Genomic DNA, 72,089 nt, shown 5'->3' on the forward strand with positions numbered 1-72,089 from the left:
CGGTTAAAAGTACCAAACTTGGAAGAATGTTAGGATGGATGAGGCGAGTGTGTACATGAGGAGACTGAGGATAAGATGTAGATTCGTATAAGGTGAACCTATCTTTTGGGGCAGTTGCCCTCACATCTAAGCCTCAGAATAGGCTTTTTGTGTATGGAGTTGCTGGTAGATTTAGATTGGGAGAGAGCTTTTTGGGATTTGAACTGTGCTGTGGTGAGAGAAGGCGATCATGTAATGGAGGAGTTGCAAGTGGGTAAAAATTATAAATAAATGGTCGATTCCTATGTAAAAAGTTGTGAAAAATTCGAATCTGAGGTCTACACTAAGGAATTGATGATTATGATATTGATAATGAAGGCATTTCTTGGTTACAGTAGAGACAAAATAGTGACGTAGTCCTTATTTGCCAGCATGGTAGGTAAACATTGGTTGCTGGATTTAGAAAATCCTACAAAGCTGCAGTGAACACCAAAGTTGTGATATAATAACAAAAAGAAACGATAGTTTATTCATTATTAATAAGAGGCAGGCGAACCTTCCAAAGGAACTAGGCTGGCTCCTAAACTATTTGACCCATAAAACAATGTTATCGTGTCATTGAAATGATTAAAAGTTTGGCAATCACTATTGAGAAACCTCAAAGTTAGATCAAGGTAAATATCACTGACGAAATATTTTCCCATTTTTCATAGAACATAATCAGTTGCAAAACGCGAGGAGCACTAGCATGATCTCATTTGCCACGTGCAAGTAAGTGAGCAGCTTCCCTTTGTTATCAATTCTACATGATGTAGTTCAAATATGTTGCCTAGATCTCTGACACAAATTTCTATTTTCTCCTAAAGTTAGATCAAGGTAAATATCACTGACGAAATATTTTCCCATTTTTCTTAGAACATAATCAGTTGCAAAAGGCGAGGAGCACTAGCATGATGTCATTTGCCACGTGCAAGCAAGTGAGCAGCTTCCCTTTGTTATCAATTCTACATGATGTAGTTCAAATATGTTGCCTAGATCTCTGACACAAATTTCTATTTTCTCCAGATACAACAAATTAAATAAATGGATGGGTGACACTAAGCCAAGCTGGACAGGTTCCAGCGTAGGCAATAGCAAAGTGGAGACGCCTGATGTAAAAAACGATTCCCTTTCAGTTGAAGCTAATTATGACTTAAGTTTGATATGTCAAGAGCTCACAAAATACATGAATGAAATGTCAATAAAATAAGAAGAACCCCTTTCCCTGAAAGCCCTTTATTTGCAATTCTACTTCAAGCACTTCAAGGCGAAGATGAGTGTTTCACCGCCACGCCGCTTATTTCGCAGCCGAATTCTAGGCTTGTGGTTACGTTGGTTCTGATGTTTCAAAATCACATGCATATGCATAGAGTTTTGTAGGACATTATAAGACTACAAATTGTACCTGGCCTTATACAATTGAACTCCAGCCTTGGCTACCTGTAACCTGAGCTCACCCAACCACATTGACTGTACGAGACCTTTGGGATGAATCAAAAGATGTAGCCTTACTCCTGGACTTGGATCTCAGAGAAGAACATACCGTGGAATTTTGATGACTCGCTGCCTGCTGCTACAACAACATACCTGTAACCTGCTTCAATGCAAACCAAATAAAAAATTGATTACGTCCCATTTATACTGAGCCTCCTATTGGTAGATGGAATAAATATTAGGGTAAGGATTGTAAGGATTTAAACCGCAGTCCCTGCAATTAGGAATCAAATACCTTAGGTCTTAGGTAATCATTGAAACTGTGAGACCGATAGTGAAATTTTCAAGCATAGTCAGTGGTCAGGCTTAGAAGAACAGTACCTAACTGATGTCATCTCAATTATTGACCAGTATTGCACAGGTAAAGATAAGTTTTAATAACAAAAGACAGGCTTGTTACCGTTCTTAGTCCATGATGCAGAGAGAGATGCTTGGATTCGTAGAAGCTCAACCCGTCCTTTGGGGCTGACCAGCCCCTACACCTAAGCCTCAGTTTGGGCTTTTTGTGTGTAAGCAGAACACCTAAATTGACTTTCTCTTTTTACCATAGATGACATACCTAAATGGTATGTCATCTATGGTAGAAAGGCGTTCTCATAGGTGGCATACTCAGGAGGGCGTGGGTTTAATCCCAGCCGAGGTATGGAATTTCATCCTCAACATTGTTAGAGAATTTGAGTACAGGAATAGTAGTAGCCTACTGCTGATGCTGGCGTAAAGGGACTTTTTGGTCCTATTTGAGCAGTATGAGTAAGCATTATTATTATTATTATTATTATTATACCTATGTATTTATGCCATTAAAATATGTTCAATAGGTGAGATACATAAATATGTTCTTGTTGACATGTGTACCTATGTATTTATGCCATTAAAATATGTTCAATAGGTGAGATACATAAATATGTTCTTGTTGACATGTGTTCCTCCAATATGCATGGATAGAAATAAAGTAAAGGGTCTTAAGACTGACACAACATTTTCAAAATGATCCAAATGTTTGATATACCTACTTATCCTTCCTAACCTTTTTAAAGACAACAATTATACAAGATTAAAACATCGATCATTTCATGATAGATTTAGGAAAAAAGACAGGGAATTCAGGGAAGAAAGTACTTAAAATATTTACGAACAATAAACGCAATGAAGTGCACTATTAATGGCAGACTATTACGATAACGTTAAATAGTACCTACTAAAATAACACATAAGACCATGTAAGTACCTCTGTATATTAGTAATGGTGGGCGGTAAGTACCTACACATTAAGAAATATGCATGTTAAGGCCAGGTACAATTTGTAGTCTTCCTACAAAACTCTATGCATATGCATGTGATTTTGAAACATCAGAACCAACGTAACCACAAGCCTAGAATTCGGCTGCGAAATAAGCGGCGTGGCGGTGAAACACTCATCTTCGCCTTGAAGTGCTTGAAGTAGAATTGCAAATAAAGGGCTTTCAGCCCTACAAAACTCTATGCATGATTGCATATGCATGTGATTTTGAAACATCAGAACCAACGTAACCACAAGCTTAGACTTCGGCTGCGAAATAAGCGGCGTGGCGGTGAAACACTCATCTTCGCCTTGAAGTGCTTGAAGTAGAATTGCAAATAAAGGGCTTTCAGGGAAAAGGGTTCTTCTTATTTTATTGACATTTCATTTATGTATTTTGTGAGCTCTTGACATATCAAACTTAAGTCATAATTAGCTTCAACTGAAAGGGAATCGTTTTTTACATCAGGCGTCTCCATGTACACTGTACTGGGTATTGAATAAAGAGCTAATATTGTTACAAAGACATGTTTATTCATGTGTGTGGGATCAATTCAACAGCGCTAGTTGGTAACATTCAAGATGACTGTCTTTGAAAATGGTTTTTGCCCTAGGATCCCTAGGTCAAACGAAAAACAAGCCGTCAAATTTTATCGTGTTAATAATCTAAACTAGTCTCTCTATGAGTAGGTACATGGTTTTCAGAAATTCACATGTTTTCAGTTGTTTAAATTTGCTTCGCGAAAATCTTTGAAAATGCTCTTAACATCTTATGCCTGTAACGCTCGCAAAATAATATTCCAGGGTTTTGTTAAAGAATTTGTGGAGCAGATGTGGTTTAGTAATCACAAAAGCAGTTGGTGCTGACTGATTGCGAAAAACAAGCCGTCAAATTTTATCGTGTTAATAATCTAAACTAGTCTCTCTATGAGTAAGTACATGGTTTTCAGAAATTCACATGTTTTCAGTTGTTTAAATTTGCTTCGCGAAATTCTTTGAAAATGCTCTTAACATCTTACGCCTGTAACGCCCGCAAAATAATATTCCAGGGTTTTGTTAAAGAATTTGTGGAGCAGATGTGGTTTAGTAATCACAAAAGCAGTTGGTGCTGACTGATTGAATACAGAAATGCAACATAGACCAAGCATTCAGGCAATTTGCCAATACGGGATTTTATCTGTATATGTAATTCAAAGTGCGTGAGGGGGACTATCACAGTGGTTATCAACTTTTTTAGCTCCGTAAAACCGTAGCTTACTCTGAAAATTACTAGTAATTAGATCCGAAAATTCAAAGTGCATGAGGGGGACTATCACAGTGGTTATCAACTTTTTTAGCTCCGTAAAACCGTAGCTTACTCTGAAAATTACTAGTAATTAGATCCGAAATATTCTTACCTAGGTACATTGATTGACCCAAAGCCCTAACCTATGATTACTTGATTACTCTCAATTTTCCTCTGTGTAGAATGTAGTTTTTAAGGTGTGTCCCAACATAGTCGATCAACGAGGTAAATCTATGTTGTCGAGGCAGTATGGACGGTTCAGTCGACATCGATCGATGGCCGGTCGACTCTTTAGAAAGAAGATTTGTATCCGCTATACACGTCTATGAACTCTTCAAACTATTATGTCTATTTTTTTTTTTTTATCATTTGTAATGAAACTAATAAATGATATGAGCACTGAGTTACAACACTAAGGTAACAAGCAACAAAGGCCCAATAATCCTATCCAACTCGATAACTCAATTTTAGCCTGTGAGACTTGGACATAAAGTTCGCATTAGAGTCAGTACTAATCCACGATGACTTCTGTTTCTTATCTAATATTAAAACCACGACACGCTTGTAGGGATCTCGGGATCGAAGTTGACCTAATATGGTATCGTAAGACTTGGACATAAAGTTCGCATTAGAGTCAGTACTTATCCACGATGACTTCTGTTTCTTATCTAATATTAAAACCACGACACGCTTGTAGGGATCTCGGGATCGAAGTTGACCTAATATGGTATTATTCTTTTATGAACCCATTGTTATACAGGGTTGTAAAAGATGTTCTTCAATTGAAGAAGCCGTCTTCTCATGGGCCAAACTTTGAATTTCATCAGAGGAGAATAGTTGCCGGAAAAGATGAAGTTTGAAAAGACGAAAATCGAAAAAGGTATGAGAGAAAAAGACCTAAAGTAGATGAAGTTACCATCCCTACTCTTAGGTACTTGCATAAAGTTGCGATTCCTACACTGTTGATATGGTGTATGGAGGTGCTTAACTGAGTTACCGAGATAACGTATCCGGGCTACCCAGTATGGAGATAAATGCATGCATGATTGTCAATAAGTAAATTTAAAATTTATTAATAAGTAAATTTAAAATTTATTGTAATCTAAGAATAAGTACCCAGATATGTACTGAATTAAAGCTACCAATTCATATCTAACAATCTCTGAGTTACAATACTAAGGTAACATAACAAGCAACAAAGGCCCAATAATCCTAGTCAACTCGATAACTCAATTTTAGCCCGTAAGACTTGGACATAAAGTTCGTATTAGAGTCAGTACTTATCCACGATGACTTCTGTTTCTTATCTAATATTAAAACCACGACACGCTTGTAGGGATCTCGGGATCGAAGCTGACCTAATATGGTATTATTCTTTTATGAACCCATTGTTATACAGGGTTGTAAAAGATGTTTATCAATTGAACAAGCCGTCTTCTCATGGGCCAAACTTTGAATTTCATCTGAGGAGAATAGTTGCCGGAAAGGATGAAGTTTGAAAAGACGAAAATCGAAAAAGGTATGAGAGAAAAAGACCTGACGTAGATGAAGTTACCATCCCTACACTTAGGTACTTACTTGCATAAAGTTACGATTCCTACACTGTTGATATGATGTATGGAGGTGCTTAACTGAGTTACCGAGATAATGTATCCGGGCTACCCAGTATGGAGATAAATGCATGCATGATTGTCAATAGGTAAATTTAAAATTTATTGTAATCTAAGAATAAGTACCCAGATATGTACTGAATTAAAGCTACCAATTCATATCTAACAATCTCAGAGTGCAAAAGTTCAGCGCATGTTTGACAAAGATGTTATCTGAGTATACTCGTAGAACAACTTAATAGCAGATAAATATAGAGACATACCGAATGTATGAAAACATATAGCTAAAAATTTCCGACCACACTGGGAATCGAAGCTGACTGTTATATATTGCCCTTCTTCATAAAAATGGGATTTCATATTCATACTTTCATACCCATAATAATTTACATCAAAGTTCCTCTATTCATTTCGGTCCAAGTACCTCAAACTTCACAGCTTACTTATGTATTTCCTTTGGATGTTTTCCTGAATTTTAGACTGGAGTAAAATAAAATATTAAGAATTGAAATTCTTACTTCTTAAATCATTGTTGAAAAAAAAATCCAAACTAAAAATAGAAATGGACTCAATAGGAGAAGAAAAAGAAGAAAGTCCAAGTCAAATAAATTCGAAGTTTTTATTGATGTAAACAATTTTGTGTTAACGATTCTGAAAACGTATTATTCGCTATTTTGTTCCTACGTTACCTATACATATTGTTTATAATATACTTACAGGGTACCTTTGAACTTGGTGAAATATTTCGATTTGTTGAAAATATGTGCTGAACGTCTTGGCAGAGAATTTAACTGACTGTCTCAAGCTTCCTCCCCCACTTCATAACTCCAACAACTTCTACAACTCGTGGAAAGACCGAAGAGTACGTGGAAAAATTGTGTAAAGGTGTGTCCACATTTAGTCCACCGGCCATCTATCGATGTCGACTGAACCGTCCACTCTGCCTCGATAACATAGATTCAACTCGTCCCGATCGACGGCCGGTCGACTATGTTTGGACACACCTTTATAAAGGATGAGCGATAGAAGAAAGTAAAAGTCGCAGAGGTACAAAACCAAGCGACTTGGAAGTGATTGACTAAAAAGTACAACCTGCTTGAGCGGAAAAAGACGGAGTAAAAAAAAAGTTAAATACCCAATATTATGTACATACTTCGGAAGATGCAGTGCAGGATCCGGAAGCTGCAGTACTTGGGCCATATCATGAGATACGAGACCAAGTATTCTCTCCTGCAGCTGATGATACAGGGGGAAATCGACGGAAGGAGAGGACCAGGAAGAAGAAGAATATCCTGGCTTCACAACCTTAGGAAATGGACAGGCAAAACATCAGCTGAACTCTTCCACATTGCTGTGAACAAAGTCAAACTTGCCAGGCTGGTCGCCAACATCCGAAACGGATAGCGCACTACAGGAAGAAGATTGTCCTTCATTGTCCCATTCTCACCCTGTATTTGTTTTCCCCTCGCCCCTACGACCACCCTGTAATATAAATCTCATGCGATTATCGCACAAAATGAACGAAAAATAAAAACAATACTCACGACGGAATCTGTCTAAAATTTGACGATTGACGACCATAATAGCTCGCTTGTTGGGTGTGAAAGATGACACTACCTGATTCTCTTTCGTCCTCCTACACGATTTATATGAGTAAGTTCATCTGCAATCTCCAACTCTTCTGTACTATCCCCTTTATCTATTATTGTGCACCATCAGTTCTGGTAGCCTTTGTCATCTTAGCAGCCTGCTGTTGAGCAGAAAGGCGGCCCCAAGCATCTCTCTCTGCATCATGGACTAAGAACGGTAACAAGCCTGTCTTTTGTTATTGGAGAGAAAGGAGAGCCAGCCCTGACGGGCATTCACAACAAAGGACAGAAAGGAGAACCAGGGGCGGATGGGATAGATGGCGCCCGAGGCATGCCTGGAGACATTGGACCTCCTGGAGAACCTGGGCCCAAGGGAGACATGGGGCCCATAGGACCCCCAGGACCTTATGGACCAAAGGGTAAGTTTGTCAGAGAAGTGGCAAATGGGTTACTTTACATAATATGTAATCCTAGTTTCGGGAAATATAGGGTAAAATAATCAACTTAGGGACAGTTGATGTATGAGTGGAATAATTGCATTTTGTTTTAACCACTTGATGAGTTTCCCCATTGTACATGCATAACAATCTTAGGTAGAAAATGTAGAAAAACACCACTATCACGTCATGTGAGCTTCATCATCCCGAAATCGCCTTATCGTCCCGTTCCGAAAACAAATTTCATTTATCTGATGCATCGAATAATTTTAGCCACCTAAAAAAGTGTGATAGAATTGTAACAATCTTAAGGTAGAGAAGGTAGGAAAACACCACTATCACGTCATGTGAGCTTCATCATCCCGAAATCGCCTTATCGTCCCGTTCCGAAAACAAATTTCATTTATCTCCACCGCTAGTTTCGGGAAATATAGGGTAAAATAATCAACTTAGGGACAGTTGATGTATGAGTGGAATAAATTAATGCATTTTGTTTTAACCACTCGATAAGTTTCCCCATTGTAGATGCATCGAATAATTTTAGCCACTTAAAAAAGTGTGATAGAATTTTAACAATCTTAAGGTAGAAAAACACCACTATCACGTCATGTGAGCTTCATCATCCCGAAATCGCCTTATCGTCCCGTTCCGAAAACAAATTTCATTTATCTCCATCTATTGAGGATAAAGTTCGCCCCGGAATCCCAGATTATTAAGGACTTTATTTTACGTTTCAGGTGAAAAGGGAAACGATGGGGTTGGATTTGAAGGAGCCAAAGGTGATAAAGGATTCAAAGGAGAGCCAGGACCCCCAGGTCCTCCTGGCAATGGAAAACCCTCTCTCCTACAAGCGAATACACCTACAGGTTTTGTAGGCCCAGCTGGAGATAAGGGAGACAAAGGAGACGAAGTGAGTATTTCTTAAGGCCCCGGAATGAAATGTCAATAAAATAAGAAGAACCCCTTTCCCTGAAAGCCCTTTATTTGCAATTCTACTTCAAGCACTTCAAGGCGAAGATGAGTGTTTCACCGCCACGCCGCTTATTTCGCAGCCTTTTGAAAGCGAAGTCTAGGCTTGTGGTTACGTTGCTTCTGATGTTTCAAAATCACATGCATATGCATAGAGTTTTGTAGGACATTATAAGACTACAAATTGTACCTGGCCTTATACAATTGAACTCCAGCCTTGGCTACCTGTAACCTGAGCTCACCCAACCACATTGACAGTTTGAGAATCACTTCTGCAGATAGTGTTTTAATCAAGTGGCGGGGAGTGATTGTTTACATTGGGATGCTGCTGTTTACACACATGCACTACATGTATTGAGTGAGATGTTAATCTCATCATCAATTCTTATCCGCTTTGGATTTCTCTACTAATGTACCTTCGCTTTTGGAGATTTGAGATTTCCCTCGTGGAAGCAGAACACCTAAATTGACTTTCTCTTACCATAGATGACATACCTAAATGGTAGGTATGTCATCTATGGTAGAAAGGCGTTCTCATAGGTGACATACTCAAGAGGGCGTGGGTTTAAACCCAGCCGAGGTATGGAATTTCATCCTCAACATTGTTAGAGAATTTGAGTACAGGAATGGTAGTAGCCTACTGCTGATGCTGGGGTAAAGGGACTTTTTGGTCCTATTTGAGCAGTATGAGTAAACATTATTATTATACCTATGTATTTATGCCATTAAAATATGAGATACATAGGTGAGATACATATGTGTTCCTCCAATATGCATGAATAGAATTAAAGTAAAGGGTCTTAAGACTGACACAACATTTTCCAAAAAGATCCAAATGTTTGATATACTTATCCTTCCTTAACTTTTTAAAGACAACAACTATACAAGATCATAACATTGATCATTTCATGATAGATTTAGGAAAAAAGACAGGGATTTCAGGGAAGAAAGTACTTAAAATATTTACGAACAATAAACGCAATGAAGTGCACTTAGTGCACCATTAATAGTCAGCTCCTATGGCGTAGTGGTCACTGCACTCGCCTTGCACGCGGGAGACCCGGGTTCGATTCCCGGCGGGGTCAAGAAATTTGCAAAAAAATGTAGTCCTCGCAATAGTTATGGGGGCACGGTTGGTCCAGTGGTAACGCGCTTGCTTCCATGCAGAAGGTCCCGGGTTCGAATCCCACCATTGATCGACAAAAAATCCCACCATCGACAAACTTGTTTTTCGATTGCAAATATTTCAACGGGTTACTTTCTGGTGTTCTCGTGTTGACCCAGCACCTAAATGGGAAGTATTGCTTCTTCTTGACCACATGCGTCTAATGTAACAGTTGTTTCATTGCTACGAAATAAAATTTCCTGCAAAGATCTTTTTTTATTATTATTATTATTTTTTTTTTTTTTAAGTTATGGTCAATGCGTGTGATAAGGAAGCGTTGGGAAATTCCAACTGTTCCAAGATGCGGCCAATTTTGACAAATACATATCTCATATGTAATACATAAGTATATTGTTCGAGGGAAATGTCAATGTCAACGGCGGTGAAACACTCATCTTTTTTTATTATTATTATTATTATTATTTTTTTTTAAGTTATGGTCAATGCGTGTGATAAGGAAGCGTTGGGAAATTTCAACTGTTCCAAGATGCGGCCAATTTTGACAAATACATATCTCATATGTAATACATAAGTATATTGTTCGAGGGAAATGTCAATGTCAGGCTTCGATATCAATCATAGGAAGAGGCATTGATAAGACGCGATACGTACATGATGGGTTAATGATCATATAACACATAGTCATTGCCCTTTCTAAGAATTCCAAGTAAAAAATATATAGAAATATTTCTATTCTATTTATTGAATGAAATGTATTGTTCCCATATTTCTTGAATTGATAAAATGCTACTGAATTGTTTTTAACTGACGGTCCTTTGTTGGGAGCTAAAGGACATTGCTTGTCATAATTGATATGTGTAAAGTATAGTTATAGTTCGAATAAAAGTCATATTGAATGTCACTTGGGTATTTTATGTACTAGCAGTTTGCTACGAAAAATAATAATGACGTTAATTAACTCCAAGAGGATCGACCATGGAACAGCGGAATGCAATCCCATGGATTTGGTCTGATAAATATAAATTTAGTCAAAGAAAGAAAGGATGAAGAAGAAGCAGGCTAGAAGTTGGAAGAGCGAACCCCATTTTAGCAACGACTATGCAAACCAGTCTCAGACATTCAAATGGTCATATTATATTATGTGTATATGAATATTAATTCTCAATACTATTGAGATGAATAGAAAAACTAACCAAGTGTGAACAACACATGACTTTCGATTACCGTTAAAAGCATGTACCCACTTTCCATTTTAGCAACGACTATGCAAACCACTCTCAGACATTCAAATGGTCATATTATATTATGTGTATATGAATATTATTCTCAATACTATTGAGATGAATAGAAAAACTAACCAAGTGTGAACAACACATGACTTTCGATTACCGTTAAAAGCATGTACCCACTATTGGGAGTAGAGTTTATGGTGTTTATTTTATATACAGTAATAAAATCAAGCGTTATCACTGGGTAAAAAGTAACCAAAGGTAATATTTTTTTGTGTTATCAATATTATCACCAATAGATTTAAGGGTTTCATTTAGATCAAAACTTTTTTATTTGTATCAGTTCAAAACCTAACATTTAACCTCATTTTTTACTAGGATTTACCTACAGATTCAAAATCCGAAACCCCATTTTTACAATTTTTAACCAGTTCAAAAATCTCGATTCCAAACTACAGTAATTCAATTTTGGACCCGTTTAAGATTTTGTGTCAGAGAAACTTTGTTTTTTAATGGTGTATACTTTCGTACATTATGAGATGGTTTTCTTCTTACAGTAATAAAATCAAGCGTTATCACTGGGTAAAAAGTAACCAAGGTAATACCTTTTTGTGTTATCAATATTATCACCAATAGATTTAAGGGTTTCATTTAGATCAAAACTTTTTTTATTTGTATCAGTTCAAAACCTAACATTTTTATTTTTAACAGTTCATAACCTCATTTTTTACTAGGATTTACCTACAGATTCAAAATCCGAAACCCCATTTTCACAATTTTTAACCAGTTCAAAAATCTCGATTCCAAACTACAGTAATACAATTTTGGACCCGTTTAAGATTTTGTGTCAGAGAAACTTTGTTTTTTAATGGTGTATACTTTCGTACATTATGAGATGGTTTTCTTCTAAAAAGCAACCTCCGTGGCCAAGTGGGTATCACACTAGGCTTGCACGCAGGAGGTCCGGGTTCGATTCCCGGCGGGGCCGAGTTTTTTTACGGCTCTGTGCTTGGAGTTCGGGGTGCACTCAGCCTCGTGAGGACAATTGAGTAGCTACTTTAATCGAGTAGCGACCAATGGTGGCTTTAGAAGTCGAAGAGACGAGCGATAATAAATATGATGATTGAGTAAATGAAAGACTTGTAATACTGTGATACCCACAAAGTTGTGAAAAAGCTCTCTGCTTTACTACAAAGATTCATGATTTTGATTTTTTGTATTGGTTTTCTTCTAAAACACGAGTAGGTAATATCGCCAGGTCTTCAAATGCATTTTTTAGCATTTCAACATGAAGTTTTGATATGAAAGTCATTTTCTTTGCAACTTTGAACTGGGGGACCCTGGAATTACGAGTAGAACATTTAATTACTTTGAACTTTTAAGAAGGTAAGCATAATACTCGTTCATAGTACCTACTCGTAAGCTTAGTCAATACTGAGATGGTTGCATTTTGGAAAAAATAGAAAGTAAAAAGACCGATTACAATACCTCCATGTTACTTTCTATGTATAGTTGTATAGGCTCTCAAACTATACATATATAATTATGTAGGTATGTATCTACGGTAAAAAAAAAAAAAAAAAAAAAAAAAAAAAAAAAAAAAAAACCAAACGGCGCGCCATCTTGGATTTCCAATGGTTTAGTACAGGAGCTACCACGGCAAAAGAGGAGACTTCTTGAGGAAATGAGCATCAGTTTTCGTGAGGAAAAAACGACTTTATTATCATCTGTGAGGCTTTTCCCTCTCCCAGCTTCATTTCAGTAGTTAGAACGCCTTTTTTAACGAATGAATGACGAACAATGTTTATCATTCTTAATGTAGCTGTGTTTTCCTTTGGGAAACTGAAACCATTTTCCCTAATCACGACGGCGCGCCCTTCAGTAGTTAGAACGCCTTTTTTAACGAAAGAATGACGAACAATGTTTATCATTCTTAATGTAGCTGTGTTTTCCTTTGGGAAACTGAAACCATTTTCCCTAATCACGACGGCGCGCCATCTTGGATTTCCAATGGTTTAGTACAGGAGCTACCACGGCAAAAGAGACTTCTTGAGGAAATGAGCATCAGTTTTCGTGAGGAAAAAACGACTTTATTATCATCTGTGAGGCTTTTCCCTCTCCCAGCTTCAGAAAATAAAGACGAAATATGGGATGATGTGTACGTGAGTATTGATCCAAATCACCCCAAGGTTCCTTTCATCATACTTTCATGTTACCGATACCAATGCGTAGCAGGAGATGATAAAGTGTACAAGGCAAAGGTTATGTAGGAATACCTATACATACATGGTACTGGTACATACATACATATACTGTAACAAATGCCGAGAAAAAATAGAATAGGAGGGGGGAGGTGCCTAATGGTCTGGCATTAGATTATGTACTACTGTAACAAATGCCGAGAAAAAATAGAATAGGAGGGGGGAGGTGCCTAATGGTCTGGCATTAGATTATGTACTGAGTCATGGCATAGCTTTAATAATCTTCGCTTTATTGTTGACAAAAATAAACATGGAGGCTCGCACGCCGTCAATAACATATCAGAAGATGTATAAATCTCATGACTCGAACATTATGCTTCAATTGTTTTAGTGCTCAACATAACGAGTTCCATTTTAGGACAATTGATTTTTACTTTCCATTACCGCTATGTCGATGTCGTCCTAAAGAAGATCAAGATTTAGGCGGATAATGCGAGAATGCTCCACACTATATGAGTATTTACCTTCATATTACAGCTGTTTCATTGTGTACCTATAACAATAATTATCATGTGAATTAAAACTTTTATTTTATTTTATTATTTTTTTTTTGCCTTTGAAGTAGTTCATCAGCCAGCCTTAGCTTCGAAGTTAGCGCGCCTGCCCTGTAAGCGCTAGGTGGTGGGTTCGATTTCTGCCCGGGACGAGCTTTATCCTAAACAAATCAGTTTCGTTTTTGGAATGGCTGGCTTTCTATCCTGTCCTTGTTCTCTCTTCGATTTCGGGGCGATCGAACTCCGTTGTTACAGTTCAATCTATTCATCATTGAAATACGGATCTCGAAGAGTTGGTCTCACACTTTGGTAAAGTACGGTTGGCTTCACACTTCTTTCATCTGGAAGTTCGAAATTCCAACTCATCCAAGGAAATCTACATGCAGTTGTGGGACAAACTGTAAGCAATATGGATATTATTAGATCCAGTGACTAAGACAAGACACACTATCGGGTTATCTGGTATCCGACCCATGAAAACTATCACTGCAAATATTTCACATATCAGTGAGCCCGGAAACTTGAGGCGATAGATAAGTATGTACTTATATCCCATAAACGCAAACAATATAATCTTACACACCGATGTGCAAACTAAGTGCATTCGCACAAAATAGGATCAGACAACGCAATGATGGAATATTTGATATCACTTCTACACATTCGAACCAATATCGAATGATACTATCCAAGTACCCAATGGTGGTACCCCTTAATACTTATTTAATTAAGATGTAAAGAGATTGTGAGGAAAAATATCACAGGAGCTCTACTTATAGTTTTTCGTCAGCCTCTCAAATATGTACTTATATCCCATAAACGCAAACAATATAATCTTACACATCGATGTGCAAACTGAGTGCATTCGCACAATATAGGATCAGACAACACAATGATGGAATATTTGATATCACTTCTACACATTCAAACCAATATCGAATGATACTATCCAAGTATCCAATGGTGGTAAACCTTAATACTTATTTAATTAAGATGTAAAGAGATTGTGAGGAAAAATATCACAGGAGCTCTACTTATAGTTTTTCGTCAGCCTCTCAATCAGCTACCAAATGTAATTTGCATCGAGGCGAGCGTCTTGACCACTACGCCACCAGCTTGACAAAACAAATCCTGGATAGTATTACAACCGGCACAAGACATAGAGGAAGACCAATAACAAGATAGTGAAGCCAGAGTAAGCACAAAAAGAGTACTCACAAGATGGACTTTGAAAGAAGACATGAGAAAGAGAGTAGAATGAAAATACGAAGGCAAAAAGCCAAATTTCTACATGGGTATAAACGAGCCTGGTAGATGGCAGTAATAGTAAGATACATATGTTTCAACTTGAGATTAAGATATGCTGGAACATTTTTTTTCTCTCGGGGTCGCTTTCGAATTACTTCAAGGCATATTCTTCACATCCATAGTAAAAAAATCATCCGTAAACGGAGAAGTTCGGTTAGAAAATTGTCCATCATCTCCCAGTTGAGAATCAGCACTCTCAGTCACTGAGATGGGAATGGCAGAACATTAATGTTTAAATAGGCAATATTTACATGCACCTTTCGCGGTGTTCAAATACATACATATCTATATAAACAGCAACCCCAGAAAATCAGTGCTAAAACTCAAAATCCTATAATCCACAGACAATTTAAAATGCGCCAGAATATTAGTTACGTATAGATTTTTTAAATGAAGTTCTCGAATCAATTTCAAGTTTTTAATGTCTTTTTTACTGACGAATAATTCAGCGGAGAAAAAGATATTGAAAGTTCATTCTAAATAATAAAATATTCTTATGCAACAGTAGGTGACATACAGATTAACAAGAGTGCAAAAAAAAGAAGAAGAAAAAAAAAAAAAAAAAAAAAAAAAAAAAAAAAAAAAAAAAAAAAAAAACCAAGGATAATAAGTAAATAGTAAAAGGGAGACTTACCGACTGATGCGAAATTTGAAAACAAACCGAAAAAATTAATATGAAAACGTAAAAAATCACGTAGCGATGCCTTGTGAAAGGCATTCTCGAAACCTTGCGGTACTCAACACTCCTACATGAGCGTTGAAAAGCTTCTGGTCCGTGCTAGGTCCTAATCAAAGTGAGCAGATCCCCCTGCCCCCCCGTGCTTAAGCTCTGTGGGCTTCTATTCGTTTCTCACCATTCTCAGTGATATTTCGGGAGCTAACGCGGTGCGTTGTCTGCCCGAGATGATCAAGTGATTTTTTTTTCGTAAAAAGTTCGCGTTTTGAAAATCGAAGAAGATCGGAAAAAATATTTTTTCTCAAGAAACTCAATTTTTACCGTTTGTCGTAAAAAGTTCGCGTTTTGAAAATCGAAGAAGATCGGAAAAAATATTTTTTCTCAAGAAACTCAATTTTTACCGTTTCGTAAAAAGTTCGCGTTTTGAAAATCGAAGAAGATCGGAAAAAATATTTTTTCTCAAGAAACTCAATTTTTACCGTTTGAAACAAAAGTGTCTTAACATGAGAACGATGGATTTGAAATCCAGTTAATAGAGCATTTGCAATTACATTGGTAAAATTCAGTTTTTACCAATGCCCGCTATGACTATGTTTTCCTATAGTCTTTTATGTTTACTGACTTGGGTGGCTATCACAGCTAAAGCGGTAAGTGCCAACAATGGATTATCAATATTATTCTTAGTTTGTTTAGTGACCATTTTTCTTAGGATTTCTAATTCTAAACTTTCTTTACTTCAATATTTTTTTTTTTTTTTAGATATTTAAGTATCGGCAATTTTCAATGAGTTTTGGATCTGAAATCTGTAGGAAAAAAAACCTCGCTTACTTTCTCGTTTTTTTTTTTTTTTTTTTTTTTTTTTTTAAGTCTGTTTACGGTCAAATACTAGTAGTTATTAGCGGAAAAAATATTTTTATTTCTTTAAATCGAAAAATGGAAAAACATACCCCATTCAAAAAGAAGATAGGGTTGAAGGAATTGAGGACACAGGGAAAGCAGCGCGATTCAAGGAAAAGAACATTAATTTTCTGATATCACTTATTTTTTCTAGATAGAAACGTGTCTTTCTTACCGATATTTTTAGGGCTTGCCAATTGAAAGTTTATGCTGGAATTTCACAGGACTATTTTTGTAGCCCCATTACAAGTTACAAGTCAATTCGAAAAATATATTTGAGGTGGTAAAATAGATAGTTTGGCGAAACTGTACCTAAAAAAAGAAAAAAAAATCAATAAAATTAGTCAAAGATCTGAATTTTAAAAAGGTGATCATTTTGAGCATTTCGAGTAAAATAAATATAATCAAATAATATCCCGGGCTTGAAGAATTAAGGCAATCCAATTTACTTGAATTAACACCATAACTTTGTTTCCAACTACAATACTAATAATACTACTTACTTTTAAGATGCTTGTGTCCCACAACCAGCCCCAAGGGAGTACTACTTAAATATCGAGTTCCATAACTGGAGCCTGAGCTCTGAAATCCTTTCATAGCAACCTCGAGATTACACGCCTATAACTCGATATTTATGATCATGTTGCATGTTCATTCTTTATGGAGTCATTAATTATCTGGAGTTCTATTCCGGTCAGGTGGTTTTCGAGCTATCGTTCTGGTTTTCGCCCAACGCAACGTGGATGAATTGAAAAATGCGGTGCTGGTGATGTTCTGCCTTTAATGAGTTGCATGATTGACAAATAAATGGAAATATTTGATAAGGCACTAATAAAAATAAAATAATTCTAGCATGATAAATGGATTTGTAGCACAGTAAGATTCAGAGATTTTATATGCTAGCATATATTGAACAACGTCAGTGCACACCAAACATGAATAAGTAAATACTTTAAAAAGTTACTTTCAGTGAACGATAGATATTTTCTATGCAATTGGAATTTAAGTAAGTAGGTATTTTATACTTTTTATCTGTACGCTACAACTCCAGGGTCCTGAAACTCTGGATCCTAGCTTGTATTTCATTTCGAGTTCAATCAATTTCATATAATTAAGCGTAGTGTATTGCGGGAATAAGACTTTTGTGACAAGCATATATGCTTAAAGACTATTATTCTTCTCTCATCTGATGAGGACATGACTACGGGATGGAACATGCTACGAGACAGGCCATATGCGTCTAATGTAGAGGTTGTTTCATTGCTACGAAATAAAAACGTCGGTGAAAACATTCATCTCTTTTACTATTTTCATGCTTTTTTTCATTATTATTTTTTCAGCCAGAATCACCCGATGAATGACCCGTTCATGAAGGAACAGCAACAGTCTCCTGAAGAGGACCCAGTAGAAGACCAGTGACACCAGAAGACGACCCGTACAGAAGGGCACCATACAATCGGCCACGACCTCAGAGGATCCTTACAGGAGACCGCAATATCCTCGAGGTCCTTACAACCAGTCCTATCCTTCCTACTATAACCCAGGCAGGGATAGTTATAACAGAGCCAATGAGAGCTCGTCCTATTATCCTGGGAGAGATAGAACGCCGTACAATAGGACTTACTATGAGAGAGACAATTTCCTAGTGGTCAACAGCGAGAGATTCTGCAATTGTACGCCGAAATGTTTCGAGAGAAAGGAAGCAAGGTAAGGGCCTTTGAAGGTAGTATGGTCGCTTATTTAGGAGTTGATTGTGAAGATGGAGCAGGGGATATTCTAGGTTTAAAATGGCTAAAAAGCGTTATATAAAAAAAAAAAAAAAAATAATAATAATAATAAAAAAAAACTGTTGAAGTAGGACATGACGACAAAATTATAGTACCTTTAGCTCAACAGTTCAATATTGCACCGCTGTATTAGTTATTAAAACAATTTGAGTACTACCTAGTCTACCAACATGGAATTTAATGTAGTCTTAAAGACTTGAACTAATAAATACTGTCGTGAACCTTTTCGTTCCAGGGTGCCCAAGGAGAACCAGGATTAACAGGAATGCCCGGTCAGCAAGGATTCCCAGGAGGAGAAGGATCACCAGGAGAAAAAGGACAGAGAGGTCCACCGGGACCTTCTGGGCCTCAAGGACAGAAAGGTGACATGGTAAGTTGCTCAGTTAGGAGAGAATAGAGATGCAGATAGCGCTATAGTTAGTGAATATTACTGTGAGAATAATTTTGGCCATTTCCATTAAAAAGGAATTAAAATTATTATATTTTGACGAGTTTTATCCCCCCGTTTTTTAGGCGCTTTTACATTACGGACAGTAGGTCGTTCGCACCGATTGAAGAGGTTTGATACAGGGAGGTGTATCAAACCTCTTCAATCCTTTGATGTATCAAAGGAGGTCTTATCGTCCTGAAATAAGACTCCTGTTTAGGTAGCTGATAAGATTCCTCCACACTTGAAGATTGAAAATCACAGCGTCAATATTGGATTTCAGGGTAAAACAGGACAGCCGGGATTTCCAGGAATCAACGGCATACAAGGATTTCCAGGAATCGCTGGACTTCCAGGAGCTCCAGGGTTGGATGGATGTAATGGAACTGACGTGAGTATGGTCTCTTCCGTACTACGGGGTATGTCTTGTATTGATATCTTCTGTTCGGTATAGAAAAATACCTTCGTGGTTATCGAGATATTCTAACATTTCTAACATGTAAGTATTGAAAATGGTTCCACTGCATACTGCTGAGCTGTGGAAAAAGATATGTGGGGAAAATCAGGAAGACCATTGAATGTAAACCATACTCAACGTAGCTTATCCACAGAACTTATCCGATAACTTTCCTTGTTTACTTGGTGTATTTGTCGAATATTGTTTAGATGCCGAATGAATATGAATGAAAATTTGTACGAGTGCCGCGTAACTAGTTGAGTATTAAGGCCCCGTTCCCATGTGTAGTGAGTTTCATCCGATTTTTTTCCCCCCGAATGTCCTGTAGGCAAAGTAATTTAAATGAGAGTGTTCCCACTACACACAACACGATTTTTTTCCGAACAACAGTGGTAACGGGCCTTTACGAGAGAAAAAAAAAAACAATCACAATGATTGTCTTACATTATAAAGATGATTTTTTTTCTTCACAAAATCAATATAACTCTCGAATTGCCCTTCCCACTTTTAGGGCCCACCAGGACCACAAGGATTACGAGGAGATTCCGGAACACCGGGAGATCAGTGCAGACCTGGAGAGCCGGGACTTCCGGGAGAGAAAGGACTTCCTGGACCTCCCGGTCTTAGGGTAAGCATTTCAATCGATTCAACTTGCTTTTTTATTCTTTTTTTTTTCAGTGACAACAAAGGATAGGGAAAAGAGAGGAATTGTTGGTTTAAAATTTCCAAATTGTGTCAAAAGAATTTTTGAAATACATAGTATTGACGGTTTATTTGTTTTAAGGGTTGTCCATTCTTAAGAAATTTTCAAACATTGATCTATATATTATGTTGTTTTTAACGTTTTTGAAAACAACAATTTACTCTTCAGGAAGGCTGCCACACTGACAGGAACTTGTTCTCTATCCAAATTGTGTCAAAAGAATTTTTGAAATACATAGTATTGAAGGTTTATTTGTTTTAAGGGTTGTCCATTCTTAAGAAATTTTCAAACATTAATCTATATATTATGTTGTTTTTAACGTTTTTGAAAACAACAATTTACTCTTCAGGAAGGCTGCCACACTGACAGGAACTTGTTCTCTATGTTAGGGTTGGTAGCTCAACTTGTATTTTAATCCCTTCATATTTTCATTAATTCAATCTGACATCTATTACAGGTTCGGTAGCTCAACTTGTTTAATTAATTCAATCTGACATCTATTACAGGTTCGGTAGCTCAACTTGTTTTATTATTTCAATCTGATATCTTTTACAGGGTCGAGATGGTTTCGCGGGTCCCCCCGGCCCCACTGGTCAGAAAGGAGATCCCGGTAACGAAGGTCTTCCAGGATTACCTGGCAGGGCTGGACTCAAGGGAGAGCCAGGGGAGAGGGGTCGACCAGGAGGCCCTGGTTTGAAAGGTCCTCAGGGACCCCCCGGAGGAGGTCAAGGTAGACCCGGCCCTCCTGGGCCCCCAGGACCTCAGGGGTAAGTGGATTCCTTCTTTTCGATGTTTATAAACATTCCTTGCGTGAACCGTAAAACATGTTTTTTTAAAATTTTGAGAAGATTGCGCATATCATATCCTTGATTGTTTGGGCTGCATTTAAAAAATATTTTTATTTCTTTAAATCGAAAAATGGAAAAACATACCCCATTCAAAAAGAAGATAGGGTTGAAGGAATTGAGGACACAGGAAAGCAGGCGATTCAAGGGAAAAGAACATTAATTTCTGATATCACTTATTTTTTCTAGATAGAAACGTGTCTTTCTTACCGATATTTTAGGGCTTGCCAAATTGAAAGTTTATGCTGGAATTTCACAGGACTATTTTTGTAGCCCCATTACAAGTTACAAGTCAATTCGAAAAATATATTTGAGGTGGTAAAATAGATAGTTGCGAAACTGTACCTAAAAAAAGAAAAAAAAATCAATAAAATTAGTCAAAGATCTGAATTTTAAAAAGGTGATCATTTGAGCATTTCGAGTAAAATTATAATCAAATAATATCCGGGCTTGAAGAATTAAGGCAATCCAATTTACTTGAATTTAACCCATAACTTTGTTTTCCAACTACAATACTAATAATACTACTTACTTTTAAGATGGCTTGTGTCCCACAACTCCAAGGGAGTACTACTTACCATGGCTCGAGTCCCATAACCTCAAGGGAGCGTGAGCTCTCAGCAAATCCATTTCAAGCAGCCTCGATAATTACATCGCCTATACTCGAATTTGATTTGTTGCCATGTTTCTTCATTGAGTCAATTCATTATCTGAAGTTCTATCCTCCACGTGGTTTTCGGGCTGTCTGGTTTTCGCCCAACGCAACGTGGAGAATTTGAAACCGGTGCGGTGCTGGTGATCTTTGCCTTAATGAGATTAGTCCTGTTGAAATAAATGGAAATTTTGATTAGGAAAATAAAAAAATATTTTTAGTGATAAAATTTGTAGGAAAGTAAAATTCAGAGATTTTATATCGAGCATATTTTAAACAACGCTCAGTGCACACCAAACAATAAGTAAATACTTTAAAAAGTAACTTTTAGTGTAAATAAATATTTTCCTATGTGGAATTTAAGTAAGTAGGTATTTTATATTTTTATTCGCTCTCCTCCAGGGTCCCGGTGAACTCTGGATCTGGAGGTTGTTGGTTCGAGTTCAAATCAATTCATATAAATTTAAGCGTAGTGTATTAGCGGGAAAAGACTTTTGTGACAAGCATATATGCTTAAAACTATTATTCATCTCTCATCTGATGAGGGACATACTACGGGATGGACATGCTACGACACAGGCCATATGCGTCTAATGTAGAGGTTGTTTCATTGCTACGAAATAAAAAACGTCGGTGAAACATTCATCTCTTTTTTTATTTTCATTTTTTTTCATTATTATTTTTTCAGCAAGAATCACCGGATGAAGACCCCTTCAGAAGAACAGCAGCAGTCCCTGAAGAGGACCCATTTAGAAGACCAGTGACACCAGAAGACGACCCGTACAGAAGGGCACCATACAATCGGCCACGACCCTCAGAGGATCCTTACAGGAGACCGCAATATCCTCGAGGTCCTTACAACCAGTCCTATCCTTCCTACTATAACCCAGGCAGGGATAGTTATAACAGAGCCAATGAGAGCTCGTCCTATTATCCTGGGAGAGATAGAACGCCATACAATAGGACTTACTATGAGAGAGACAATTTCCTAGTGGTCAATCAGCGAGGAGATTCTGCCAATTGCCAGCCACTCACTGATCAGGTCTACCTGATAGTGAGTGGCTATCCTAAGTCTCAGAGTGTCCTTTTTGTGTACATTCAGGATGGGAAATTGGAAAGTAGCATTAACAGGGAATATTCTTGTTTTATTCCTTGTTTTACAGATATCCCGGTGAGCGAGGATCTAGAGGTCAGGATGGCGTGGATGGACCCATGGGACCACCAGGACCAATAGGAAAGCCAGGAGGTCCCGGAACACCGGGCGTTCCAGGACCGGAAGGATTTGCAGGAGAAAAGGGAGCGAAGGGAGAACCTGGACAAACAGGTAGGAAGTTTGTTAACTTCAGATCTACCTTGGTGGCGTAGTGGTCAAGATGTTCGCTTGGTAAATAGGAGGAAGCGGGTTCGATCCCAGCCAAGGTATGGAATTATTTATTTGAGAAATTGACTACAAGGCAAACAGACCAACCACTTTACTTGAAAAATAAAAAAAATTAAATACGTCTAAAGAGAACAAAAATCAAAGGGATACATTTGTACTTATCTGTTGACACAAGGGTTAAAACAAACACAAATTAAATACGTCTAAAGAGAACAAAAATCAAAGGGATACATTTGTACTTATCTGTTGACACAAGGGTTAAAACAAACACAATTTCTTCGGAAAACGAGTAGTACTTACACCAACATCACTGAATTGAGTCTGAGTGATAAATAATAATCAAAGGATCTAACATCTAACTTTATTCTAATGTATCGATTCAACATTGTTCTATCCAGGTCTGAGCCTGTTCAGGTAAGTTTGTTTTATAACCCATTGGTCTAGAAGGGGGTTATTCTACGTATCAATTTTGTCCTATCATAGTGACCGCCACTCGCGCTCAGACCATCTGGACGATCAGAACGTGTGTGGCAGGAAAAGCTTCAGACTTCAGATCTAGGTCCGTCAGACCGTCTGAGAGACCCGAGTGGCATAAGGGACCAATACAGACCCCAAGAAATCATCAACCAATTTCCTTTAACTGAACAAAAATAAATTTGAAAGTTCGTAATGTTAAAAACATGGTAGATAATGTACCTACACTCCATTATATAACATCTCCAATGTATGAATTCCACAGGACTGCCTGGAGCTACAGGACATCCAGGATTACAAGGACCTCCAGGACTGACAGGCCCCCCTGGATTACCTGGAGAGAAAGGAATTTCAATAATTGTAAGACTTTCTTATTTTCCAACGCAATATGTATAGGGGGTGACAATGTAATAAAGTGTTGGAATTGGTCCAAAATACCTTTTCAAAATTGGGAAATGGGTGGGAATATCGGCTTTAGGATGTTGTTCACAAAATTTCCACATTTTCAAGATTGGGAAATGCGTGGAATCGGTTTTAGGGTGATTTATACACCCGATTTTTAGCATGTGTGTGCCGGTAGACTATGTTTGGACACACTTTAATAAATTATACACAAACTTTTCCTTTTCCAGGGTCAAAAAGGAAGGGATGGATATCCCGGCAGAGACGGTGAGAAAGGAGACAAGGGAAACCAGGGTTATCCAGGACAGCAAGGTGTGCCAGGTGATCACTTGCTGGGAATTCCCGGACCTCCCGGACTGACGGGAAGACCGGGAGAGAAAGGATTTCGAGGATTTCCAGGAGCTCCCGGCCTGAACGGTAATTTAATTTATTTTATATTGTAGGTACATAATATAAAATTAAAATAATAATATAACATTAAATTAAAAGGTAACTTTCTCACAACGCAACGGGTCGAGCTATTTTTTCATTTTATTTATTTATTATTACTACTCGGATTTTGGAGTTTCGATATGCTCGTGTATTACTGAACTGGGGAACAATATTTGTGTCAAACATTTAACAATGCTTAGAACAATTATAATTCTTTTTGAAATTAAAGTTTGGTTTAAATGTTCAATACCACCATTTACGGATATTGTAGAGAGAAAAAAACCCATATGAATCAAAATAGAAGAAGAAGAAGAAGAAGAAGAAGAAGAAGAAGAAAAAATCAAATCATGTCTTCTTTGTGGTAAAGCTTTCTTCACAACTTTAGTGAATCGCAAATGAAATTCCACACATAGCCTTGTTGCTTAGCGTGTAATTAAATAAACATATGAAATTTCGAAATCTTACAGGTCATCACAACTTTAGTGAATCACAAATGAAATTCCACACATGGCCTTGTTGCTTAGCGTGTAAATAAATAATCATATGAAATTTCGAAATCTTACAGGTCAAGACGGAGCGAAGGGTGATTCAGGAGGACGCTGCATCGGTTGTCTACCAGGAGCTCGAGGTGAAATCAGGGTAAAAAAGGAGAACCCGGAAGTGCTTCAGAAAAGGGACAGAAAGGAGAATACGGAGAAACAGGCATGCGAGGTCCACAAGGTCCTCCAGGAATACCAGGACAAGCAGGACTCAAAGGAGAGGCTGGTATGCCAGGAAAAGGTAGACCAGGCCTTCCCGGATTGAAAGGAGAACCTGGCAAAGATGGAATTCCTGGTAGAGATGGTGCTCCAGGAGAACCAGGAACCCCAGGTGCACAGGGCTTCCCTGGTCCTCGAGGTGAAATCGGACTGCGTGGCTTACCTGGAACGCCAGGATCAAAAGGACTGGATGGTATACCAGGATCTTATGGACCTCCAGGAGCTCCAGGACAGATAGGTGGTCCCGGACCTAAAGGAGACAAAGGCTTCCCAGGCATGATAGGACTTGATGGACTTAAGGGAGAGCTAGGACCCCCAGGTTACCCTGGCAGTATAGGATTCCCAGGAGTGAAAGGTGACAAAGGAGAACGAGGGCCGGCCTCTCCTGTCATCAATGTGAAGGGAGATAAAGGAGAACCTGGCAAACCAGGACTGGAAGGAAGAAATGGGCCACCCGGGGAGCGAGGTCCTCCAGGAATACCAGGATTCCCCGGGGAGAAAGGAGACTTGGGAGCCCCAGGACCACGTGGGTTCCCTGGATCTGTAGGCCCTGGAGGTCCTGCGGGCGATATAGGACCTCCTGGAGTTCCTGGTCTACCTGGCATAACTATCAAGGGAGAGAAGGGATTGCCGGGTCTGCATGGGAAGAATGGAAGAGACGGAGCTCCTGGATTAGCAGGAGAAAAAGGTGAGTGCTCACTGAGAGCAGTGCTTGTACTATACCTAGTGATTACTGTGTACATGTTACTGTCAAATCTTGACATGCGTAGGTATTGGTTATTACTTATTACATCATTAACTAAAAAGTCCTTATTAGTTATCGCATCACACTGTACCAAAGTTTTTGTTTTTATTAATCTAAGACCGTCCTCTCATTTCCTCACTAATGCCTCCTTTTTCTCCTCCCACCCACAGGAGACTACGGACCCCCCGGTTTGATAGGAAAACCTGGACCCCCAGGCAAAGCAGGACTTCCCGGTGTTGAAGGAGAAAGAGGTCCACCTGGGGATCCAGGCATTCAAGGGCCTCAAGGAAAAGATGGTATCCCGGGCATTCCTGGCAAGGATGGACTACCTGGCTATCCAGGACCCAAGGGAGACCAGGGTCTATCTATAACAGGACCGCCTGGTGAAAGAGGACCCGATGGTCTTCCAGGTAAATATTGATCTACAAACAATGGGATTCCACCAGGACCAAATTGTAGGTTATGCGGGGAGTGTGAAGAGACGGCTACTCAGGCCATCCTCGAATATAACCCCCTAAAAACATGGAGACATACTGTGAGGTTGGTTAGTTCCTCTGCAAGACATCCATGGACAAAACCTAACGAAAAAGTTATTGAAGATCGCTCGATCGCTCCGATCTTCGAGCTGAGTTTAGGAATCAGCTCAACTCCATACACAAAAAGCCCACTCCGAGGCTTAGGTGTAGGGGCAAACAGCTCTTAAGGAGGGGTTAAGCTTCTACGAATGGCCGCTATACAAAACCATCTCTACAAACCAACACTCCTTTTCTTCTTTAACTACGTCTTATCCTACTGAAGTGGGGTCGACACACCAAAACTACTACACATAATCATGTGTGTCAATGTTTCACAGAGGTCTAATGATCAATTTCCTTCCTAGGTTACTGTCCTCACGTCACGTGAGCTCACTTGTTGTGAGGGCAGTGCAGCTATCATGAACGAAATCACCTACATTATGGGAGAACTTTTATTATTTTCAAGTTATTTTAATGTGGCAGGGTTCTCACTTACGTGAGCTCTTCCACCCAACCACTGAGTTTGCCAGCTGGAGAAAAAGGATTCCGAGGAAGTCCTGGACTACCGGGAACCCCAGGACTGAAGGGCGAACAAGGAGACAAAGGATCAGAAGCCCAGCTGGAGAGAAGGGATTCCGAGGAAGTCCTGGACAACCGGGAACCCCAGGACTGAAGGGCGAACAAGGAGACAAAGGATCAGAAGGACGAGAGGGAAAACCAGGACAGCCAGGATATAGAGGTGCCAAGGGAGACAAAGGAGAGCCGGCACCCTTACCTCCTCCAGGAGAGAAAGGACCTCCTGGACCACCAGGTAAACTTTTACCGTCGTATGTATGAAATCTAAAGATAAACTTAAGTTTAACTTAAGACGAACAATGTTGCCAATTTCATGTCATTTCTTGAGATAACTGGCTAGATTTCATGAAATTTGGCAAGATTTTCATTTCAAGTTAAACTTAAGTTTATCTTTAGATTTCATACATACGACGGTTACTCTTCATATCATAGGTTTGGAGCGAAGGTACTTTCAACATTATTACTTTTTCCATATTACAAGTAGAAGATTGATCTTATAGCCGATAAAGTTCGCCCTGGAATCCCAGATTATTACGGACTTTATTTTACGTTTCAGGTGAAAAGGGAAACGATGGGGTTGGATTTGAAGGAGCCAAAGGTGATAAAGGATTCAAAGGAGAGCCATACTGTCCTCACGTCACGTGAGCTCACTTGTTGTGAGGGCAGTGCAGCTATCATGAACGAAATCACCTACTGTATTATGGGAGAACTTTTATTATTTTCAAGTTATTTTAATGTGGCAGGGTTCTCACTTACGTGAGCTCTTCCACCCAACCACTGAGTTTCTACCTTTATTGATGTTTCCATTTACAGGGTGACAAAGGCTGGCCAGGCATAGATGGTACACCAGGTCAAGACGGTATTCCTGGTTTGAAAGGAGAGAAAGGTCATGGAATCAAGGGAGAGCCGGGTATCAACGGAACTCATGGAGTAAAAGGAGAAAAAGGACAACCAGGAGGCATTGGATACAAAGGAGAACCAGGTCAGTGTAAAAAATAGTTATTTAGACAAAATACAGGTTATAATAATATGTATACCTACTCATATTCGGCATAATAGGACTTTTTATCAGTCTTAGACAGCAGTATAAATAAGGTATCTTAAGAATGAACAGATCAATTGCTGAAAATCACTTTTTTTGGGGGGCACAAAGGAAATCAGTAAATTATTGCAGGGTAAATGAACAGATTTACTGTAACAAGGGTATCTACTATCTAATTGCACTACAAGCGAATACACCTACAGGTTTTGTAGGCCCAGCTGGAGATAAGGGAGACAAAGGAGACGAAGTGAGTATTTCTTAAGGCCCCGGTAACATTAAATTAAAAGGTAACTTTCTCACAACGCAACGGGTCGAGCTATTTTTTTTATTTTATTTATTTATTATTACTAGGTACTCGGATTTTGGAGTTTCGATATGCTCGTGTATTACTGAACTGGGGAACAATATTTGTGTCAAACATTTAACAATGCTTAGAACAATTATAATTCTTTTTGAAATTAAAGTTTGATTTAAATGTTCAATACTACCCCATTTACGGATATTGTAGAGAGAAAAAAACCCATATGAATAAAAATAGAAAAAGAAGAAGAAGAAGAAGAAGAAGAAGAAAAATAATCAAATCATGTCTTCTTTGTGGTAAAGCTTTCTTCACAACTTTAGTGAATCGCAAATGAAATTCCACACATGGCCTTGTTGCTTAGCGTGTAATTAAATAAACAAATGAAATTTCGAAATCTTACAGGTCATCACAACTTTAGTGAACCACAAATGAAATTCCACACATGGCCTTGTTGCTTAGCGTGTAAATAAATAATCATATCAAATTTCGAAATCTTACAGGTCAAGACGGAGCGAAGGGTGATTCAGGAGGACGCTGCATCGGTTGTCTACCAGGAGCTCGAGGTGAAAAAGGAGATCGAGGCAAAGATGGACTGCCAGGAATACCAGGACCTCCTGGAGCCCCAGGAATGAGAGGTCGGGATGGTGATGCAGGACGCGATGGTCCTCCAGGACCTCAAGGACTTTCAGGCACCCCTGTAAGAAATAATACAGTTTGCTTAGGCTAGCCCCTCACTATCAGGTAGGCCTGACATGCGGACCTGATCAGGTGTACCCGTTAGGTCTACCTGATAGTGAGTGGCTGGCTTTTTACTGCTCGATTTTTTGTTTAATTTGCTTTATGGCAGAATTCTCAAGGAGTGAGCTCTTCCTCACAACCAAACCTGACATGCGGACCTGATCAGGTGTACCCGTTAGGTCTACCTGATTGTGAGTGGCTGGCTTTTTACTGCTCGATTTTTTGTTTAATTTGCTTTATGGCAGAATTCTCAAGGAGTGAGCTCTTCCTCACAACCAAAGATGGGATAGTAAAAAGGGGGAAAGGAGAAGATGGAGAAATATATATAGAAAATAACCAGAACTTATGGTTAAAGTAAAGATATATTTCGCCCCAGCCGAGAGTTACTGTTTTGTGATCAAATTCTCAAAGAGGAACTGAAATCTAAAGGGAATTTTCCGGGAAATTTCCAGTTCATGCTAACAATATGAAAAGATAATATTGAGAATAGAAATAGACCTATCATATTAGGAGGTATGACGAGTTGCGATCAATTGGTTTTGATAGAGATGGAGCGGAAGAATAGAATAGAATATACCTTGTTTATCCTGCCAGAATGAGACTGAAAAGTCCCTTTACTCCCGCAGTCTAAACAAGGTCTTATACTTCTTTTCTTCATTTGTTTATCTTTTTACATTTTGCCTATGTTGTTCAAACATGGTCCATTTCCATTTTCAGGGTTATTCCGGACCCCAGGGAGATCCGGGACCTCCAGGTTTGTAAAACTTTACCTATTCCTAGAATAATGACGATCTAGGTTTCCATTGAAAAGAAAAAAAAAATGTTACAATTATTAGCAATTGGACAGATTTATTTAGGAAGGGGCTAGGACGAAAATTGAGTTTGAAGTAAAACAGCTTTGAAGTTTTTGATTGCTATACAAAAGTATTCGGATGATATTACAAAAATTCATTTTGATAAACAATAATAATAATAATAATAATAATAATAATAATAATAATAATAATAATAATAAAATGTTACAATTATTAGCAATTGGACAGATTTATTTAGGAAGGGGCTAGGACGAAAATTGAGTTTGGAGTAAAACAGCTTTGAAGTTTTTGATTGCCATACAAAAGTATTCGGATGATATTACAAAAATTCATTTTGATAAACAATAATAATAATAAAAGTGCCGGCTAATTTAATTATTTGTGTGCCTTTAGGTCCCCCTGGCAAAGATGCTGTGTGGACGTCTGACAATTTGATCAAAGGAGAGAGGGGACCGCCTGGACTGAAAGGAGACATTGGAAGAGATGGACCTATGGGACCTCCAGGACCGAAGGGAGTTATCGGACTGACAGGCGACCGAGGATTCAATGGGGAGTCAGGAGAAAAGGTTTGGAAACACATACTGTCCTCACGTCACGTGAGCTCACTTGTTGTGAGGGCAGTGCAGCTATCATGAACGAAATCACCTACTGTATTATGGGAGAACTTTTATTATTTTCAAGTTATTTTAATGTGGCAGGGTTCTCACTTACGTGAGCTCTTCCACCCAACCACTGAGTTTCTACCTTTATTGATGTTTCCATTTACAGGGTGACAAAGGCTGGCCAGGCATAGATGGTACACCAGGTCAAGACGGTATTCCTGGTTTGAAAGGAGAGAAAGGTCATGGAATCAAGGGAGAGCCGGGTATCAACGGAACTCATGGAGTAAAAGGAGAAAAAGGACAACCAGGAGGCATTGGATACAAAGGAGAACCAGGTCAGTGTAAAAAATAGTTATTTAGACAAAATACAGGTTATAATAATATGTATACCTACTCATATTCGGCATAATAGGACTTTTTATCAGTCTTAGACAGCAGTATAAATAAGGTATCTTAAGAATGAACAGATCAATTGCTGAAAATCACTTTTTTTGGGGGCACAAAGGAAATCAGTAAATTATTGCAGGGTAAATGAACAGATTTACTGTAACAAGGGTATCTACTATCTAATTGCTTAGAGCAAGGATCGCCAACCCGTCGATCGTGACCGGTAGCTCGCGAGAGGTTTTCTAGTAGCTTGCAGTTCGCAGACTGTCGCACAAGTTGAGAGGAGAGCAACTCTTAATATATGGGAACCAAAAATTTACGTCGCGACCCCTGGCCAGTAATGTCACGCTTTGCCTATGTAGTTAGGTAGTAGATGCAGGGTATCTAATTATTATTTACATTTTGGTTTCAGGAAATTGTAGCCGTCTGAATGAAGAAATTTACTTGAACAAAGGCGAGCGAGGTTCTACAGGGTCCAAAGGAGAACCGGGACCCCCGGGACGGAACGGACCCCGGGGTGTACCCGGATTTATGGGATCCAAGGTAACCTAAAATAGACTAGTAACACACATGTAATTTTTCCCCTTCTTTTTACTTTTTTTTTCACTTTCTATTTCATTTTATGCGATCAGGTATTGTATATATGGTTAGCGGTTGTAGCCTCTGATTCTCGTTTTAGTTCATGATATAATCTAACCCAGGAGTGGCCATAAAGTGGCTCGCGAGCCGCCAATCTTGTACGGCTCTCTAGCCATGGCTCATATTTATTGAAATTTTCTTCTCAATATCAGAATTTCCATGAGACTGTGTAGACCAAAATCACTTTCTATTTCATTTTATGCGATCAGGTATTGTATATATGGTTAGCGGTTGTAGCCTCTGATTCTCGTTTTAGTTCATAGACCAAAATTTTCAAAAATTCGCCTGCGGCGTGTCTTGCTCCGAATCGGCTTCGAGGGAAGTTTCCCAAGTTTAAATTAGAAAATCCAACACAAACTCATTTTCATTTTTAGGGAGAGCCCGGACCCAGAGGCCCTCAGGGTAATCCAGGACCAGTAGGGCGTAGGGGCGACACAGGACCAATGGGGGAAAAAGGAGAACCAGGACCCATGGGTTTCACAGGAGATAAGGGACGAGAGGGTCCCCGTGGGTTACCAGGATATCCTTCACCCAAAGGTAAATATTATCCTAAAGGTGTGTCCACACATAGTTGACTGGCGTCGACTGAACCGTCCACACTGCCTCGACAATATAGATTCACCTCGTCGATCAACGCGACGGCCGGTTAACTATGTTTGGACACATCTTAATCACCTTAATGCTTTCGGTAATTTACAGCTTAACCCTCCATCAACATTTCACTACTTTTTCGACAAAATTTTCGATGGTCAATTTTCAGTGCCAAAACACGTTTTGAGGTCTCAAGTTTCAAAGCCCTTTGTGCTTTTGATCGAAGGAAAGAGTGCTTTCTAACAAAGAGTAAATATTATTTGTTATCAGGAGACAAAGGAGAACCCGGTATATCACTTCCTGGTCCGCCAGGACCTCCAGGCTATCCAGGGGAAAAAGGAGAGAAGGGACTGATCGGTCCATTCGGGAAACAAGGCGCCCCCGGTGAACCTGGACTGAATGGTCTCCCAGGGGACATAGGAGAGCAAGGTATCCCGGGATTACCAGGATTGCAAGGGCTCCCAGGACAGAAAGGAGATCCAGGACCTTTAGGACCTCCAGGACCTCGAGGTTTTGATGGAACACCGGGCAGAGACGGAGAGAAAGGGAATGCAGGACTTCCTGGACAACCTGGGCAGCCAGGTCTACCAGGATTCCCAGGACAGAGGGGAGAAATGGGATTGCCTGGAATTGAAGGAGAAAAAGGAAACCCCGGCCTGCCGGGAAAAATAGGTGAGATAATCAAACCTTTGTAATACTTCAATTCCTGATATTTTTAGTAAATGAAGATCCTAAAATAAATGTTAGGTATATGTAGTTGAAGGGTTTGTTTAAGAAGACCCTAAACACGCAAACCGAGTACGCCAAGATAAGTTTTGGTAGGTAATTAGGTAATTACCAGTGTGTAGGTAATTAGGTATATTGAATACTATTGCAGTTCTTAAACCCCCTCATAACTCTGATCCAGTTTATTACAACTTATTCTCTAGTTTTTTTTTTTAATTCTATTAATTCCGAAACGGAAGTTATTGGACTACTTCGCATTGTCTACATATAGGACTATGTATAGGTAGGTTTCCTAATATTTCATAACTCATTCTATTCTATTCTATTCACAATCTAGGCGCACCCGGAATACCAGCAATAGGAATGCCAGGAGAGAAGGGAGACAAGGGAGACTTGGGACCTTTTGGATATCCAGGACCCCCGGGACTTCCTGGCCCTATGGGTCCTCCTGGTTTGGACGGTCTTCCTGGAGAAATAGGATTTCCAGGATTGGCAGGACCAGTCGGTCCGCCTGGGCTTCAAGGATTGAAAGGAGACAAAGGATTACCTGGTCCTTATGTAAGATTTTTTTGTACTATATTAGGGTGAGAATGAGCTAGTGTTTAAAAAGAAAGGGGGATTAACACACGTAAATACATAGTTGAAGATGCGAAAAAAAAAAAAAAATCTAATTGAACTTCAGTAATTAACCAAACGGACGATTAGGCACAAAATGTATAATCTGCATGATGTTTCAGGGTAAACACAAAGGAAATCAGTAAATTATTGCAGGGTAAATGAACAGATTTACTGTAACAAGGGTATCTACTATCTAATTGCTTAGAGCAAGGATCGCCAACCCGTCGATCGTGACCGGTAGCTCGCGAGAGGTTTTCTAGTAGCTTGCAGTTCGCAGACTGTCGCACAAGTTGAGAGGAGAGCAACTCTTAATATATGGGAACCAAAAATTTACGTCGCGACCCCTGGCCAGTAATGTCACGCTTTGCCTATGTAGTTAGGTAGTAGATGCAGGGTATCTAATTATTATTTACATTTTGGTTTCAGGAAATTGTAGCCGTCTGAATGAAGAAATTTACTTGAACAAAGGCGAGCGAGGAGTAGTAGATGCAGGGTATCTAATTATTATTTACATTTTGGTTTCAGGAAATTGTAGCCGTCTGAATGAAGAAATTTACTTGAACAAAGGCGAGCGAGGTTCTACAGGGTCCAAAGGAGAACCGGGACCCCCGGGACGGAATGGACCCCGGGGTGTACCCGGATTTATGGGATCCAAGGTAACCTAAAATAGGCTAGTAACACACATGTAATTTTTCCCCTTCTTTTTACTTTTTTTTTCACTTTCTATTTCATTTTATGCGATCAGGTATTGTATGTATAGTTAGCGGTTATAGCCTCTGTTCATGATATAATCAGAGGTGGCCATAAAGTGGCTCGCGAGTCGCCGATCTTGTACGGCTCTCTAGCCATGGCTCATATTTATTGAAATTTTCTTCTCAATATCAGAATTTCCATGAGACTGTGTAGACCAAAATTCTAATTGAACTTCAGTAATTAACCAAACGGACGATTAGGCACAAAATGTATAATCTGCATGATGTTTCAGGGTAAACCACAACTTCACATATAGTCGACGGCCGTCGATCGACTATGTTTGGAAACACCTTAAAAATTTCTTGTGCTCCAATTAAACTGATTTTATTTATTATTACTATTTCTAAATTTAAGTGTTGGCCCACCTGTGCCGGATACAAAAGAACCTTATCTTCAAGTAATATTACTTACCAACTCTGCTGCATACGTTTTTGATGGCGGACAAATATGTAAGATGAAATAAAATTAATACGGTTTTCATATTTTTCTTCATTCCAGGTTTTGCAGGATCTTGCGTCCGGAAGTTCTCCACAATGCCGTTCTTATTCTGTGATCCTAACAACGTATGCAACTACGCCAGTCGTAATGATAGGTCCTACTGGTTGAGTACGGAAGAGCCCATGCCCATGATGCCAGTTGAGAGTACTCAAATCCAGAAGTTCATCTCAAGGTAATGGATTATTGTTGTTGTAACGGCCTTATCTATAGCCGAAAGGTGATGACAAAATAGAGATAATATCTCTTCTATCAGCCATACACCAGGGTGATGGTCTCTAGCCATGTTTAATTGGCTCGTTCTGAACCGCAGTCAACCATCGTAAGGATCTCTTCTATCAGCCATACACCAGGGTGATGGTCTCTAGCCATGTTTAATTGGCTCGTTCTGAACCGCAGTCAACCATCGTAAGGACTTGTGATTGTTCTTTTCAAGCAGACAGAACTCTTTGAAACTATCAGCTAGCTAGGCTGGTTAGGGTTAGCTGTTCTTCTCCCTATTAATAGTTCCACAGTCTACTAGCGTCCCCTAGACCTATGTATTTTTTTATGGCTCTCTTAAGGCAGGGTTATCCCGGAGGAGCTCTTCCACACAACCACTGATTTTACTCTCTTTGTGAGCCTTTAATAACCGCTCCACTCAGGCTGGGTGGGTGAGGATATTGTTTTGTGATTGGTAGCTTGCTAGCTTGTCACCGAAGAGAGGGTATAACCCTAAAGAACTTTTAGCAGTTATACAGAGACGTTGAACATTTTTTTTATTATTATTATAAAAAAAAAAACTAATAATAATAAAATATATTGTACGTACTGTAGTGTTAAGGTTGTTTTCCTTTCCTCATTTTCAGGTGTGTGGTTTGTGAAGTTCCCGCCAATGTGATTGCTGTCCACAGTCAGTCCGTAGTAATACCTGAATGTCCTGTAGGATGGAACTCACTTTGGATTGGATACAGTTTCGTCATGGTGAGTAATTGAGTATAGTTCAGATCAGTCTCCGACCACAAGGCCTCCTGAAAAAAAAAAGACGTGTTACTTATTTTGCTATTCGACGACCGTCGTATGTATGAAATCTAAAGATAAACTTAAGTTTAACTTAAGACGAACAATGTTGCCAATTTCATGTCATTTCTTGAGATAACTGGCTAGATTTCATGAAATTTGGCAAGATTTTCATTTCAAGTTAAACTTAAGTTTATCTTTAGATTTTATACATACGACGGTTACTCTTCATATCATAGGTTTGGAGCGAAGGTACTTTCAACATTATTACTTTTTCCATATTACAAGTAGAAGATTGATCTTATAGCCCAAATATCATTACTTTCCTTATCCTATATGAAAGAAAGTTACGTACCTACGAGTATATCCGTTGAAGTTTTTTTTTCTTTCTTCTTTTTGTCAAAACATTCATCTCTTAAAAAAGTTCAACTCAAAGGGATAAAAAATTCAAAGTTTTCATGAGGTTTGTTGTTGTAACGGCTTTATCTATAGCCGAAAGGTGATGACAAAATAGAGACAATATCTCTTCTATCAGCCATACACCCGGGTGATGGTCTCTAGCCATGTTTAATTGGCTTGTTCTGAACCGCAGTCAACCATCATAAGGACTTGTGATTGTTCTTTTCAAACAGAGAGAACTCTTTGAAACTATCAGCTAGCTAGGCTGGTTAGGGTTAGCTGTTCTTCTCCCTATTAATAGTTCCACAGTCTACTAGCGTCCCCTAGCTAGACCTATGTATTTTTTTATGGCTCTCTTAAGGCAGGGTTATCCTGGAGGAGCTCTTCCACACAACCACTGATTTTACTCTCTTAGTGATCCTTTAATGACCGCTCCACTCAGGCTGGGTGGGTGAGGATATTGTGATTGGTAGCTTGCTAGCTTGTCACCGAAGAGAGGGTATAACCCTAAAGAACTTTTAGCAGTTATACAGAGACGTTGAACATTTTTTTTATTATTATTATAAAAAAAAAAACTAATAATAATAAAATATATTGTACGTACTGTAGTGTTAAGGTTGTTTTCCTTTCCTCATTTTCAGGTGTGTGGTTTGTGAAGTTCCCGCCAATGTGATTGCTGTCCACAGTCAGTCCGTAGTAATACCTGAATGTCCTGTAGGATGGAACTCACTTTGGATTGGATACAGTTTCGTCATGGTGAGTAATTGAGTATAGTTCAGATCAGTCTCCGACCACAAGGCCTCCTGAAAAAAAAAAGACGTGTTACTTATTTTGCTATTCGACGACCTGAAGGCCCACAGTAAATTTTTGATTAGGTATTTTTCATTTTAATGTCAAAATAATATTTGTTAAAGTCCTCTGTTAGAAAGGTGCGATATAGAGTCTTTTGAGTTCTACATTTAAAGTCTGACTATTTCCTACCCAAGTGTAAAATTTTAGCTGGTTCTTTTTTAATCTGACCGTTGGGCGTTGGTGCGAATCTAATCCCCATCCGTGGTACAAGCTCTGACTTTTACGGACGGGTATACCATTTGTTGAATATTTATTTATATTGAGAGATTTAAGTATACCCGAATAACAAATAAATGGAAACTTCTTAAATAATTATTACTCTTTAGAGATAGAGATAGAAAGCAAGGTATGAGTTAACTCATATGAATTATTCACATTATTTCCAGCACACGGCGGCTGGTGGTGACGGTGGCGGTCAAAGTCTCGCATCTCCCGGGTCCTGTCTGGAAGAATTCCGAGCCACGCCCTTCATCGAGTGTAACGGAGAACATGGCTCTTGCCATTACTTCGCCAACAAGCTATCCTTCTGGCTGGCAACCATCGACCCGCAAGACCAATGGTCGCGACCCCAGCAGCAAACTCTCAAGTCAGGCAACTTGAGGCAGCGAATCAGTCGCTGTCAAGTGTGCATCAAACGGAACTAGTGCCGTAACCATGTATAGATAACAAGTAACTTTTGACCAAGTATCAGAGTGACAATGTATAGGTATAAATATCAAGAGAGGATGTACACTTCCACAAGGATCAGCGAAGCGTGCAGTGAATCGCTAAAGGTGCGTTCACAATCCACATGATGGATTTTGTCTAGTAGATCGACACTTGAGGGATTGATTTGTTATGTCTTGGCTTCAGGTGAAAATACGACCAAAGTCACATGGTAAGGGCGCACCTTATGTATATTACGAAGCTATGTCGCTATGAATGAAGCTAGAGGTATGTACATATGTGCATTGAGCACCAAGTTTTTGTTTATATTGTCATTGTGGCAATTAGATTTAGCAGCAACAAGGAAGGCATTTCTATCACCAATCATAAAGATGTACCCATACCTGTGTTTCGCCCAAGTGTACAATGTAAGTGATTGGTGATTTACCTCGTACCTACGAATCAGGGGTGTCAATGTACATAAATATGTGGAAGCTACATTACAGAGGAGTAGATTTTTCTCTCTTTCTATTATTCTAGTCATTTAGTAACCATATTATATTGTACACCTTCTTCATGTTAAGGCATATTTTACCTATTCAAAGGCACGCAGTCAAATCTGTACTAATGAAAGTGCTTGAAGATAGGTGAATCCATACACTAGAAGTATAGAGCGTTGGGCTAATCAGTGTGTGGATATCTGTATTTACATTTACATATGGAAACCGAGCAAAGAATATTGAAATATCTAACAAAGATGCCTGAACTAGATTCGATCAGGGTGTTAAATTCACAACAATTCTTCATAAAAGTCTCGTTTGGTCATACAAAAGGAGGTAGGTACTTTGAATAAAGCTAGATTCGATCAGGGTGTTAAATTCACAACAATTCTTCATAAAAGTCTCGTTTGGTCATACAAAAGGAGGTAGGTACCAATTTTGAATAAACCGTGACAAATGCATTAATTTAATAGTTGTCCCTATTCTTAAAATATTTAACAGTAGGTTTGAGAAGTTCAATTTGACTAATGACTACTGCCTTAATTTTGTAATTTTAAGAAACAAGCTCTTTTTCGTATATTATAAAATTGGCTTGCTAAAAATCTAACACTGTCATTTTCTTACGAAGAACACAAATTTCGATGTTGATATTATTTTTTTTACGAAGAACAAATTAAAACTAAATTCTTTTTTACTGCCAATCGAAAAAGTACGTGTCGTTATTTTTTCTGTTTTATGCTCTTTTGGGGCCTTCACAGAACGGAGGAGAAGCAGTGCCCAGACAAACGGTTCTCTTAAATAATACTCAAGAAGCACAAAAAGTCACTGCAAAAGTCTTTCATTTGAAGGACTAGTGCTTAATTAAATAGAATATTTTTTGTTATTTTTACATTCGAAATTCTCAAGAAAAGCATTCAACGGACAGGAAGAACGCTTGCTGAAAATAATAATAAATAAATAAACATCACCAAGGAAATTTATTCGGAAGTACGGTTGCACGTCTTAGAAGTTAAGTGATTAGATGGAATACATATTTCCGCTTCTTTGGTAGATTCACTAACCATCCATCATCATCATCATCATTGCAGCAAAAGAAGCAAACGGGAAAAAATAAATCCAAGGGATAGCACAAGAAGAATTGTCATTTTTCCAACCAGTAGGTCCTTGGAAAAAAAAACCACCTGGACCCAGAATAGAACCCGCAACCTCCGAGTTGAAATGCCCGACTCCTCAAAGGTTAGTGGTCAACCTTTTATATTCAAAATTTTAATCCATTGCAACAAAAGAAGCAAACGGGAAAAAAAGAAATCCAAGGGATAGCACAAGAAGAATTGTCATTTTTCCAACCAGTAGGTCCTTGGAAAAAAAACCACCTGGACCCAGAATAGAACCCGCAACCTCCGAGTTGAAATGCCTGACTCCTCAAGCCTGGTTAGCGGTCGACCTTTTATGTTAAAACTTTAAATCATTGGCGTGCAAGAGGTATGAAGGCGTAGACAAGAAGCCACTACAATGTTAGTACTCAGAACTGTGAACAAAGCAAAGTTATAATGCCTAAATGTCTACTATTCCAATAAAAGCTCTTCCTAGGTTATCCTGGATTGGCCGGCCCAGCTGGAGAAAAAGGATTCCGAGGAAGTCCTGGACTACCGGGAACCCCAGGACTGAAGGGCGAACAAGGAGACAAAGGATCAGAAGGACGAGAGGGCAAACCAGGACAGCCAGGATATAGAGGTGCCAAGGGAGACAAAGGAGAGCCGGCACCCTTACCTCCTCCAGGAGAGAAAGGACCTCCTGCAGTAGTTATCCTTCATCTTTTGCGAGAAATGAAATTAATCTTGCTATTTCTATTTGAGGGCAAACATAAATCCAACATAATCATGACAGGGTTACCATTACTAACTGACAACACAATGGGATCACATTACTTTGACAAAACACAATTTGATCCATTCTATCAATTCACCTTCAAAGATACATCTCAATTATAAAGAGAACCCGAAATGAGATTCTTTTCTTTTCGGAATACTAAAAGTCAAAGAAAAAGAGAGCAAAAGATGTTTTTGTCAAAAGCCCGACACACCTTTTAACAAAGTCAAAAGAATTGACAAAGTATTACTTTCCTTATCCTATATGAAAGAAAGTTACGTACCTACGAGTATATCCGTTGAAGTTTTTTTTTTCTTTCTTCTTTTTGCCAAAACATTCATCTCTTAAAAAAGTTCAACTCAAAGGGATAAAAAATTCAAAGTTTTCATGAGGATTGACAAAGGGATCTACCTACTTGAGAATATTGATTATAATCAGATCAAAATGAAGGCCCGTATGTTACACAGTGTTTAGTGTAGACTTTCTTCTTTCGACTGAATATTGGTGCTCTACAGCTCTAATACCAGATAATCTAAATCAGCCAATCGCCTACAAATCCACCACATTCTCAACTTTAAATCAAGCAATAACTTTTGAGCCGTTTATGCTAGAGAACTGAAAACTTCACTGTCTATTTGGATAATAAACATCACCAAGGAAATTTATTCGGAAGTACCTACGGTTGCACGTCTTAGAAGTTAAGTGATTGGATGGAATACATATTTCCGCTTCTTTGGTAGATTCACCAACCATCCATCATCATCATCATCATTGCAGCAAAAGAAGCAAACGGGAAAAAAGAAATCCAAGGGATAGCACAAGAAGAATTGTTATTTTTCCAACCAGTACGTTCTTGGAAAAAAAACTACCTCGACCCAGAATAGAACCCGCAACCTCCGAGTTGAAATGCCCGACTCCTCAAAGGTTAGTGGTCAACCTTTTATATTCAAAATTTTAATCATTGGCGTGCAAGAGGTATAGACAAGAAGCCACTACAATGTTAGTACTCAGAACTGTGAACAAAGCAAAGTTATAATGCCTAAATGTCTACTATTCCAATAAAAGCTCACGTCTTTTAGAGACCCTCTTCACTATTGTGTAAAAAGACCAAGTAGTTATCCTTCATCTTTTGCGAGAAATGAGATTAATCTTGCTATTTCTATTTGAGGGCAAACATAAATCCAACATAATCATGACAGGGTTACCATTACTAACTGACAACACAATGGGATTTCATGAGGTGTGTTTAAGAGAGTGTTCTTCAAATCAGATGCGAATTTCACTTACCATTACTAAAGTAATGATAAAGTATTGCAATTATTTGTATATTACAAGATTTAGGGAAAGAAAGAGAGAAGAAGAAGAAGGAGAAGAAGAAAAAAAAATCGGCCCTCTGACCTCCAGTACTCAGACACATTTCCCATTTTCAGGTCCCCCCGGACCACAAGGTCTGCCAGGTCTGGCGGGAATACCAGGAGCTCGCGGAGACAAAGGGGACTGGGGACCACAAGGTCTGGATGGTCCTGTAGGTCCTCCGGGGCTCAGAGGAGAACCAGGACCTCCAGGGCGACCAGGATTAGACGGATTACAGGTAAAAACAGAAAGGATTTCTCATTGTTTTTTTTTTTTCTTAATAGAGGGAACTACGTAGTTTGATCGTCCAGGAATCGAAGAGATGAGGACAGCATAGGAGAAAGCCCGCCGTTCCGAACCTTATCTGTTCATGATAAAATCCGCCCCGAGCGGAAATAGAACAACCGACCTAGCGCTTACAAGGCAGACGTGCTAACCTCCAAGCTAAGTAGGCTGGCCCAAAATGGGATTCATCAATAAATTATCGTTCACTTCAGCTTTCTATCTAATAGGGAGACATCGATTTTCTATAATTTCAACTTCAATTTACTTTTTTTGCCCAGGGTCTATTTTCAATAATTTCAACTTCAATATTTTCTTTCGCCCAGGGTAACACTGGTCCTCCGGGAGAAAACGGGTTGCCTGGCGCTCCGTGTGAATCTACCCCCGACTATATGACCGGTATCCTAATGGTCAAGCATAGTCAGACAGCAGAAGTACCGTCATGTACAGACGACAAGACCAACACTCAATTCACCAAACTGTGGGAGGGATACAGTTTGCTCTATGTCGAGGGGAATGAGCAGGCTCACAATCAAGACTTAGGTAAGCAACAGCAGAACAAACCAGATTAATCAAAAGATTAAGGTGTGTGCACAACTCCACATATAGTCGACGGCCGTCGATCGACTATGTTTGGAAACACCTTAAGAATTTCAAGTGCTCCAATTAAACTGATTTTATTTAATATTACTATTTCTAAATTTAAGTGTTGGCCCATCTGTGCCGGATACAAAAGAGCCTTATCTTCAAGTAATATTACTTACCAACCCTGCTGCATACGTTTTTGATGGCGGACAAATACGAGTATGTAAGATGAAATAAAATTAATACGGTTTTCATATTTTTCTTCATTCCAGGTTTTGCAGGATCTTGCGTCCGGAAGTTCTCCACAATGCCGTTCTTATTCTGTGATCCTAACAACGTATGCAACTACGCCAGTCGTAATGATAGGTCCTACTGGTTGAGTACGGAAGAGCCCATGCCCATGATGCCAGTTGAGAGTACTCAAATCCAGAAGTTCATCTCAAGGTAATGGATTATTGTTGTTGTAACGGCCTTATCTATAGCCGAAAGGTGATGACAAAATAGAGAAAACATTTTTTTTTTTTTTATTATTATAAAAAAAACTAATAATAATAAAATATATTGTACGTACTGTAGTGTTAACGTTATTTTCCTTCCCTCATTTTCAGGTGTGTGGTTTGTGAAGTTCCCGCCAATGTGATTGCTGTCCACAGTCAGTCCGTAGTAATACCTGAATGTCCTGTAGGATGGAACTCACTTTGGATTGGATACAGTTTCGTCATGGTGAGTAATTGGTGATTCTCATGATTTTTTTTTATTATCTCAGAAAAAACTATAAAAATTAAAAAAAAATATTGAGACTAAAACGAAGAAAATGCGTTCACTAGATCGTGAGATACAGCTCTCCGACCACAAGGCTTCCTGAAAAAAAAAGACGTGTTACTTATTTTGCTATTCGACGACCTCAGGTTAGCTGAAGGCCCACAGTAAATTTTTGATTATTTTTCATTTTAATGTCAAAATAATATTTGTTAAAGTCCTCTGTTAGAAAGGTGCGATATAGAGTCTTTTGAGTTCTACATTTAAAACCACAAGGCCTCCTGAAAAAAAAAAGACGTGTTACTTATTTTGCTATTCGACGACCTGAAGGCCCACAGTAAATTTTTGATTAGGTATTTTTCATTTTAATGTCAAAATAATATTTGTTAAAGTCCTCTGTTAGAAAGGTGCGATATAGAGTCTTTTGAGTTCTACATTTAAAGTCTGACTATTTCCTACCCAAGTGTAAACTTTTAGCTGGTTCTTTTTTAATCTGACCGTTGGGCGTTGGTGCGAATCTAATCCCCATCCGTGGTACAAGCTCTGACTTTTACGGACGGGTATACCATTTGTTGAATATTTATTTATATTGAGAGATTTAAGTATACCCGAATAACAAATAAATGGAAACTTCTTAAACAATTATTACTCTTTAGAGATAGAAAGCAAGGTATGAGTTAACTCATATGAATTATTCACATTATTTCCAGCACACGGCGGCCGGTGGTGACGGTGGCGGTCAAAGTCTCGCATCTCCCGGATCCTGTCTGGAAGAATTCCGAGCCACGCCCTTCATCGAGTGTAACGGAGAACATGGCTCTTGCCATTACTTCGCCAACAAGCTATCCTTCTGGCTGGCAACCATCGACCCGCAAGACCAATGGTCGCGACCCCAGCAGCTAATTATTACTCTTTAGAGATAGAGATAGAAAGCAAGGTATGAGTTAACTCATATGAATTATTCACATTATTTCCAGCACACGGCGGCTGGTGGTGACGGTGGCGGTCAAAGTCTCGCATCTCCCGGGTCCTGTCTGGAAGAATTCCGAGCCACGCCCTTCATCGAGTGTAACGGAGAGCATGGCTCTTGCCATTACTTCGCCAACAAGCTATCCTTCTGGCTGGCAACCATCGACCCGCAAGACCAATGGTCGCGACCCCAGCAGCAAACTCTCAAGTCAGGCAACTTGAGGCAGCGAATCAGTCGCTGTCAAGTGTGCATCAAACGGAACTAGTGCCGTAACCATGTATAGATAACAAGTAACTTTTGACCAAGTATCAGAGTGACAATGTATAGGTATAAATATCAAGAGAGGATGTACACTTCCACAAGGATCAGCGAAGCGTGCAGTGAATCGCTAAAGGTGCGGATTTTGTCTAGTAGATCTACACTTGAGGGATTGATTCGTTATGTCTTGGCTTCAGGTGAAAATACGACCAAAGTCACATGGTAAGGGCGCACCTTATGTATATTACGAAGCTATGTCGCTATGAATTCACAATCCACATGATGGATTTTGTCTAGTAGATCGACACTTGAGGGATTGATTTGTTATGTCTTGGCTTCAGGTGAAAATACGACCTGTCACATGGTAAGGGCGCACCTTATGTATATTACGAAGCTATGTCGCTATGAATGAAGCTAGAGGTATGTACATATGTGCATTGAGCACCAAGTTTTTGTTTATATTGTCATTGTGGCAATTAGATTTAGCAGCAACAAGGAAGGCATTTCTATCACCAATCATAAAGATGTACCCATACCCGTGTTTCGCCCAAGTGTACAATGTAAGTGATTAATGATTTACCTCGTACCTACGAATCAGGGGTGTCAATGTACATAAATATGTGGAAGCTACATTACAGAGGAGTAGATTTTTCTCTCTTTAGGGGGAAATGAGCAGCGCCGCAGGCGAAGTTTTTGAAAATTGTGAGCTACAAGCTACAATTTATAGAAACCAGAATTAACGAAATTAAAATTTTTATGGCCACAGGCGAAAATTTTGGTCTCTAATCTTAAAAAAACTTAGCTATCAAAAACAAAACTTTGGCGCCGCAGGCGAATTTTTTTGAAGATTTTAGTCTGCAATAGTAAGAGAAGCAGACTTGTCAAAGGTGTAATCTTCAGGGCCGCAGGCGAAACTTTTCAGTAAGTATGTAACCTGTAGCTTGTCATGTGTCAATAAAATACGCGTGAAAGACGAGTATAGTTATTCCCTTCAATACATTTCTATAGAACACAAAATGACAGCGCCGCAGGCGAAATTTTTTTCGATAAAATTTAAGTAGCTCCTTCAAGGTTGCATACTTTTTTTTACTGACCAAAGTCTTTTTCTCGTTTTATAGGCTTAGAAATATTCCCAAAACTTTTTCATGAAGAGACAAAATTTCAGCGCCGCAGGCGAAATTTTTGAGAGATTATATGTTGCTTCATGGTTGAGCCTAATTGAAAAGGTAATCCGTTGTAAGAGTCGTACGCCAAAAGACCAAGTGAAACGGTTTCATATACCCCTTAAAATCAGCGGTAATAGCACGTTTATTGTACCGGTTCTCCACGAATAACTGAAGTTAAGCAACGTTTCGTGTGGTTAGTATACAGATGGGTTATCATCTGGGCAAAAGCGCGTGCTGTTGGCTTTTCCCGACCCAATTAAGGCGGGGTGAGATTTATGTGTATAAGCGGGACAACGTTTCGTGTGGTTAGTATCCAGATGGGTTATCATCTGGGCAAAAGCGCGTGCTGTTGGCTTTTCCCGACCCAATTAAGGCGGGGTGAGATTTGTGTGTATAAGCGGGTAGCATGTTGCCGAACGGAGGATAAAACACCTCTTAAGGTGTATTTCCCTTTCGGGAAAAGGAACCGATTTCGATGGCGTGCCATCTTTGATTTTCTATGGTTTAGTGCTCACAGGAGCCAATTCAGTTTTCAAAAGGAAAACGATTCTGTTTCCAGAAGTTTTTCAAAAGTAAAATGCCTTGGAAGTTATTATTATTTTATTGTAGACGACTAGACGTCTACATCCCATCATACGGTACACGGTTTAGCAGAGCTAATCATACCATATATGAGACGATAACTGACGCGAGTTATACAGCTTATTGTAGACGTCTACATCCCATCATACGGTACACGGTTTAGCAGAGCTAATCATACCATATATGAGACGATAACTGACGCGAGTTATACAGCATTTTATTGTAGACGACTACATCCCATCATACGGTACACGATTTAGCAGAGCTAATCATACCATATATGAGACGATAACTGACGCGAGTTATACAGCGACGTCAAACCTCTACAAACACACCCGGTACGTACAGTGTACGAGTGGTGGTTTTGAAATCGAGTCAATTTGAACTGTCATAATCCCTGAAATTTATTGAATATATCAAACCCCCGACATGCATCGAGGAGGGAGAGATAAAAAGCTTTTTATATTCAAAATGGCTTCTGTTTTGCCCCCAAGGAGCCCGTGGGCTTTTGAAATTAAATCGCTACCCTCTTTTACAACGCATCGCGTCATACTTGTATTTGTAGCCACAATTGTTGTACACATACAAAATACAGAGGGTCATGGAAAATCCATCGATTTCCTGAAATAAATGGAAAATCTCTCAGGATTCTGATTGTTGTACTGTCAGAGAATTCGAAAAATTAGCTCCAGCTTACACATACACAATACAGAGGGTCATGGAAAATCCATCAATTTCCTGAAATAAATGGAAAATCTCTCAGGATTCTGATTGTTGTACTGTCAGAGAATTAGCTCCAGCTTGAAAGTTGAAAGTTCTATATTTATATTGACATGGAGGCAAACAACGCCTTTGATTAGCTACAAAAAAGTTGCTCATCCGGCTTTGAATACCTATGCCAAAGTTCTATATTTATATTGACATGGAGGCAAACAACGCCTTTGATTGGCTACAAAAAAGTTGCTCATCCGGCTTTGAATACCTATGCCATTTTGACTTTTTGACCTTTTTCTTGCTGGAATGTAAACAAGCTTTGGAGAGTATCCTCTTCAGCCCAAATTGATTCGATTCAGCAGAGCTTTCAAACTCTAGCCTAAGTTCTATATTTATATTGACATGGAGGCAAACAACGCCTTTGATTAGCTACAAAAAAGTTGCTCATCCGGCTTTGAATACCTATGCCATTTTGACCTTTTTTCTTGCTGGAATGTAAACAAGCTTTGGAGAGTATCCTCTTCAGCCCAAATTGATTCGATTCAGCAGAGCTTTCAAACTCTAGCCGAATGAACCAGCACCTATTATCAGCAATAGAATCATTTTACTCTTTTCGTACAGTATTCGTCACTGCTGACTGCAGTTGCATCTTGCCATAAGCAATCTTGAATCAGTTTGATCTTTTTTAGTAGCACTCTGAAGTAGGTAGCACCTATCAGTAATAAAATCATATTAATATTTTGGAGCAGCTTTCATCACTGCTGACTTTCTGACTAAAGTAGCATCTGGCAATCGTGAATCAGTTTAATCTTTTTGAGCAGCATTCATCACTTCTGACTGAAGTAGCACCTATCAGCAATAGAATCATTTTACTCTTTTTGAGCAGCATTCATATTTCATAACTGCTGGTTGAAAGATCATCTGGTAGCAATAGGTATTTGATATTACTCCTTTCGGACAACATTCATCACTGTTGACTAAAGTAGAACCTAGCAGTGTTTAATTAGTTTAATCTTTTTGTTCTGATATTACTCCTTTCGGACAACATTCATCACTGTTGACTAAAGTAGAACCTAGCAGTGTTTAATTAGTTTAATCTTTTTGTTCAGCATTCACTGGTGCTGATTGAAGTAGAAACGGGGAAGACTGTAAAAACCGTAAAAGTAAAGCGAAGCAGGATAGGAACTTTCAAACTTATTCATCCTGAAAACATAAAACTAGAATCATCAAACCTTGCTATCAAAAGCCACCAAACACCCCCTACCTTAGCGTTTTGTCTGCACATCAGAAACATAAAAAATAGTGTAGACGTTTTTTCTTTATATTTATGGAAAGCCTTTTCTTCTTGTACTCGATTCCTTTGTTCATCGGTTAAGAAAGGAAAAATATCTTGTGGAAGGGCGTTTTTGCTTTTTTTTATTATTTGTATCTCTAAACCTTTACCTAATACAATATATATTAGCTACAAAATGAGGTGAAAGAAAGAAGAATAATAACAATAAAAAGTCGTAGAAATCAGTGACGGCGTTCCGTGAAACGTTCAAGGAGGGGCTGGTAGAAACGGAGCCAGGCAACATCCACGGAAAAATGGAATTGATAATATAAATAGAAACTATGAAACCTTGTGTTTGAGAAACCAAAGGGAAAATATGCTCCCTATAAGTAATAATGAAATTAAGATCCATTCTTCAATAAATAGAAAAGAACCATCCATTCATAAAAGCTCCTTCAGAAACCACATTTGGCGGAGTACGGAGCTCATCATTACTTGAATGAGTTGAAGGTGTAACTATTCCTATACCGACTAACCGACATTTCCTCCAGAGTGAATTACATCTCTTATGAACTTTACAGGAACAAAGTACACCGTTCTCTCCATTTTAGCAGGAGTTGTTGTTTGCCTACTCATTATTCTACTCTCATTTCACTCCAGAGAAGGTATAATGTATGCAAGACAAACTGAAAATAGAGCAACTGTAAGACGAAGTTCACAGACAGAGAGTGCACAGTGATGTTACTAAATAAATAGAAAACATTTAAAACATATAATATACGTTTGTAACTGTATTCTGGGAAGCCCTGAGGAATACAATGTAAAGTCTGTGATGTCATACAGGACTATGCTGAGGACAAAAGGAACATGGGTTCGTCTGAAAGTTTCTTTAGTTTCTGTTTCATAGCGCGACACCGGTTTGGTCAACGTTCGATATCCGCTGAGAATTGGTGCATGTAACTTCGAATAGCCGCTGGCCAAGTTTTCTGCATAAGGTTTTTGTGAATCGCAAGTCTTCTTTTTTGTTGAAGTAAGAAGAGACATCATCCACTTCATCTAGCTCTTTTTGATATTCACTCAGACATAAACATTGGGAAATGGAGAGGAAGCAAGCAGAATAAATCTCTCCTCTCGTTGTTCTATCCTGCTATCCATTTCTTCCTTGGCAGTCTCTACCCCTGCTTCCCTAAACCCTGTGTCCTTACGTCTTGCCTTCACTTCCCCACTATCCTTCCCATTTCTTGTTTAACATTGTCTACCATAGCCATGTCTTCTACATTCTCTTTCCTAGAATCTCTTTCAAAACATTCCACCATAGAACCTATTTTTAAAAACTCTCTACCCCACACATCTCTTCCTATCTTTCTAACATGCTCTTGGTTAACACTCTTTCCTAGCCATCTCTCTTCTTTTACATTATCTATATCCCACCTATCTCTTCGTTAACATTATCTATCCCAACTTTAATGGTTTCCCTAGATTCCTCTACCGTTACTTCATTCTCTTTCATTTCTTCACCCCTTAACTCCTGCCTCGTTCTGTTTCTTCCATGTCCAGGATTATTGGAGTGTTAGCGTCAGTACACACTAACTTTAACACAATGTTCCAATAATCTCTTTAAATATTACCAAGCAATATTCTCGTTTCAGTGTGAAATAGTGTTTGTTTATTTTGTTTGCTCTGATGCAGCTGGACTTGAAATGCATTTATATTACTTTGTGTAAATGTCTGGGATGTTCTTTATTGGATGTAGGTTTCCGTGCTCGTTCTTTTATTGAGTTTTAAGCTTTTAAAGTACCCTTTCTCCAATGTGATTATGAACTGGAAATCCAATAGCTGGATATGGACGAAGCTCTTCCACTGTAGCTGCCTCTTCTTGACCAAGCAGTTCTTCGTACCTCTAGCAGTAATCTGACCAATGTACGTTTGAATGAACATTTATTATTTAGAAATTCCCACTAAAAGGTATCCTCGGAAATTTTTCAAGGAAAGGATTTTCAATGAAGCTGATGCTCTTGCAACAAAAATAAATTTAGGTACAAGCTGACTCCAAATTATAAATTTGGTTCGGTTGTCGCTACGAGTGTATTGGATTGTATATTTTGAGACATTAGGCTAATTTTTCGTCATTTCTTTGTTTCAGGTAAATTTTCCCGCATTTGTTGGATCACGATGTACGATCAGTGTATCCAAAACTTGTGATGTTCCGTTTTGGATGATTGGTATGTATTTATTGGATATTAGAACTTGGTAAATTATTAGTACCTGCTACTCACCTTAAAAAGAGAGAGAGAGAGGGAGGGAGGGAGAGAGATTATTGTTATAGAGTGCAATAAATAGAAGATAGAGTACAATCTTATATTATAAGAACAAGAACTCATTCACAGTTCACATTTCATAGTTCACACACTGATCGCTCTATCTCGAGAACCGCAACCCAATTTTGAATAAACCGTGACAAATGCATTCATTTAATAGTTGTCCCTATTCTTAAAATACTTAACAGTAGGTTTGAGAAGTTCAATTTGACTAATGACTACTGCCTTAATTTTGTAATTTTAAGCAACAAGCTCTTTTTCGTATATTATAAAATTGGCTTGCTAAAAATAATCTAACACTGTCATTTTCTTACGAAGAACACAAATTTCGATGTTGATATTATTATTATTTTTTTTTTTACGAAGAACAAATTAAAACTAAATTCTTTTTTACTGCCAATCGAAAAAGTACGTGTCGTTATTTTTTCTGTTTTATGCTCTTTTGGGGCCTTCACAGAACGGAGGAGAAGCAGTGCCCAGACAAACGGTTCTCTTAAATAATACTCAAGAAGCACAAAAAGTCACTGCAAAAGTCTTTCATTTGAAGGACTAGTGCTTAATTAAATAGAATATTTTTTGTTATTTTTACATTCGAAATTCTCAAGAAAAGCATTCAACGGACAGGAAGAACGCTTGCTGAAAAAATAAACATCACCAAGGAAATTTATTCGGAAGTACCTACGGTTGCACGTCTTAGAAGTTAAGTGATTGGATGGAATACATATTTCCGCTTCTTTGGTAGATTCACTAACCATCCATCATCATCATCATCATCATTGCAACAAAAGAAGCAAACGGGAAAAAAAGAAATCCAAGGGATAGCACAAGAAGAATTGTCATTTTTCCAACCAGTAGGTCCTTGGAAAAAAAACCACCTGGACCCAGAATAGAACCCGCAACCTCCGAGTTGAAATGCCCGACTCCTCAAAGGTTAGTGGTCAACCTTTTATATTCAAAATTTTAATCATTGGCGTGCAAGAGGTATAGACAAGAAGCCACTACAATGTTAGTACTCAGAACTGTGAACAAAGCAAAGTTATAATGCCTAAATGTCTACTATTCCAATAAAAGCTCACGTCTTTTAGAGACCCTCTTCACTATTGTGTAAAAAGACCAAGTAGTTATCCTTCATCTTTTGCGAGAAATGAGATTAATCTTGCTATTTCTATTTGAGGGCAAACATAAATCCAACATAATCATGACAGGGTTACCATTACTAACTGACAACACAATGGGATCACATTACTTTGACAAAACACAATTCGATCCATTCTATCAATTCACCTTCAAAGATACATCTCAATTATAAAGAAAACCCGAAATGAGATTCTTTTCTTTTCGGTATACTAAAAGTCAAAGAAAAAGAGAGCAAAAGATGTTTTTGTCAAAAGCCCGACACACCTTTTAACAAAGTCAAAAGAATTGACAAAGGGATCTACCTACTTGAGAATATTGATTATAATCAGATCAAAATGAAGGCCCGTATGTTACACAGTGTTTAGTGTAGACTTTCTTCTTTCGACTGAATATTGGTGCTCTACAACTCTAATACCAGATAATCTAAATCAGCCAATCGCCTACAAATCCACCACATTCTCAACTTTATATCAAGCAATAACTTTTGAGCCGTTTATGCTAGAGAACTGAAAACTTCACTGTCTATTTGGATCTAACATGGCCCAATCAAAGTATGACTTTTTTAGTGGCTCTTCATATCACTACTGAAAAAGGATGGGCCATTTTCAAAATGCTGTAGGTTAATGTTGTACCAAACTTTAATACATACAAAAATTCCATAAAAGTACCAACTTTTTAGATATTCAGAAGCATTACTTAAACATGGTTCCATTTTATTTAGAAACTATTTTTGCAATCAAACAAACTCCATCATACGACAGGCCTCAGATCCTTCTCTATTAATAACATGGTTCCATTTTATTTAGAAACTATTTTTGCAATCAAACAAACTCCATCATACGACAGGCCTCAGATCCTTCTCTATTAATATTTCAAAGGAGACGTTAAACTTAAAGTCCGATTGTTCTTGTTCATGATATCACTCTTCACTTTTTACGACAAGGGATCACCGCAAGCCACAGTCACACTTCCACTTGACTAATTTCGTGATGTGGATGCCGCTTACCTGGGCATATATGGATCAATTAAATGATTCTGTACCGAAAGAGAAGTTCTTCTGCTTTTTACAGCTGTTGAAAAGGGGCTTTTACAAATTCCGTTGAGTTAATGAGAAATGGGAATGTCATTTTCTACCTTTAGTCTAGGAATTAGTTCTTCTGCTTTTTACAGCTGTTGAAAAGGGGCTTTTACAAATTCCGTTGAGTTAATGAGAAATGGGAATGTCATTTTCTACCTTTGACCAAACAAAGTAAGGTTTAAAGTTTTATTTTGGCGACTTTGCATTCATTTTGATTGTTTAATTCGAGATAGCCACTTTGGAAAACTTAGTCCAATTTTCTTGGAATTCAGTTAAAATTTTCAACACATGAAGGAAATTTCCCGATTACTCTTCGGGCCCCATGAAACCATTGGTGATGCCATTTACGAAGATCAATATGGTCACCGATCCCGTGTGCCAATTTCTACGATTGCTATAGACATTATTATACCAATTTATCATGATCCATAAGGTGTGTCACTTGTGTTTGAGTAATTGCTATTGTTGCCATGATATTGAATGAAGTATTTGAAATTTTGATTTAGCCGTGATGAATTAGGTAGGCCTTTAGAATAACAAAAATATTGTTTACTTTTCATTGAATCCTGTATCTCAACATCAGGATTCAATGCCTATGTGTTCCTACTACATTGCCGGTTATCCCAGCCTGAGTGGGGCCGGGACCACCAGAAAAAAACCAGCAGAGCACGATTACCCAGATGGGCACAAAATGAGATACTAAGAACGCGCTAAGTTACTTAACTTCAGTGATCTTTTGAGGAATGGTGCATTCCACATGTTCGCCGCTGGCTTTTATCCAACTTTCATTTAGGCGAAAAATGTTATAAGACTGATATCATTCTTTGTCCCAGCCTGAGTGGGGCCGGGACCACCAGAAAAAAACCAGAAGAGCACGATTACCCAGATGGGCACAAAATGAGATACTGAAAACGCGCTAAGTTACTTAACTTCAGTGATCTTTCGAGGAATGGTGCATTCCACATGTTCGCCGCTGGCTTTTATCCAACTTTCATTTAGGCGAAAAATGTTATAAGACTGATATCATTCTTCGATTTTTGATGTAGATACCTATGTGCATATAGGCAGGTAGGTGCACACATTGGGAACTTTCCAAAAATTTGGTTTCTTTCAAGACATGTGTAACTATACGTCAAGATATTTATAATAATTATTATAAACATCTTCTTCAAGATATGTATAAGTATCTTTTTAACAAACGAGCATCATGTCCAAAATTAATTTTTATTTAGGTATGCATTTATTAAAGTGTGCCGGTTCCTTTGTAAACAGTTCAAATAAACATCCAGCTGGTCCCGGAGTAGTTTAGAGATTCTGAGTATAACGACAGTTTTCTCCTATATCTGCAAATGTGAGAGGGTTCAGAACAGCGTTTGATATTCCATTGGAGAATTTAACAAAATCAAGGGGGAGGAGCCGAGAGAAAATCATTCGCTTGGAAAATCTAGCCACCCCATAACTATACGTCAAGATATTTATAATAATTATTATCCTCCGTTTCTTAGCTAAAACATCTTGACCATTTTGTGGACCACTTTGTGGTCAAGATCCTTCAAGATATGTATATTTGTACAAGTATCTTTTTAACAAACGAGCATCATGTCCAAAATTAATTTTCATTTCGGTATGCATTTATTAAAGTGTGCCGGTTCCTTTGTAAACAGTTCAAATAAACATCCAGCTGGTCCCGGAGTAGCTTAAAGAGTATAACGACAGTTTTCTCCTATATCTGCAAATGTGAGAGGGTTCAGATCAGCGTTTGATATTCCATTGGAGAATTAAACAAAATCAAGGGGGAGGAGCCGAGAGAAAATCATTCGCTTGGAAAATCTAGCCACCCCGTTGTGTCGAGCTAACCGCAGCTGTCTCTGTGACACAAGAGTGAAATGTTCTCCCAGAGCCATTGAACATTTGCAACTTGCGATGCTGAATGAGATTCTGAGTATAACGACAGTTTTCTCCTATAGCTGCAAATGTGAGAGGGTTCAGATCAGCGTTTGATATTCCATTGGAGAATTTAACAAAATCAAGGGGGAGGAGCCGAGAGAAAATCATTCGCTTGGAAAATCTAGCCACCCCGTGGTGTCGAGCTAACCGCAGCTGTCTCTGTGACACAAGAGTGAAATGTTCTCCCAGAGCCATTGAACATTTGCAACTTGCGATGCTGAATGTTGTTTTTCAATACAAGTAGATATTCTGTGTGATAGCTGAAACATAATCTTCTGGAAATGGGATATTATGTTAAGTAGCATGATAAAAGGCAACCATAGTTACATACATAGTATCTAGGCTAAAACATGCCAAAGTCAATGAGGATTAGTGCTAACTCAACTAGGGATTGTTGTTCTTTTTACTCGTACTTATTATTATGACTTTCTTAGGATTCAAACGTGAACTTTCTGGGTGCAAAATTTGAGGACAATAAAATGAAAGAGTTCCATGGAATTCTAGTTATCCTAGCAAAAACTGCAAAGTAGCTTAAAGCCTAATTGAAAAGGTAATCCGTTGTAAGAGTCGTACGCCGTACGCCAAAAATGGAATCCTAGTTATCCTAGCAAAAACTGCAAAGTAGCTTACACAGGGTGTCTACCAAAATGGAAAAATAAAATTCCCTGACTTTTCCCGGTTTTCCAGTCCAATTTTTCAAAATTTCCAGTCTACTTGTACGCCAAAAGACCAAGTGAAACCGTCATATACCCCTTAAAATCAGCGGCAATAGCACGTTTATTGTACCGGTTCTCCACGAATAACTGAAGTTAAGCAACGTTTCGTGTGGTTAGTATCCAGATGGGTTATCATCTGGGCAAAAGCGCGTGCTGTTGGCTTTTCCCGACCCAATTAAGGCGGGGACGCCGCAGACGATTTTTTTTTCCAAGCAATTTTCTCAAGCCTGTTAAATTTCTTCAATCTTTTTTCATCCGACTAGGATAAGGTCTTGAATCCTCCATTTGCACCATGAAATAACTGCGCCGCAGGCCAAATTTTTTTCAAGATAAATGACCTTTGACCAAGATAATGACCTCAAAACTACTACAGCCATTTCTCTTTGATCTGGCTTTGGGCCCCTAATAGGTATTATTTACTATAAGTGAACTGGCATTTTTTTAGAATATAATAACAGCGCCCCAGGCGAAATTTTTGAACATTTTGGTCTAAAATCTTCAGAAATTCAGTCTCATCGAAATCCTAATCTTCAGCTCCGCAGGAGAATTTTTTTAAAAAGCATGAACCTGAAGTTTGTCATTATACAGTCTACACATTCACATATCCTGGGGGGATGAAGGTTAACACAAAAAAAGAGGGTCATGGAAAATCCATCAATTTCCTGAAATAAATGGAAAATCTCTCAGGATTCTGATTGTTGTACTGTCAGAGAATTAGCTCCAGCTTGAAAGTTGAAAGTTCTATATTTATATTGACATGGAGGCAAACAACGCCTTTGATTAGCTACAAAAAAGTTGCTCATCCGGCTTTGAATACCTATGCCATTTTGACCTTTTTTCTTGCTGGAATGTAAACAAGCTTTGGAGAGTATCCTCTTCAGCCCAAATTGATTCGATTCAGCAGAGCTTTCAAACTCTAGCCAAAACTGAAACTCGTAATTCAACATTTCTTTATTATTAGGAAGCCATCTTTGGGTTATCAAGAGAGCCGGAAACTATACTCCTTGTTATCACTAAAGTTATCTGACTACTTTTATTGGCAGTACTTAAGACGTTGTGGCAACAAGACATCTCAAATTAGATTGGTCAAATATCTATTGCCTGGTATATAAATATGAATATTTACATATAATTTACCCCGATAGTAACTGATGTCCCAGGCCTGAATTTGCAAGAACACCCTGTAGATTTAAATGCACTCGAATGACTTTTTCAATTTCAAGTATTTCTCCACCCCTTACAACTTATACAGTGGGGGTAACTCCTCAGCCCTCTATAGGGGTAGATAAACTATTCAAACCCTCAAATGCCTCTTGATTCTACCGAAAAGGTTTGAAGATTTTGATATCTCCATATAAATATGAATATTTATAATTTACCCCGATAGTAACTGATGTCCCAGGCCTGAATTTGCAAGAACACCCTGTAGATTCAAATGCACTCGAATGACTTTTTCAATTTCAAGTATTTCTCCACCCCTTACAACTTATACAGTGGGGGTAACCCCTCAGCCCTCTATAGGGGTAGATAAACTATTCAAACCCTCAAATGCCTCTTGATTCTACCGAAAAGGTTTGAAGATTTTGATATCTCGGATTTCGTCAACATTGCATGATTACAACACACAGGTGTCACATCGTACGTAAGGTGAATCAAGAACATTTTTCCAATTTCATTCGTTTACATCATCAGTGATTTTATTTTTACGTAAAAAAGATTAATGTTTTTAAAATTAGTTGTATAACATTCTTGTGAACTATCATTTTGTGTTATTTTAAAGAGCGGTTTTATTTTTCTCCTTTTACTTTCTATTTTTTAGTTGATTAACTAATTATCGCTATAATTTTTCGAGTATTAACCACCAATTAATTCAAGTGTTTCTAAATGAGTGACAATGTTCCTACATAAACGATCGTTTTAACTACTTTTACTGAAGTGAAATAAATCAAACAATCATCAATATTTATAAAACAAAGAAATGAGTGCGACATCGAAAATTTTCCGTCCTTGGGACTAATTCAAGTGTTTCTAAATGAGTGACAATGTTCCGACATAAACGATCGTTTTAACTACTTTACTGAAGTGAAATAAATCAAACAATCATCAATATTTATAAAACAAAGAAATGAGTGCGACATCGAAAATTTTCCGTCCTTGGGACATTCAGAATCTCGATAACAATACCATAGCCTCATCAGACAACACTGAACAATCAGATCCAAAGACAAACATGCACAGTCCTAAACATTGTAACCAATTTATAAATAAAAACATTAGTACGAGTAATTATGTAAAGGAAGCACAGCTAGAGGAAAGAAAACACAAAACATATAGTGAAAGTTCAACGGATAACATAGACTCTTTTGAAGATCATCCAAACAGCAGACATTCAAGGAAACACAAGTCAAAATCTAGTCCTATCGTAAGCACGGATGTGAGCTTGCACCAAACTGATATAAACTTTAGCACGTTTGAAAAACAATTCTATCCTGATTTTCAAAGTTTAGAATTCAAAGTCAAAATCTAGTCCTATCAAAAGCACGGATGTGAGCTTGCACCAAACTGATATAAACTTTAGCACGTTTGAAAAACAATTCTATCCTGATTTTCAAAGTTTAGAATTCCTTCCTGAAGATATTCTGGATCCTATCTTGATGTGCGGCTTACCTCTGGGTGGTTCATTGGATCCCTACTGGTCCAATTTGGCGCTGGAGTATTTCAAGTCCCACGAGCAAAGTATGAAGGCCAAAAACCAGAGACCAAAGAAGTTCAACTGTCCCCACTGTAATGTAGCGTTCAGCAATAATGGCCAACTCAAGGGACACATTAGAATACATACTGGTAAGCAAAAGTTTTATTTTATTTTAATTTATTATGAAGCAAAAGTTTTTTTTTCTATTATGTAGGTACAACAAGTTGACATGGTATCCACCTTTTTTACACTCCGAAAACAAATTGGTTGAATTTGCCGGATTTCAGCAAAAATCAACCATTTTATTTTAATTTATTATGAAGCAAAAGTTTTTTTTTCTTTCTATTAAGTAGGTACAACAAGTTGACATGGTATCCACCTTTTTTACACTCCGAAAACAAATTGGTTGAATTTGCCGGATTTCAGCAAAAATCAACATTCAGCAATAATGGCCAACTCAAGGGACACATTAGAATACATACGGGTAAGCAAAAGTTTTTTTTTACTTTCTATTATGTAGGTACAATAAGTTGACATGTTACCCACCTTTTTTTTCACTCTGAAAACAAATTGGTTGAATTTGCCGGATTTCAGCAAATTCAATTTTAACCCCATATTTAACTTAATAGATATAACCCCACAATTTTCCTTTCTTTTATCGGTTTCTTTTCTCGAGCACTACTCGCAGTTAAACATACGTCATACGTGCAACAAGCAACATATGAAGAAAAAATTATCGATAGTAATAGGGCCTTTGGAGCCCTTAATAACTCCTGAACGGCTTGATTATAAGTGCTACTACGCTGCTATCAACTTCATACGCCAAATCCTAATCTGACTTTGAAATTTTTGTTTACAGGCGAACGACCTTACAAATGTGATGCCGAGAACTGCGGCAAAAGTTTCACACGCAAAAAAATCAACTTTAACAACACATTTAACTTAATAGATATAACCCCACAATTTTCCTTTCTTTTATCGGTTTCTTTTCTCGAGCACTACTCTCGAACAGTTAAACATACGTGCAACATGCAACATATAAAGAAAAAATTATCGATAGTAATAGGGCCTTTGGAGGCCTTAATAACTCCTGAACGGCTTGATTATAAGTGCTACTATGCTGCTATCAACTTTATACGCCATCCTAATCTGACTTTGAAATTTTTGTTTACAGGCGAACGACCTTACAAATGTGATGCCGAGAACTGCGGCAAAAGTTTCACACGCAACGAAGAACTAACGCGGCACAAGAGGATTCATTCTGGATTGCGGCCTTACCCTTGTACTCACTGCGGGAAGAAATTCGGACGCAAGGATCATTTGAAGAAACATTTACGCACGCACTTTCCGCAGCCTCGCTATGTGTCCTGCTATCCTTATATGTATGGGGGATACACCTCTGTTATCCTGTAGGAATAAGGTTATCTTTTAAGCCTGCCATACACATACACGTCACGAAAATTTGCGCGAAGGAGTTCGTACGAAAATGCCGTATTCTCTCTTCGCTTTCGGGACGATAAGAACTCAGCAGTTGATAGTTCCCTTTATCAAACCTAAAGGAGGGGGGAATAGGTAACGCGTATGACCGGTTTTAGGCGAATTTATTAGGCTTTACCTTCAATGGCATCAATTTGAATTCATTAGTCCGATGGCAACAACCATTTCGTTTTGGTGTTCAGACCATTGGGGAATGTTTAGGACCTGAAACAAATTCAAGATAAGTACATAAATTGAGAATTATTGTAGGACAAAAGACCATGAAATGTTAGATAGGTAATTTTACCCTTATTTATTTTTCTATGCATAATAAATTTATTAGATTTGACACAAATGCAACTGTACCCTAGCTAATCATAAGAGTGAACGAAAAGTATTTAAACTCCAATCAAAAGAAAAACATGGACAAAATTCAAGAGATATAATTTTCCACGCTTCATACGGTTTTAGAAATATTTGACATTATAAAGACATCACCTCTTAATCCCCTCACTGAATATTCACGTACAAATCAAAGATAAGAATAGGTACTTTGCTATAACTTTATCAATGGTGAAAAAAAAAAATGTGAAAAAAATCAGAGGAGCGTGGCAAATGAGATTGTAGTCCTATGAATGAAACCAGAACTCTATTACCTGGGGGAAACCAATAATAAAATATTAGCTTGATTTATGTAAGATTAAGGTCAGTATAGTTTATGACAATTTAATTCACTGCGACTAGAGGATAGAGGAGTATCTATCACTTCAGAAAAATGCCCCTTGAGTGCCTTTTCTTATCAAAATGCTGGAATATACAACAGGGTTTCCTAGAAGATAAACTTTGTCAACTAATGCTCAAAGTATTTGCTGTTTTCATTATTATTATGCTTTAGGTTCCGCGTTTATAGATATGGGTTGTACTCATTTTCCGTTTTACAACAGCTATTAAAGAGCATTTTTCTGAGGTAGGTACATACTTTGAGGTGTCCTCAAAGCCAGCGGTGAAAGCACGTTGAATGCACCAGTTTTCAATGGAACACTGGTTAAGAAACGTTGCGTGCGGTTGGTACCGAGATGGATGACCATCAGGTTAATGGCATGCTTCTGGCTTTTCCCAGTCCCACGCCACTCGAGCTGGGTGAGGTTAATGTGATGGAGAGGGTAGCTTGTCGCCAAATGGAGTGTAAAACCCCGTCACTAAAGACCTTAGCTTATACACATACACTGACGTTTATGTTTATACCTCTAGCAGTTAACACATAGTCAACCGGCCATCGATTGACCTCGACTGACAAGTTCACACTGCCTCGACAACATAGATTTTTCTCGTCCATCGACGGCCGGTAGACTATGTTTGGGCACACCTTTATACAAGCGTTGAATGCCTATTGTGATTTTTAAACACCCTGTAAAAGACTATACTATAGTTGAGAGTTACTATGATATTGCATCAATGAGTTCAGACTCAAGGGTTCATTATGTGGTCTGCGATGCGAATCTGTGTCTTTAAACGTGTGAAGCTGTGAAGATTCCCATTGAAGAGAAAATACCAAAGTGTAAATGGACAGTGATAAAAATGACAAAAGATGCGAAGACCACACACAGATTGTCTAATAGATACGAAGATGATATTAATTTATTGCATTCAGAAATGAAGAGGGTTGAATGAATTCGGTTGTCTATTAGGTAGGGTCCACTGGTCCAGCAGCATCTAAGGTGAGAATTTCGCTATCATGTGATACTTTAAGATTGCAAACACAATGAATGAAGATAAGTGGAATTTAAACACTTCGCTGGGGTTCAAAAAAACTTATCCACGGTTCTCAAGAGGGTGAATATACCCCGTCCAAATACCAACCACGTTGCTTGAAAGTCTAGGCGTAACGACTGATCAGGGCTGACATACCATCTTTCCACTATTTTCACGAGGAGGAATATACTCTGAAATATGCCCCCGTCCAAATACCAATCCCGTACAACGTTGCTTGAATTCTCAGCGAAAGCGTAACGACTGATGAGGGCTGACAAAAGAGGTTGAGGGTTTGCGTTTTAGGCTTTCAACATCGGTGTGTATTTGATTTACATATACCCCAGTTTTCGTTATTTTCTTACTGTTAATGATTTTACTTTTTATTAGTAGGTATTACTTTTTTGTATTTATTTTGTCAATGGGCGTTCAGAAAAGAGTGATTACAAGTAAGCGCGTTATCACTGGGCCATCCGTTATTGTGAGTGAGGTAGGTAAGCAATTTGCCTGCATATCGTATAGTGGCCCTCACCCTGGTAAGCAGAGGCGCGCGGGTTATACTGTTATGTGTACATCGGACCTGATTCATGGTCTCCCGCTGAGGAAAACGTTTTCATTCGCGATCATCAAAATCCATCGCCACAGAGTTAATAATGTTAATATTAATGCAGGAACAGGGTGGTATTTCATCATGCAGTGGTTCCGTTCAGCTCAAATATATTAATACGATTCCTAGGGCATCCTGTAGCAATGTTGAAGTTTCGAACAGTCACCACAATGCTCTAATGACAGCTGCAGCCTGTATTATTTAAGGAACAGAGTTTGAATAATGTGTTGGCAAAGCTGCATACAAACGGGTTTTCTGAATGGGTTTTAGCACCAAGAGAAGAAAAAGCCGAGACCTTTTTCCACGAAAAGCTAAATGAAATTACTTTCCTTTTTTCCCCGCACATATTACATTTCAACACAGCGGAGAAAGCCTAAATAGAAATTGACATTCATTTTCTTTTTCCCTTTTCATTCGACAAAGTCGAAAAAGTGGTTGAACCCGGCGAAAATCCAATCGTGTGAAGGAGAAGGGGGAAATGTCGAAATGAAGCTTCTGTTGAGAAAATTGAACTTTGCTCTGTGTTGTATTTTATTCCTTTTTTCCATTCCCGAAAGTGTTTCTTTTCATTTATTTAAAATGATGCTGTCAAAGTGAACGACAACAAAATGTCACAAGGAGCACAACATCATTGTCACAATTCCGGTGATTGTTTCACTTTGTATTGTGTGCTGTGTTATCTTATAAAACACGTCAAGTTGGGTTCGAACATAACCACTTTCCATTTTATTTCGCCTCGGTTTGTGTGACTTTTATATTGAGTTCAATCATGGTACTATATTTGAGTATTTGTTTGAAATGAGGAACGTTTTTCCAAGCGGTTTGAGTTGAACAGCTGTGAGAATGGTAAGAAAAAATATGTGCTCCAGACAATGGGCTCTTGAGTGATATTTTGTAATGTTAAATAGTAAATGCACACCTAAATGTTTTTTCGCGACAATGGCAGTTCTAAATATTTAGATTGAGCAAGACCAAGAGCTAATATTGTTTTCAAATTGAATTATTATGACATTTTTCTGTGTTCGTATCAGCTGAAACCAATCTTGTAGGTATTCCTTTTGGTATCGTTTATCTTTTTCAGTCTACCTACTATATTTCCATCGTCCTCTCTCCATCGCCTCATGTTTTCTTCACCTCAAATCCTGCACTTGTATAGTCATCAGCTGCAATAGCCTTTCTGACGCTGATTTCAAGATACATCCTCCTGATAACACAAGAGAAAAAAAAATCCATGTTGCTTTCTATATTTTTTCAGCAAAATATTAAAATTGAGATTAAAAAAATTTCTGCGAAAGCTCTGCGCTCCGCACGAAAATATAGAAAAGAGAAGCTCTAATGAATAAAAGAAGTCTTAACAAGCCTTTGCTTTCATGAACAAGCTGAGTCCGTCCCTCCGGGAATTTTTTAGCCCGTAGTTTATTCGATCGTGGTTAAAAAATACCTATGTACCTACCTACCTAGGTACCTAATTTGTTTAATATTCAGTTTATTATCATTCTTGATTTGATTTTTTGATTTTACTTTCATGTAATGATTTAAAATCAAGACTAGAGCCCGTTCTCCCTTTATTTCCAATATAATGTTTAAGTCACCCATCCATTTATTGGCCTTGCTCGGCGTAGCTTAACATAGGTGACGCTAAAACCGGTCTTAAACGATCGACTGAAGTGTTATCTAAAAATCGGCGTAGCTTAACATAGATGACGCTAAAACCGGTCTTAAATGATCGACTGAAGTGTTATCTAAAACTTTCTCGCGGCTCAAATATATTAATACGATTCCTAGGGCATCCTGTAGCAATGTTGAAGTTTCAAAAAGTCACCACAATGCTCTAATGACAGCTGCAGCCTGTATTATTTAAGGAACAGAGTTTGAATATCATTCCTGGACACTTGGTAAGAATCAATTAACAAAATAGCGAGTTAAATTTGTGCTCTCAATGAATAAATACTAGATTGAGAGAAATAAGATAAAACAATAAAAGGCAAAAATTTACCCATTATTTTTAACAGTATTACGTATGAAATTCCAAACAATCATCCATTGTAATAACGGCCTAATATGACAAATTCCAAGGCCTGGTTTACATTGAAGATCGGTAAAAATGACTCAAAATCAGTCACAATATCTTGCCTAAACACATGAGCACGCTTAGACAAATACGCACTCTATGGATACAATTATTCATTATCAAGTCATATCAAACAATAATACTCCTGCATGTCATTTAAGCAGCAACCCTCATGACGTCACTTCAGAGAATTTGAGTCGGGCGAAAAATTGAAGGCGCTCCAAGAGGAATGCAATGAAGGCGCAACAAGCTGCATAGAAAACTTTCGAATGCATTTTACACAGAAGCAAGGTCATTGTCCCTTGAACGCACGCCTTATCGTAATCAATACTTCCACCCCCTCATTATGAGGGTGCGTTCAGTATAAACTTACTCAACTGTGAGCATTCGTTTCCGCGATACAGAACTTTCCTTGTTGGAAAAATACATAATTTTCCTTGGAAAAGATTGGAAACTAGAGATGCACTGTTATATGAAGCAAAGCAACACAGTGATAAGTCCAGGAGAATTAGAAGCGAAAAAGTTTATCCCATCCAAATCAAATATCCATTTGGAGCAGGGAACACTCGTCCATTTTGTAAAATGAAATGAAAAAAAAAAAGTATTTTCAAAAGTTTAAACATACTAGTACGAGTTTTGAATATGTAATGATTTGTACATAGATAAAATTAAACAAACTTTCATGCCGTATATAATCCGTACTAAACAATGTACAAGCGATAGAACAACCTGTTACACGATGCAGTCAAATTGGGAGCTAGAAGCTCAGAAGGCAATTTGGAGGCCCTGAGTTCAAATCCCGGCCAGAGGCCAGAGCATGGGCTATACTCCATAGGTGCTTGAAAATTTGAGAACCGTACTAACAGTTAGCTAAAACAGAAGCACTCGCCTGGTAATCTGGAGATCATGGGTTCAAATCCCTGTCAAAGCATGGATTACCCTCAATTATGTAGATGCTTGAAAATTTGACCATACTAATCATTGCAGTTAGCTACTGCCGATGCCGGGATAAAAGGACTATATGTCTCATTAGAGCACTCTTATTAGTAGTTTCCAATAAATAAAGACGGAAGTGGAGCCAAATTCCAGAAAAATCAAATTGACCGTTCGAGTAGAAACTTACCTAGAAAGAACTTTTGGTTCGTTCAATTACTTTAGTGAATAGAGTATGTTCTTAATGTACTAGAATTGGATATGGCGAATAAAGTAGGCATGGATTACCCTCAATTATGTAGATGCTTGAAAATTCGACCATACTAATCATTGCAGTTAGCTACTGCCGATGCCGGGATAAAAGGACTCTATGTCTCATTAGAGCACTCTTATTACTAGTTTCCAATAAATAAAGACGGAAGTGGAGCCAAATTCCAGAAAAATCAAATTGACCGTTCGAGTAGAAACTCACCTAGAAAGAACTTTTGGTTCGTTCAATTACTTTAGTGAATAGAGTATGTTCTTAATGTACTAGAATTGGATAATATGGCGAATAAAGTACTATTTTTTATAAGGTACTCCTGGTTTTCGAAAGAAAAGGAAGAGGACGGAAGGTAGGGAAGAAAAGAAGGGAATAAAGTACTATTTTTTATAAGGTACTCCTGGTTTTCGAAAGAAAAGGAAGAGGACGGAAGGTAGGGAAGAAAAGAAGGAAGAAAAGGGAGGGAAATAGAATTCTGCCTCGTCAGGGCGATTTTTTTGCCTCGCTCGGAAATTATTTCCAAATCTTCCCGCCTTTCTCGTGTTTTTGTGTCGACAAGCAACCGTTGCAAATGCGGAGAGAAAATGTGTAACATTAAAGACACAGCAATTAGATGCGGAAAACACCACACAGACATCATTGCTTTCACGAAGGTGTGTCGGTTCGGGGTGAATTGGTGAGGTTTCCTCTGGGTAACACTCATTAAGTCATTACTGGAAAACACCAGCACACAGACATCATTGCTTTCACGAAGGTGTGTCGGTTCGGGGTGAATTGGTGAGGTTTCCTCTGGGTAACACTCATTAAGTCATTACTCTGGGACTGGTGAAATAGGAGAGTTGATTTTTGGACGAACACATACGTACAGATACCTTTATCCCAGAGATTCCTTTTAATTCCTACACAACAGCAATATGCAAAACTCAAAATTTCTCATCTACAGTAGAATTTCGATATAGGTAACGAAAGAATGTCAGATTAATATGTGGAGAGAGAGAAAGAGAGAGATATAGGGAGAGGGAGAGGGAGAGAGAGAGAGAGGGAGAGAGGGAGAGAGAGAGGGAGAGAGAGAGATTTCTCTCTCGAGAAACATATTCCCTTGACGAAACCGAAGTCTATTGCATTCAAAAATGACGAAACTTTTGAACAACTGCTTTTCAGAGGGAGAAGAAAAAAATTAATGAACATTAAATGGAAAGATAGAAAAAAGTTCTCTGGGACTGGTCAAATAGGAGAGTTGATTTTTGGACGAACACATACGTACAAATACCTTTATCCCAGAGATTCCTTTTAATTCGTACACAACAGCAATATGCAAAACTCAAAATTTCTCATCTACAGTAGAATTTCGATATAGGTTACGAAAGAATGTCATGTTAATATGTGGAGAGAGAGAAAGAGAGAGATATAGGGAGAGAGAGAGAGAGAGAGAGAGAGAGAGAGAGAGAGAGAGAGAGATTTCTCTCTCGAGAAACATATTCCCTTGACGAAACCGAAGTCTATTGCACTCAAAAATGACGAAACTTTTGAACAACTGCTTTTCAGAGGGAGAAGAAAAAAATTAATGAACATTAAATGGAAAGATAGAAAAAAGTTTCCTACTTAAAATATTGCTTTATTACTTTAACTGAAGATGAACAATTATTTAAAATGACAAAGAATATAAGTTGTACAAAAAAAGAGGGGCTGTTGCACAAAACTTACTGGGTCAAATTTCACATGATATACTGTGACTTGCAAATCAGTAATTTTTACCAAGGTATCACAGTACTTCCTTCACCGTTTAAAAGAAAAAAGTTCGCCTGCTACGCAAAAGTTATATGAATGGGGGTACATCCCAACAAAAATAGACAGGACATTTTATTTTATTAAAGTTAAAATAAGAAAGTGGAAAAAAGGAAATTGCTTCTTTTTTGTACTACCTATTATTGTTTGTTATATGTTTGTTCCGTCTTATTGAAAAATAAAGTTAATTATCATTTTGAGAAAAAAAAGTTTGTTCTTTATGTATGTACATATATGTATGTACATTATCTGTTCATTATTGATTTAAAATTTAGATTTCAATTATGTATTAATATTGCATCCCTCGACTTTCGGCTAGGTCCAGCTAGTTCGTTATGGGGAAGAGAGATCCCTCGTTTGGTAAATTACAGCATATGATATTTGAAACTAAATTCTCGATACAACAGACCCCGATCTTTCTTTCTCTCTGATTGAACAATCAAAAGAAGTCCCTTCGGAATTAAAGAGAAGAAATAAAAAGACGATTTCCATTCACAAAAACGAGACGAGAGGGAAGGGGGGTGTCATCATCAATAATCAAAACAGAAATTAAGTCGTTAGCTTTTTCATGAATAAAAGGTCAAAGAAAAAAGAAGGAAAAATGATTTTATTATTATTTATTTCATCTCCCGACCTCCTGCTGCGGTTTAGGGCTTCACAGATGGTGCAATTGTTTTCCGAAAATTATTATTAGGGGTGTAAGGTTTATGATAAAACGTTTTGCTGGAATGAGGGATTAACCCAGTGCAGTGTTGTGTGATTGTAAAAATTGTGGGGCTGAATTTACAGTAGTGGCGTTATTTCGGCCGGAGCGAGAATGAGCTACACAGACATGTTCCATTTATGATTTCCACGGTCACACCGCTTCACAAAATATGTTTTGGCGGTGAGCAATATGACTAAAAGATATCTCGTTAAGGGAAAAACGCTTTGTGATTGGACTATTTTATTATTTACATCGGAACTCCTTTCACAATACTTCAAGAGAATTCTATCCGCGGACTCCCCGGTCATTATTCAACCAGAGACACGAAGCTACCCCTGACTCCACATTTCTCATTGCGCACAGAAGAAACTGTGCGTCTTAGAAAGAATTTTGATCAAATCACGTGCATCAAAGGGTTCAAAATTATTCAAAAGCCCCGAAAAATTTATGTGTAAAATTAACAAATGTCTCGTTGTCTCCCATTCTTCTTCTGATCATTGTTCCCATTATATTATCAAACAAGAAAATAAATATCAGGCTACCCTGCGCGACCCTTCTTTTGGCAAAGAAGAAAATATGTCTCTGAATAAATAATTTCATTTCGAGGCAGAACATCTTGGGGTCATAAAAACATGATTGTCTGAATCATTAAACATTTCACTTTCATTTTTCCTTCACTCGTTTCTTTCCCCATTTTCTTCTTATTTTTTACTTTCCATTTCTCCCTTCTCGAAAATGTAAACGTAATAAAAACAGGAAAACTTCGTGAGGAATGCAACCGCAACAATTAAAACTCCAGGATGGGAAATTATTTGAATGTAATACCCACACCTCTCCATCCACAATACGTAGGTATTTATTTCGCTATGAAGAGCTCCGAGAATGCACAGGAATTTCTTTTGAACTCTCAGGGAAATCTGCTCCTCTTCCTCTCTACTGTGAGTATCGAGCTCCGAGAATGCACAGGAATTTCTTTTGAACTCTCAGGGAAATCTGCTCCTCTTCCTCTCTACTGTGAGTATCCTCAGTCTACAACGCTACATCACTATCTATTTACATTTGAACCTATCTCATTTGAAGAACAAACAAACAAAACAAAGGTAAGTTATTCCATAGACAATAGAACAATACGATTCGTCAGTACATTTGGAGAAATATTTGCACTGTTGTGTCTTTTAACTCATGCAAGTTACCCTGCCGTCCAGGTACCACATACAAAGTTGCTTAACTTCGGTGCAATTCTTCTGCAAGAAGACCTTGTATGTGTGTGCATTCAATAAAGCCGCTGGGATGATAGGTTCATTTTGCAGATCAAATGTGTCTCTTCTAGTACATCAAAGGTGTCTCGAGCGTCGCTGGGATGATAGGTTCATTTTGCAGATCAAATGTGTCTCTTCTAGTACATCAAAGGTGTCTCGAGCGTCTCTACATCACCATCTATTTACATTTGAATATATCCCACTTGAAAAAATAGAAGAACAAACAAACAAAACAAAGGTAAGTTATTCCATAGACAATAGAACGATACGATTCGTCAGTACATTTGGAGAGTGCACTGTTGTGTCTTTTAACTCATGCAAGTTACCCTGCCGTCCAGGTACCACATACAAAGTTGCTTAACTTCGGTGCAATTCTTCTGGGTAGACTTACAGTTCTGCGGTATGAAAAAAGATTGGCATTTCTTATTGTAGCTGCTAAAAAAATCCCCCATAATAAAACACATGTACTCGTAAATCAAGAACATGGAAAAGTTAGTAATAATAAACGTCTGTTATAAAAGCTTACAGCTTTCGTATAAATGAAACAATCGTGTATTTTTCCACAATAATTGGTTGGAAAGTATTTTTCTAATTATTTATTCTTTTCTTTCGAGTAGATTTTAGATTTTATTGTTATGAACTGCTGAGTGCTGCACGCTTTATAATCTGAATTTCTGTTTTGTTGTTTCTGGTACTCGTTTTGAAGATTTGATGCTTCTCAGTCTCAGTGTTTTTTCATTCTTCGTAATTCTCCTCCCATATCAGTCAGTTATTAGACTTATTACTTATTAGTCTCGTCGGAGATTGATATTGTTCATTTGTTACTTTCTAATAATAACCTGAGATTTTTTGTATCAAATCAATCGCACTGTTTTCACAATCAAACATGTAGGTAGTTCAGATTTTCAACATCAAGATTCAGAATGCGATGAATGTTAATGTCCGTTTTGGGCTCCCTTGAGTTTTCCTTCCACATTGTTCGGACTGTAGGTTTTTCTTCTCTATTTGTCCCTGTTCTTTTTCCACGTTAGGTCCGGGTTTTGTTTTTAATGGCGTAATAAATATCCAACCTCCTTGTTTCTACCTTTCACATGCGGTGTTCTCTTGTTACTCGAGCAACATTTCGGCCATTAGGAAGCGCGCCCGGAGACAAATCAGTTGGAAATGTTAAGCCCAATGATGAATCACCCTAAACTGTACTAGGAGAGAGTAAAGATAGGAGTGGGAGAGAGTATAGAACTGGGAGTGGGGGACAAACGAGAAGGGAGAGGAAAGAAAAGGTAAACAAAATCCCTGAAGATGATGAAGGCGCTGTGGAGGATTAGGGCTGGCGTGGAGGTGGGGATGTCCAGGGTTTCACAGTGTAGGATGAGGTAGAGAAGGCCCTGGATAGAAGAGTTCCTGGGAAGAATGAGTGTCCAAGGGACTCATGACTTGGGTTTTAATAAATTTCGGACATAAAACTGTCCAAAGTACCCTCCTCCCTCGCTGGATCCTCGTGCAGGTTTAGTTTTTATAATACCCTTGACCCCGGGGCCTTTCGGGTGGGAGATGGGGATACACGGCCGGCTTACAATCGGACGCTTACGATGTAGAACAAAATAGGTACTTTCCTACACCATAAAAATATAAAAGAAATAGATTTCCTACATTAGATATTATAATATCTCAGGTAAAATCAAGTAGATAAAAAATTTATGGGACTGAGGAGACGCTGTTCTGTACCGTCACACGGTCAACATTTGTAATGGGACTTTTCAGTCCTTATTCGGGCAGGCTAGATTCGTATAAGCTTAACCCATCCCTTGGGGCAGTGGCCCCTACACCTACGCCTCAGAGTGGGCTTTTTGTGTATGGAGTTAAGCCTGAAGCAAATGGACAGGCCAACAAAGCAATCGGACAGGTCCATTGGCATCTCCCAACGTCTGGTACGCTATCCATATTACCCACCAAGTCAATGGTAACACCCTCTCCCTGTCTATTTTCAAGTCCATTATTGTCTAACCAGAAGAGAGAATATTACCTTCATGAATTGTTAAGCTGCAAAAATGGAGAGAATGAAAACTAAATCAAAAGACCCAGAGTAAACTGTGCTGGTTGAAAGCGAAAGAGAGAGAGGGGGGGCAAGAGAAGGAGGAAGAAAGAAAGAGAGAGGAACAAAAGACGGAGAAAGAGAAAAATGGGGCGAGAAATACCTATTCTCGGGGAAACTAATAATAATGGAGAAGTTGAAAGCGAAAGAGAGAGAGAGAGCAAGAGAAGGAGGTAGAAAGAAAGAGAGAGGAACAAAAGACGGAGAAAGAGAAAAATGGGGCGAGAAATACCTATTCTCGGGGAAACTAATAATAATGGAGAAAATGGAGAAAAATAAAACTCCGGACGGGAAAAGTCAGTTTTTCCACCGAGGGGAGAGACAGAAAAGAGATGACCTCTGTTCAGTTCTAGTTAAGCTGCAAAAATGCGCCATCAGAGTCCTTTGTTTACATTAGCAGTGGAAGGGGAAGGGTAGGAGTGGATAGGGATGTAAAGGTATTGGCGGGCATATTGCTGTATAGGAATTGAGGAAATAGAAAGAGGGGAGAGGTTGAAAAATAGAAAGTAAAAAGGTATTGAGGAATAGAAAAGGCAGAAAATAATGAATCCTTTGTGTACGTACGAATTGTTGGAGGAACAGAGTGAAGTCCACCTGATCGAAAGCGTTCCGTGATTTCCGGTCACCCTGTGTGTTCCTTTGATTGCATTTTCAGATGGGTCAGGGCCTTTTTTAGGGGAGCGGGCCCGGGCCAACCCCCTCGAGCTTAATTTTCTCCATGTCTGTAGTCCAAACTCTGAACATTTGGAACATCCTGGATACGGCCCTGACATGGGTGAAATTTTCGACGAATACCCTACCTTCATGGAATACGCCTTTGGGTGTTTACAGTTTACCAAAAACACACACCTTTTTTTAGAATATTTTTTAGAGGAAAAGAGTGTGAGGCGTTCGTAGGTTTTTAATAGCTTTACGCATACTTTGGCCCCATTTTTAGACGGCCCCGTTAGACAGTGAACTACCTCCATCGTATAGGAATATAGGGATTGAATTTGCTATTTACAAACAAGGGGTCGGCAGAGATATTTACAATCCCCTCATTATTATGAGGCCGCAGGATTTTCATGGCTCCAGAGTAGAATCCCGAGTTTTTATTAAAACCTGTTAGACAGGATATCAGTGGAAACATCGTATAATGACGCTCGAGACACCTTTGATGTACTAGAAGAGACACATTTGATATGCAAAATGAACCTATCATCCCAGTGGCTTTATTGAATGCACATACAAGGTCTTCTTGCAGAAGAATTGCACCGAAGTTAAGCAACTTTGTATGTGGTACCTGGACGGCAGGGACTGATATGTTTGTCTGTATGATTGAAGATCTTATTTCATTAATATTTTGAGTTTTGTACATAATATGATCAATACATGATTCTGTTTTGAATGTTTGTCCGTCTTGTCGTTTGTTTATTTTAACTCTGGTAGGTTTAGTAATGGTAGGTATCACTTAAGCTAGTCAGCTGCTTGACCTTTGGTTTGGGGGATTCGAAAATATGATAAGTGTACTACCGTTCAAATA

General features: G+C 38.4%; 3 protein-coding genes and 1 long non-coding RNA gene across 4 annotated transcripts; 3 read left to right on the forward strand and 1 right to left on the reverse strand.

Moving 5' to 3' along the window:
• The first annotated feature begins 7,515 nt into the window (after positions 1-7,515).
• LOC103516404 (collagen alpha-5(IV) chain) lies at positions 7,516-44,125 on the forward strand. Its single transcript, XM_026828574.1, is given in 33 exon segments — positions 7,516-7,694; positions 8,450-8,622; positions 19,855-19,971; positions 20,602-20,813; positions 22,707-22,867; positions 23,664-23,758; positions 24,031-24,217; positions 24,798-24,868; positions 24,871-25,678; positions 25,906-26,136; positions 26,891-27,061; positions 27,383-27,462; positions 27,640-27,808; positions 28,670-28,866; positions 29,625-29,661; positions 30,116-30,288; positions 30,491-30,659; positions 31,124-31,254; positions 31,725-31,887; positions 32,212-32,613; positions 33,005-33,251; positions 34,393-34,487; positions 34,537-34,708; positions 36,573-36,687; positions 37,170-37,408; positions 37,777-37,856; positions 39,519-39,662; positions 41,228-41,388; positions 41,759-41,975; positions 42,290-42,461; positions 42,626-42,740; positions 43,487-43,671; positions 43,714-44,125. Coding segments are annotated over 33 exon segments (6,075 nt in total). The 5' UTR covers positions 7,516-7,606; the 3' UTR covers positions 44,012-44,125.
• LOC113470358 lies at positions 13,495-16,051 on the reverse strand. Its single transcript, XR_003393434.1, has 2 exons — positions 15,734-16,051; positions 13,495-14,189 (listed from the first exon to the last, which is right to left on the reverse strand). It is a non-coding gene; the product is annotated as an uncharacterized LOC113470358 (long non-coding RNA).
• LOC113470340 (otolin-1-A-like) lies at positions 18,126-19,355 on the forward strand. Its single transcript, XM_026828712.1, has 3 exons — positions 18,126-18,379; positions 18,695-18,829; positions 19,170-19,355. The coding sequence occupies exons 1-3, from the start codon at positions 18,356-18,358 to the stop codon at positions 19,338-19,340; spliced, it is 330 nt and encodes a 109-aa protein (XP_026684513.1). The 5' UTR covers positions 18,126-18,355; the 3' UTR covers positions 19,341-19,355.
• Positions 44,126-57,487: 13,362 nt separating the features above from the next.
• Positions 57,488-59,053, forward strand: LOC103516414 (zinc finger protein 436-like). The gene is made up of 2 exons (XM_026828706.1): positions 57,488-57,776; positions 58,802-59,053. The coding sequence occupies exons 1-2, from the start codon at positions 57,590-57,592 to the stop codon at positions 59,038-59,040; spliced, it is 426 nt and encodes a 141-aa protein (XP_026684507.1). The 5' UTR covers positions 57,488-57,589; the 3' UTR covers positions 59,041-59,053.
• The last annotated feature ends 13,036 nt before the right edge of the window (positions 59,054-72,089 follow it).

The sequence above is a fragment of the Diaphorina citri genome, unplaced genomic scaffold (assembly GCF_000475195.1).
Source record: "Diaphorina citri unplaced genomic scaffold, Diaci psyllid genome assembly version 1.1 scaffold52, whole genome shotgun sequence".
NCBI lineage: Eukaryota > Metazoa > Arthropoda > Insecta > Hemiptera > Psyllidae > Diaphorina > Diaphorina citri.

Bases quoted from the DNA above. Each gene is read 5' to 3' on its own strand.
- LOC113470340 (XM_026828712.1), top strand. From the start codon at position 18,356: ATGTTTCGAGAGAAAGGAAGCAAG. The intron at 18,380-18,694 runs GTAAGGGCCTTT...TTTTCGTTCCAG, and splicing joins TTCGAGAGAAAGGAAGCAAG to GGTGCCCAAGGAGAACCAGG. The intron at 18,830-19,169 runs GTAAGTTGCTCA...ATTGGATTTCAG, and splicing joins AAGGACAGAAAGGTGACATG to GGTAAAACAGGACAGCCGGG.
- LOC103516414 (XM_026828706.1), top strand. From the start codon at position 57,590: ATGTGCGGCTTACCTCTGGGTGGTTCATTGGATCCCTACTGGTCCAAT. The intron at 57,777-58,801 runs GTAAGCAAAAGT...TTTTGTTTACAG, and splicing joins ACACATTAGAATACATACTG to GCGAACGACCTTACAAATGT.